The sequence below is a fragment of the Schistocerca piceifrons genome, chromosome 4 (genome assembly GCF_021461385.2).
Source record: "Schistocerca piceifrons isolate TAMUIC-IGC-003096 chromosome 4, iqSchPice1.1, whole genome shotgun sequence".
In the NCBI taxonomy this organism is placed as follows: Eukaryota; Metazoa; Arthropoda; class Insecta; order Orthoptera; family Acrididae; genus Schistocerca; species Schistocerca piceifrons.
Genome location: NC_060141.1, coordinates 590378495 through 590450583, shown reverse-complemented (window position 1 = coordinate 590450583; position 72089 = coordinate 590378495).

The following is a 72089-nucleotide window of genomic DNA, read 5'->3' as shown; positions in this document are numbered from 1 at the left end:
GCCTAACTGAAAATTTAATCACCTTTATTTCAGGTTTAGCTCTAGAATATCTAATCTTATCTTAAATTGCAACGCAGTGTAATTCGAGTGTGAAGTTCAGAATATCTTCCGGTAGTTGCTTTGTCACTACTTTGTGAGTAAAGTGGAACCACGTGTTGATCAGTAACTCTAACTAAGATCATCAATCTTAAATGCAAAAGTGCGTGAGACTATAACGTCTCGTATGGACAATATTTTTCAATATAGCAACTTTTCTTTATGTTGAACCCATGTGGGGTGTACTTTGTGAGACCAGTACCACGTGCTTATACAATTGTTTGACCCATCAGGTTAATAGAAAGACGATAGTAACCAGTTCGAGGTTTTTCTTTTGTAAATTGCGTTTCGATGTAATTTATTTTAATTATCAAAATTATTGTGGAGTTACACTCTTTGTGTAAACCAAGTGACCACGTGAAGCATGTGGTGTAAGCATCAAAGTAGCCCTCAGCTATTTTTTTCGGGAAGATTTCACAGAGAGTTAGTATGAATTTAGTATACCAGTGTGCGGTAATTTCATGACGGACAGGATTGCGCTACGAACGTAACTTCTTTGGGTGAAAATTGAATCGGCTGGTTGTGGTTAATTTCCTCTTGCATATGGTCCAACGTTCTTCGTGTGTTATTTTATGAATGCAGTGTTGTATGTAGTTTCCCAATCTTGGCTCCCTATTTGATGTGTTCCGTAAGGTTACAAACTCACATTTACACAATCCTAAATAAGGCATCAGTTCAGTTATGAATCAAGTTTGATACGCTAAAATTTTAACGGAACAATGATCTATGTTGAAATAAATGTCCAAATATAAACTGATTTATTTACTTTTATTTAAATTGTCTTATATATAAATCACCAGTTACCGTAAGATGAGTACTAAAAGATTATAATTAATGTTAGTCTGGTTGGGAATTTGGTAAGCTAGACTGGATACATGGTGAAACAGTTGCGCAGTAATGCAAGGTTAACTTCCTCAGATAGCTCACAGCTTTTAACCCACTTTTATGGTCTTTAATATCAGCACCGCTTTCAGAACAAATTAATGCAACAACATTACAACAGTAGGCTGATAGTTAATGGAATAATGTCTGATATTATGGACCAATGTTCCATTTACCAGCTGCAACGATGGGAGTTACTCACTTGAAAATAAAGCAAGTGCACCTACATTGGCTGGACGAACCAAAAACGACCGTACTGTCCTAAATGATATCTGGGACTCAAGTCTCTGAATCAGATAACAGCTGCACAGGAGAGACGGATGTAACTGATGCAGCGGATTGAACATTATTGGGATGGTAGACCAAGGGTAGCTGTGATTTTGAGTGTCACAATTCAGAGCGACGTTGTGACTGATTCCGTTTTGCATAGCTGTTATTTACTTGAGACAAAGAGCCATTCAGGAACCCGTTCCATGGGTAATCCGGGTCCCTGTAGACCGGATCCCCTGGGCATGAAGTGGAGCGAATTTTTTAAAAGACGAATTTTTAGAGTTAAGAAAGATTAGAAGTAAGGAGAAAGCTATGTTGTGAGCAAAGATGTGCGGTGGGCACAAAAACAGAAAGAAATTGATGTGTTGAACGAGTTCAAGGAAGCAGCTATAAGTTCTATGGTAGTACAAGGAATGTACTGTACTTAAAACTGATATCCTGGTATACTCTTGGGAGTGTGTCACTTGTTTTGTAATTCAATGGTAGAAGCAGTTCACGGTGAGGAACCGGCCATGAGCAAGACCCAAGGGAACGGGTCATTCCGGTGGAGTGTTGGGATATCTGCCACTGGCCAACAAGTGCAGTGTGGTGACATGTAAGTAACAGAAAGACGTATGCAAAAGGATTGCGAGGTGTGTTGCCCTCTCTGTGAAACCTACAAGGGGCCGTTGTAAGAGCCAGAGCAAGCAGGACGGTTTCACCACACTGGGGCTAGAACTGTGTTATGAGCTACATACAGGGAGCCGAGCGATAATGGAACAAAAGAGGCCCAGAGCAGTATAAATAACTGTGATTTTTGAGACAGAGGCATCTGGAGCCCAGAAATATTATCACGATGCCAGGGCAATGCTAGACTATGAGACGAGCGTCACATGCAGCAGACATGGGTTCAAAACCGAGAAAGGGGCAGCAGACTCTCGCAGTAAGACGACCCTGAGGGCATGGTGCCACGCTTCAGAGGTCCTGCCATCTACATCAGCTGCCACCAAACTCCTGCCAGGAGGCAGCAGGTCTTTATTTGTTTCATGATTTATTGTTGAAGACTTAGCCCTTGCTCTCACCAACAGAAAGTGTTCCACGTTAAATATTCCAGCCATATATCTTTTGTTAAGTCTTTCTTGTCTCTATTCTACTTTTTCTTTCAACCAGTCCATAGCTAGACTCCTGATCTCATCTAATGACGTCTGTGTCTTAGGTGGAAATGAAACATTATAGTCAAGGGAAGGCAGGATTCGGTTACGATTGTGGACGGGGCCGTAATCAATTACTATTGGTTACCTTTTACAATTACACACATTTATTTTTAAAACAGTAATTCCAGACTTAACAAAAAATAAAAAGAATACCACACGTTATTAATGAAGGAATAAACAGCTGTGTAAATAATAGTGTTTTCAGTGCATTACAATTTATTAAATCACCATAAAATACAGATGCAGGTAATGTTAAAAAAAAGCCACTGTGATCACGACTGAAGGCCTTACACGCCAAGAATGGCAATAAATTACGAATTCTTTAAAACTCGTTGCAACTTACAAATTGCAGGTATTGAAATATTAAAGGCAAGTCGCCACAAACACAGCAGAAGGCATCAGACGCCAGAAATGGCACTAAATAAGGTTTTAAGTCTTACTGTTAAAATACAAATCAAAATTAGAATTTTACAGCAAGTGACCACAATCACAGCTGAAGGCCTTAAACGCCAGGAACGGCAATAATATAAAAAAATTTAGAAACCTGCTCTAAAACAGCAAAGGTTAATTAAAAAAACAAGCAATTGATCACAAAAATGGATGAAATAAGATTATGGTAAACTTTTAACACAAGGGGCCACAGACGGTGCTCCAGGAATCGCCCTCTTGGGAGGTCTGTCAACAGACACCTCCACGAGCGATGAGATAGGCAGCCAACAGTTGCATTCACTTCACAAGATGGTAACTCAGACTAGTGGCAGTCTAACGAATGACTAATGATAATCTTCCTGAAGCTACCTGACATCCGATACACCAAATGTAACGATGGAACAATACGCCAAAACCGGAACCGGCGGTCTGCACTACGTCCCCAGAATATTGTGTTTAGAGCGCCGGGAACGAGAAAGGAACCACTACTACCAGAGTAGAAAGCACTCCACTCGCTTCTCTTCGCCTCGGCGACACTACGAGCAGCAACACGAACCCAAGCCACTGGAGAATCGATACACGTCACAATGGTGGAGGTTTCTCTACTTGGATTGAAATGCACTCATCTTAAAGCCTGCAGGATCTGGTTTACGACGAGGTCGTGCACCCTCATGACCACAGCCCTTCCACCCGGCGGTCCATGCGCACCGCCAGCGGTCCCAGCGTGTTCTCGCGCTGCGCGGATCTGGCTCCTCCTGAGTCCCCAACCCAACTGGCGCACTCACAAGACCCGGAGAAACAACGACGTCGACCCAAAGATAGAGCAACAGTTACTACACATCGATAACCGCCGCTGCTGCCACTAGCGGACAGGCAGCACTTGCGAAACCAAGTGGCGCCAGTCAACACGAGAAGAAGACAAACAACCACAACGATGCCAACTAAATGATAGCGTCTGGCCTCCAACAGAGGGCGGAAACCTACGAACAGCACCAACGCGAGCCGCAGCACGGCTCAGGAAATGTAATTGTTTCTTCAAATATATTTGACGGTTTCTTACAGAACATCACCTCAGGAAGAGACAGTTCAGTGGCTGAATATGACAGTTCATTCATTATCTGCTCGAAATATTTTGTGTAGCTTCCTCAGCACGAGTGCTTCTTACCACAATAAGCTGTGAATAACACATGTATCCCTCATAAATCTCTCAGCCACATCTGATCAGGGGTTGTGTCATGAAATACACTCCTGGAAATGGAAAAAAGAACACATTGACACCGGTGTGTCAGACCCACCATACTTGCTCCGGACACTGCGAGAGGGCTGTACAAGCAATGATCACACGCACGGCACAGCGGACACACCAGGAACCGCGGTGTTGGCCGTCGAATGGCGCTAGCTGCGCAGCATTTGTGCACCGCCGCCGTCAGTGTCAGCCAGTTTGCCGTGGCATACGGAGCTCCATCGCAGTCCTTAACACTGGTAGCATGCCGCGACAGCGTGGACGTGAACCGTATGTGCAGTTGACGGACTTTGAGCGACGGCGTATAGTGGGCATGCGGGAGGCCGGGTGGACGTACCGCCGAATTGCTCAACACGTGGGGCGTGAGGTCTCCACAGTACATCGATGTTGTCGCCAGTGGTCGGCGGAAGGTGCACGTGCCCGTCGACCTGGGACCGGAACGCAGCGACGCACGGATGCACGCCAAGACCGTAGGATCCTACGCAGTGCCGTAGGGGACCGCACCGCCACTTCCCAGCAAATTAGGGACACTGTTGCTCCTGGGGTATCGGCGAGGACCATTCGCAACCGTCTCCATGAAGCTGGGCTACGGTCCCGCACACCGTTAGGCCGTCTTCCGCTCACGCCCCAACATCGTGCAGCCCGCCTCCAGTGGTGTCGCGACAGGCGTGAATGGAGGGACGAATGGAGACGTGTCGTCTTCAGCGATGAGAGTCGCTTCTGCCTTGGTGCCAATGATGGTCGTATGCGTGTTTGGCGCCGTGCAGGTGAGCGCCACAATCAGGACTGCATACGACCGAGGCACACAGGGCCAGCACCCGGCATCATGGTGTGGGGAGCGATCTCCTACACTGGCCGTACACCACTGGTAATCGTCGAGGGGACACTGAATAGTGCACGGTACATCCAAACCGTCGTCGAACCCATCGTTCTACCATTCCTAGACCGGCAAGGAAACTTGCTGTTCCAACAGGACAATGCACGTCCGCATGTATCCCGTGCCACCCAACGTGCTCTAGAAGGTGTAAGTCAACTACCCTGGCCAGCAAGATCTCCGGATCTGTCTCCCATTGAGCATGTTTGGGACTGGATGAAGCGTCGTCTCACGCGGTCTGCACGTCCAGCACGAACGCTGGTCCAACTGAGGCGCCAGGTGGAAATGGCATGGCAAGCCGTTCCACAGGACTACATCCAGCATCTCACGATCGTCTCCATGGGAGAATAGCAGACTGCATTGCTGCGAAAGGTGGATATACACTGTACTAGTGCCGACATTGTGCATGCTCTGTTGCCTGTGTCTATGTGCTCGTGGTTCTATCAGTGTGATCATGTGATGTATCTGACCCCAGGAATGTGTCAATAAAGTTTCCCCTTCCTGGGACAATAAATTCACGGTGTTCTTATTTCAATTTCCAGGAGTGTATTAAAAGTTAAACATTTTATTTCAAGTCATTTTTGTGCCTTTTGCATGTCTTTGACTGTTGGTCGGGTTAGATTCCAGAGATATTTTCATTCCACGCTTATTTTGGACATCGCTGGGGTAATTTTCGTTCTACTCGCTTATCTTTTTTTTCGTTTTTTTGTCATCAGTCTTCTGACTGGTTTGATGCGGCCCGCAGTGCATTCCTCCTCTGTGCCAACCTCTTCATCTGACAGTGGCACTTGGAACCTACATCCTCAATTATTTGCTGGAAGTATCCAAGTCTCTAGTACCACGGACGTTATTCCTCGATGTCTTAACGTATGTTCTACCAGTCTGGCACTTCTTCATGTCAGTGTTTTCCATATATTACTTTCCTCGGCGACTCTATTGAGAAACTCCTCATTTCCTGCCTTATTAGTCCACCTAATTTTCAATATTCTTCTGTAGCACACATATTAAATGCTTGGATTCTCTTCTGTTCCGGTTTTCCCACGGTCCATGTTTCACTGTCTTACAATATTGTGCTCCTAACGTACATTTTCAGACAGTTCTTCATCAAGTTCAGACCTATGTCTCATACTAGTAGACATCTGTTGGCCAGAAATACTTCTTGTTCCAGTGCTAGCCTGCTTTTGGTTTCCTCCTTTCACCGTCCGCCAATGGTAATTTTGCTGACTAGATAGCAGAATTCCTTGACTTCATCTACTTGGTGATCACCAATCCTGATGTTAAGTTTCTCGCTGCTCTCATTTCTGCTACTTCTCATTACCTTCGTTCCTTCGATTTAATCTCAATCCCAATTTTGTACTCATTAGTCGGTTCATTCCATACAACAGATCCTGTAATACTACTCCACTTTCACTGAGGATAGCATTGTCATCAGCGAATGTTAATATTGATATCCTTTCATCTTGAATTTTAATCCCACTCTAAAACCTTTCTTTTATTTCCGACATCCTTGTCTTACAGCCAGCACTTCCTTCTCGGTCTTCCACTGTTACGGCTCCCTCTTAGTTCTTGTACATCTTGTATATTACCCGTCATTCCCTTCAGCTGACGCCTATTTTTCTTATGATTTCGCGTTGGCGATGAAAAAAGCAAGCCGCTCTGTACCTGGTATGTTGTAAGCTGCGAAGTGTGTCTCGAGCTGGACGATGTATTCCGGTCAGCGTTCAGCGTCAGGACTGAAGGCACGGAATGGCGGTACAGGCGGTGGCATCGGAGGCGCCGAAGTAGCTGCAGTTTGTAGCGTGACCAGTCCATTTATGGCAGCAAGCAGCTGCGTCATTTGCTGAACCTCAAAACGTCCAAGATCGGACAGCGAAGCGTGTTCCTGGGGCGAAGCCATGGTTTACACAAATGAAAGTCTTATAATGAGGCTAGCACGAAAAGAAAGCAGTACCAAGCAAAAAAGGAAATGATAGCAGAAGGAAAGGAGAGTCCTCGTCGCCAACTTTTGTATCGCGCCTGGAAGGCGGCGTGTGGGTAGGAACAGGAAAAGGTGAAAATCTCTCGGTACTGCAGTGTGAATCAAAATCACCTTCACTTTAGCGTTGTACATAACTTTGCCCTCAGGTGCGAAGCTGAAGCGAAGTGTCCCGGCCGTCTGCTCTTGATCAAATGGGCAGCATCTGGAGCGGAGCTCGTAGAACTCTCCCGCTCCGGCTAGAGTGCGCTGTCGTCGGTGTCTGCCTTAGTGCCAACTTTAGAACTTGTATTTACGCCGTGGCATCATGGCTATCGATACCACACATTTAATATGCTCCAATTAAAATCTAAATGCCGTAATTCTCACGACCTATCGGGCGATCTTCCCTGTTTTTATGGGATGCCCTTATGTCCAGATAGCTCTCCGTCTTCAGACCACCGGGACCATCCGACCGCCGTGTCATCCTCAGCTGAGGATGCAGATAGGAGGGGCGTGTGGTCGGTACACCGCTCTCCCGGTCGTTATGATGGCTTTCTTTGACCGGAGCGGCTACTATTCGGTCGAGTAGCTCCTCAATTGGCATTATGAGGCTGAGTGCATTCCGAAAAATGGCAACAGTGGATGGTGGCCCGGATGGTCACCCATCCAAGTGCCGGTCACACCCGACGTCGGTTGACTTGGGTGACCTGACGGGAACAGGTGTATCCACTGCAGAAAGGCCGTTGCAATGTCCAAATAAGCAAATGTTTATTGGTTTCTGTTGGATACACTTTACGCTCCATGTAAAACCTGAACTTTTCCAGACGAGACAGAGCGGCAAGCGCTTCGAGTTCGTATACAGTTCCCCACAGTCGTTTAATGAACAAAGTAAGAGCATATGGACTATCAGGCCAATTGTGTGATTGGATTGAACAACATCGGAAGTTCACTGAGGTTTTTCGCGGATGATGCTGTGGTATATCGAGAGGTTGTAACAATGGAAAATTCTACTGAAATGCAGGAGGATCTGCAGCGAATTGACGCATGGTGCAGGGAATGGCAATTGAATCTCAATGTAGACAAGTGTAATGTGCTGCGAATACATAGAAAGAAAGATCCCTTATCATTTAGCTACAATATAGCAGGTCAGCAACTGGAAGCAGTTTATTTCATAAATTGTCTGGGAGTAGGCATTAGGAGTAATTTAAAATGGAATGATCATATAAAGTTGATCGTCGGTAAAGCAGATTCCAGACTGAGATTCATTGGAAGAATCCTAAGGCAATGCAATCCGAAAACAAAGGAAGTAGGTTACAGTACACTTGTTCGCCCACTGTTTGAATACTACTCACCAGTGTGGGATCCGTACGATAGGGTTGATAAGAGATAGAGAAGGTCCAACGGAGAGCAGCGTGCTTCGTTACAGGATCATTTAGTAATCGCGAAAGCGCTACTGAGATGAAAGATAAACTCTAGTGGAAGACTCTGCATGAGAGACGCTCAGAAGTTCGGTACGGGCTTTTGTTGAAGTTTCGAGAACATACCTTCACCGTGGAGTTAAGCAGTATATTGCTCCCTCCTATGTATATCTCGCGAAGAGACCATGAGGATCAAATCAGAGAGATCAGAGCCCACACAGAGGCATACCGACAATCCTTCTTTCCAAGAACAATACGAGACTGGAATAGAAGGGAGAACCGATAGAGGTACTCAAGGTACCTTCGCCACACACCGTCAGGTGGCTTGCGGAGTATGGATGTAGATGAAGATATACAGCGTGTTTCCCCTCGGCTCCTGACAGTGATCTCGAGGCATAAGCTACAGGCCTACTTTTCTTGCAACAGTATGGCCGCTATCCCTGAATTCGAGGCATCAGTCTGTAAAATAAATCCCCTTTCAAAGTCCAGGACTGCCAAAACTGGCGTTTTTCAGCGTTTCAACCCTGCCTGTTGGCTCTCTGTTCATTTAGATAATACTCCCTTTCTTCTTAAAATAAGAAGAACTGACAGCACAGAAATATATGCTTCTCAAGCATAGAATATGTGTTTATTCTTTCTTGCTTTCAGCGGAGTACGCTGCGGTTATACAGATATTCGACAGTATTCCTTCATGAGTAAGTTGTAGTTTGTGTCATTGAATCAATGAAATCTGGCTATTTTTACATTTCTTTCATGATAATTTAAGTCTCTCTGTAATTTAATGGAATATAAAAGCATAACAACAATTTCTTTAACTAAGAAGAAAAATAATTTAAAAACTGTCTTACGATGCGCGTAGCTGTCTACTTCCACGCCGTTTGGAGTTCAGGTGTCACTCCAGCTGTCGAACGGTAACAGCTTCCGCACTAGAGAGTGTCGCGATTGTATATATTAAACTGTGTTGTGACAGTGACGAATTCAATCAGGCAATCTTCGTACTGATGACGTACGCAGAACAGGAACACATCTGAAAGGACCACGTGGTGCTGTTACTTCTGTGTCCACTGCTGTCGCTGGGCGCACAACAGCCGGCGCCTTTCTCTCTGCTGCCGCAGCTAGGGAGGCCCAAAAATGATTGCCGTACAGACACACGACAAACGTTTACGTTTAAACAGTACAGCGAAATCTGGCGTTAATGGGCTGTGGCAGCAGACGACCGACGCGAATGACTTTCTGTAGCACGACATCGCCCGCAGAGCCTCTCCTGGATTCGTGACCATCCATTGCAACCTAGACAACTGGAAAACCGTGTCCTGGTCAAATGGAACCCGATTTCAGTTGGCTAGAGCTGATGGTAGGGTTCGAGTGTCCCGCAGACCCCACAAAGCCATGGCCTCTACTTGTCAATAGGGCACTGTGCAAGCTGGTGGTGGCTCCATAATAGGCTGTGTTTACAAGGAATGAGCTGGGACCTTTCGTCCAAATGATCCGATCATTGACTGGAAATGTTTATGTTCGGCTACTTGCAGACCATTTGCAGAAATTGATAGACTTCATGTTTCCAAACAAATATGGAATTTTTATGGATGACAATGCTTCATTTCACCGGGCCAAAACTGTTCGTCATTGGTTTAAGGAACATTCTGGACAGTTCGAGTGAATGATCTGTGCACCCACTTCGACCTGCATCAGTCTCATCGAAGATTTATGAGACATAGTAGAAAGGTCAGTTCGTGCGCAAAATCCTGCACCAGCAGCACTTTCGCAATTATGGACGGCTATAGCGGCAGCATGGTTCAGTATTTCTGCAGTGGACTTCCAACAACTTGTTGAGTTCATGCCACGTGGAGTTGCTGTACTACACCTAGAAAAAGGAGATCCGGCATGATATTAGGAGATATTACATGATCTATGTCACATCAGTGTATAATCTTTTATTCTGGACAAAGTGTAGATGGCGTTACTCCTATCTACACTCCTGGAAATAGAAAAAAGAACACATTGACACCGGTGTGTCAGACCCACCATACTTGCTCCGGACACTGCGAGAGGGCTGTACAAGCAATGATCACACGCACGGCACAGCGGACACACCAGGAACCGCGGTGTTGGCCGTCGAATGGCGCTAGCTGCGCAGCATTTGTGCACCGCCGCCGTCAGTGTCAGCCAGTTTGCCGTGGCATACAGAGCTCCATCGCAGTCTTTAACACTGGTAGCATGCCGCGACAGCGTGGACGTGAACCGTATGTGCAGTTGACGGACTTTGAGCGAGGGCGTATAGTGGGAATGCGGGAGGCCGGGTGGACGTACCGCCGAATTGCTCAACACGTGGGGCGTGAGGTCTCCACAGTACATCGATGTTGTCGCCAGTGGTCGGCTGAAGGTGCACGTGCCCGTCGACCTGGGACCGGACCGCAGCGACGCACGGATGCACGCCAAGACCGTAGGATCCTACGCAGTGCCGTAGGGGACCGCACCGCCACTTCCCAGCAAATTAGGGACACTGTTGCTCCTGGGGTATCGGCGAGGACCATTCGCAACCGTCTCCATGAAGCTAGGCTACGGTCCCGCACACCGTTTTTGGAGACGTGTCGTCTTCAGCGATGAGAGTCGCTTCTGCCTTGGTGCCAATGATGGTCGTATGCGTGTTTGGCGCCGTGCAGGTGAGCGCCACAATCAGGACTGCATACGACCGAGGCACACAGGGCCAACACCCGGCATCATGGTGTGGAGAGCGATCTCCTACACTGGCCGTACACCACTGGTGATCGTCGAGGGGACACTGGTTAGTGCACGGTACATCCAAACCGTCATCGAACCCATCGTTCTACCATTCCTAGACCGGCAAGGGAACTTGCTGTTCCAACAGGACAATGCACGTCCGCATGTATCCCGTGCCACCCAACGTGCTCTAGAAGGCGTAAGTCAACTACCCTAGCCAGCAAGATCTCCGGATCTGTCCCCCATTGAGCATGTTTGGGACTGGATGAAGCGTCGTCTCACGCGGTCTGCACGTCCAGCACGAACGCTGGTCCAACTGAGGCGCCAGGTGGAAATGGCATGGCAAGCCGTTCCACAGGACTACATCCAGCATCTCTACGATCGTCTCCATGGGAGAATAGCAGCCTGCATTGCTGCGAAAGGTGGATATACACTGTACTAGTGCCGACATTGTGCATGCTCTGTTGCCTGTGTCTATGTGCCTGTGGTTCTGTCAGTGTGATCATGTGATGTATCTGACCCCAGGAATGTGTCAATAAAGTTTCCCCTTCCTGGGACAATGAATTCACGGTGTTCTTATTTCAATTTCCAGGAGTATAATTTATGCGGTAATACGGAAATATGCTGCCTTCATGATGTAGAAATTTTAACGGCCACCAGTATACCTTATCAGATAGCTAATTATAACACCTTGTGCAGCCGACAGCAATTGAAGAAAGTGCTTCGGACCTACTGGTTACGATAAGATCCGATGATTAACAGGGTTACACCAGTGAGAGAAGGATTCGTGGTTATGAGGCCATGACAGGAACGATGGTCACCGAACGTCATGTAGAGAAGTAGTTTTGTTTGTTCAAACGGATAGCTAGCGTTCATGACCTTCTGGACGTTTTGATTCAAATGGTTCCAATGGCTCTGAGCACTATGGGACTTAACATCTGAAGTCATCAGTCCCCTAGAACTTAGAACTACGTAAACCTACTAACCTAAGGATATCACACACATCCATGCCCGAGGCAGGTTTCGAACCTGCGACCGTAGCGGTCGCGCGATTCCAGACTGTAGCGCCTAGAACCGCTCGGCCACACCGGCTGGACGTTTTGAGAATAAATTGTTGTCAGTACGCAGATGATAATATTTCAGAAAATTTCTTCAGTCAGAAACTGCGTAGATTTTGAATATTTATCTCCCGCGGTGTCTCATATGTTTCGTACACAGTCATCAACAACTATTTAAAATACGGACTGGGAACATTTAACTCAAATTCAGCAAACGCAGAACTACTGTAGTTATACCTCGAAGACATTATAAACCACCACCTGTATAATGAATACCAAGTAATAAAAGACACCAAAGACCCACTTGATTTAATCGTACTATTCGGGGACCGTTGGCTAAAGACAGATTGCTGCAATCTCGCTTTAAGAGACGCTGCTTGTAACTGATTGAAACAATGGATAACGACTGATCAATCCGTAAGAAGAGTAAAGTAACAGGAGACAATAAAGCCCCCCTTGGTTTAATCATGCCATCGGAGAACGCTGGTTAAAGAGAGACTACTGTAAACTCACTATAAGAGACACTGCTTGGTGACTGAAACAATGTAATAATAACTCATCCATCCGTAAGAAGAGGTATCCGTGAAGCACACAGTAATTTCATGAGTCAAACTCTGGTGAATGATCTATGATACCATCCTAGGAAATCTTGGCCCTGTGTAGATTCAGATGAGAGGAATCAAACTTTCCATTCAGTTTCTCACTGGCCAGTCTCCTGTTTCAAGTGGAGATAGCAAGCAGAAGGTGGAGGGACTAAAACTGGTGCATAAAAATGTTTCTCCACACGAGGGTGCTAATGTACTACTACTTGTCGTCATATATTCACAAATGACGGTTATTCACATAAGAACCTCATGGTGTCGAGAAACAATTAAAAAACAAAGATAGGAAACCCTGACATAATTCCACATGGATGATGATGAAGATGGTGTTTGGTTTGTGGGGCGCTCAACTGCGCGGTCATCAGCGGTCGTACAAAGTCCCAATCTGTCCAGTCAATCCACATACACGAATGATGATGGTGATAAAATGATGACGAAAACACAAACACCCCGGCCAGAGTCCTACATAAAATTCGCTGCGCAATTAGTCTCCTTCGTAGCTCGTATTCATCGAGAATCTGTTACGCACCCAATAATCCCGCATAACTGTAAAAGAGTGCAGATGCAGGAACTGTGTCTATGCATACAAAAATTAAAATTAAAATAATTCGTTTACTACCACGTTGTAACGGTTCTCCTATGACGAACGTCAGTACGTTTTTTAAATGATAATGATAAGAGAAAGTATGAAACTTGCAGACATATTTTGAGCCAATCTGTTGTAAAAATGTTCTAGAAGGAGACTGTGGTGGTTCGGTATTGATTTTTGTGAAACAGACGCACTGTGTCAGCTGTAAACACATGCCACCCAATTTGGTGTGCAGACGTTTTCAGACGTGCTAATGGTGACTGTGTGTTGGAAATGGCTCAAAGAACACATATTGTTGACGTTATGAGGGGTAGATTACTAGAGCAACTGGAGACTGGTCAAACACAGCAGGTCGTAGCACGGGCACTCCGTGTGCCACAAAGTGTGATCTCAAGACTATGGCAACGATTCCAGCAGACAGGAAACGTGTCCAGGCGCTACAGTACGGGGTGTCCACAGTGTACCACACCACAAGAAGACCGATATCTCACCATTAGTGCCCGCAGAGTACTGCAGGTAGCCTTGCTCAGGACCTTAGCGTAGTCACTGGAACAGTTGTCTCCAGGCACACAGTCTACAGACGCCTGAAAAGACATGGTTTATTCGCCCGGAGACCTGCAAGGTGCATGCCACTGACCCCTGGTCACAGGAGAGCCCATAAAGCCTGGTGACAGGAACACAGTACATGACCATTGGAACAGTGGTCCCAGGTTATGTTCACGGACGAGTCCAGGTATAGTCTGAACAGTGATTCTCGTCGGGTTTCCATCTGGCGTGAACCAGGGTCCTTGAAAGGGACCTGTATGGAGATCGTGGTTTGATGGTGTGGGGTGGGATTATGATTTTTGCACGTACAGCCCTGCATGTCTTTGACTGAGGAACTGCAACAGGTCAGGTGTATCGGGACATCATTTTGCACCAGTATGTCCGCCTTTTCAGGGGTGCAGTGGGTCCTACCTTCCTCCTGATGGATGATAACGCACGGCCCCACCGAGCTGCCATCGTGGAGGAGTTCCTCGAAACAGAAGATATCAGGTGAATGGAGTGGCTTACCTGTTCTCCAGACCTAAACCCCATCGAGCACGTCTGGGATGCTAACGGTCGACGTATCGCTGCACGTCTTCACACCCCTAGGACACTTCAGGAGCTCCGACAGGCACTGGTGCAAGAATGGGAGGCTATACCCCAGCAGCTGCTCGACCACCTGATCCAGAGTATGCCAACTCGTTGTGCGGCCTGTGTACGTGTGCATGGTGATCATATCACATACAGAAGTTGGGGTACATGCGCTGGAAACAGTTGCGTGTTTCAGAACGGATTTCTCAACTTATCACCAATACCGCGGACTTACAGCTCTGTGTCGTTTGTGTTCCCTATGTGCCTAAGCTACTAGCGCCAGTTTTGCGTTGTGCCAGGTTGTGTGGCACCACATTCTGCAATTATCCTTAATTTATGAGCATGAGTGCATACATCCACCCAGTGGTCCGTAGTGATTTTCTACAAGTTTCGATAGCTTATTCCTGAGTTTTAGCATTAGACAGAAATGGAATATAGGCCTCTCAGCGCTCGAAAGTGAGTATTACTGTAGTGAGAAATAAGTGTCCCATCACCAACGAAAGCATTAACTAACCACTGTTTGCCTCTGCAGTCTCCCATCAAACATTGCAAATAAAGTCCAATACTCATACACTGCTCTACGGATACTTAAGAATATTCATTAAGACGTCTGTACTAGATCGTAAAAGTAAGTTAATTGAAGAAATCTAAACGGAGGAGTAGACTTTCGTCGTAGAAGTCAGTTTGTATCTACTTCCTTTACAGCTCTCCTTCAGCCTGATGAATGCCACCTCCAGTAGTGGCCTAAAGTAAGGAGTATATTGCATCATGACCCCGTCAAACATCCATGTCATTAGAAGCAGTGTCATTTCCGGCATCAGTTAAGCTGTCCTTACACGGGATGTATTTCTCATCGTTAAGCACGCCAGAGGTTTTATATCGTGTGCTGGCACTTCACACGGAACGTGCTTCTGATCACGATTTACTGTTGTAGCGCACTCCAGAGGCATATTTTGGCTGTATCTGGATCGGAAATCACAGCTTCTTTATGAAAGTGGAAGGACATAAAATTCCTACTTCAGCTCTTTTAAAACACACATTTTCTCCGTAGTCCATATCCTAGTCATTTCGCTCTGTTTGTGGTATACATAAATAAAAACTTCAGTATCCATGAACATGTTCTAAGCCAAAAAGGGAAGTTCAGCGTCCAGTCAGTAATGTCTTCCACGTAAGATAAAAATTATTTCATCATTCTCACTTTTCTTCTTACTAGATCACTGCTTCCGTCCAGTAGCAGATTTTTGGAACATGAGAATTACAAGACTTGAAACAAGAAAGTGAAAAATATCCTGCCAAACTGTGATCACCAAGCGAGGTGGCGCACTGGTAAACTCGCATTTGGGAGGATGACATTTCAAATCCTCATCCGCTCACGAAGATTTAACTTTTCTGTGATTTCCCTAAATCGGTCCAGGCAAAGGGACGGTCCCTTTGAAAGGGGCACAGTCGATCTCCTCCCCCATCCTTTACTATTCTGAGGTTGTGCTCCGTCTTAATGATTGCGTTGTCATCCAGACATTAAACTCTAATCTTCTTTCCCTTACTCTGAATTGCGGTCTAAGTAGACAGTGATGTGGAAAGCAATCTTGTAACTCGTTGGTCCATGTTTCCTGGCATGTTGACATGATCCGACAAACTCATTTACTTATATACTGAAGAGCCTAGTAAAGTGGTATACCTGGCAAATATCGTGTAGGGTCCCCGCGAGCACGCAAAAGTGCCGAAGCACGTGGCATGGACTCGACTGTCTGAAGTAGTGCTGGAGGGAACTGACACCATGAAACCTGGAGAGCTGTCCATAAATCCGTAAGAGTACGAAGGGGAGAGATGTTGCAAGGCATCCCAGATATGCTCAATAATGTTCATGTCTGTGGAGTTTTATGGCCAGCGGAAGTGTTGAAACTCAGAAGAGTGTTCCTGGAGACACTCTGTACCAATTCTGGACGTGTGGGGTGTCCTGCTGGAATTGCCCAAGTCTCTCGGAACGCACAATGGACGTGAATTGATGCAGGTGATCAGACAGGACGCTTACCTACGTGTCGCCTGTCAGAGTCGTATCTAGACGTATCAGAGGCGCATATCACACCAACTGCACGCGCCTCACACCATTACAGAGCCTCCACCAGCTTGAATAGTTCTCTGCTAACGTGCAGGGTCCAGGGATTCATGAGGTTGTCTCCATATCCATACACGTCCATCTTCTCCATATAATTTGTAAGCAGGCTCGTCCGCAACATGTTTCCAATCATCTAAAGTCCACTGTCTGTGTTGACGGGCCCAGGCGACGCGGAAAGTTTTGTGTCGTGCAGTCATCAACGGTACACGAGTGTACTTTCGGCTCTGGCAGCCCTTAATGTTTCATTGAATGGTTCGCAGGCTGAAGCTTGTTGATGGTCCAGCACTGAAATGGGCAGCTATTTGCGGAAGGGTTGCGCTTGTGTCACGTTGGAGAACTCATTTCAGTCGTCGTTGCAGGATCTTTTTCCGGCCGCAGCAATGTCGGAGATTTGATAATTTCCCGGATTGTTGACATTCACGGTACACTCATGAAATGGTCGTACGGGAAAATCCCCACTTCATCGCTACCTCGGAGATGCTGTGTCCCATCGGTCGTGCGCCGACCATAACACCACGTTCAAACTTACTTAAATCTTGATAACCTGCCATTGTAGCAGCAGTAACCGATCTAACAATTGCGCCACACACTTTTTGTCCTATATAGGCGTTGCCGACCGTAGCGCCGTATTCTGCCTATTTACGTATCTCTGTATTTGAACACGCATGCCTGTACCAGTTTCTTTGGCGCTTCACTGTACATTACAGAAAATACATGGATTTAATACGGAAGTCCTAGAACCATTAGAACGCATGAAGACAAGTGAAAAGTATTTACATGTAGGAGGATGCGAACCAAGAGAAGTTTGCTTAATAGCTCCGCTCCTCTATTTTCTATACTACACTGAACTTGTGTAACATCTGACCATGCCTTTTATATTACAATATCCTTGTAACGTCACGAGTATGTAGGCGAGCTATTCGTACACCCAGGACTGGTATTGAGCGGATTTCACTTTGCTTGCGCGACCGAGAGCTAGGCATGCGGCCACAGCGCCGACGGTGCATCGCATCCGCTACGGCCAGCCAGGTGGAGAAAGGAGTAGCGTCGGCAGAAAAGGGTAAATCGCGAGGCTGAGCGTTTGGGCGGCTGTAACTCACTAGGTCTTTGTGCGGGACACAATACTCCTAGAAAAGGCGGGGTGTCACACAAGCTGGAAGGGGCTTCTTACAGCCCTTTGAGATTCGACACTAACTCATAGTGAAATCTTAATGCAAATCCGAATACATTTTCGATCTCAGGAAAAGGAGGTGCATCCAACGACGCAACAATATTTTCAATATCTGCAAAGCTACAGAAGTTAATTTCTCAATGCGAATAAACATTTTCGCAATGAACCTCTGAATTAACAATTATTAAATGCTATATGCGATTTCAACATATATCTCAGATGATAGCATTTCATTGTAGCTAACATCCCTGAAAGCTACGTATCTCTATCTGTTTTATTTACTGATTTACGAGAAATATATGTACTTTTTTCATTATTTAAATCTTTGTCAGAACGCTGCATACTCCACAATTACACAGAAAATGGTACAGCATGAATATCTCGTATTTTGTCATGCTTATCAGTTTATTTAATGAACAGTTTACTATTTGCCAATAACTTTACTCAAATGTTGATTGCAAGTGCTATTAAAAATCTGCCATTGTAAAATAGGTCAATCGTATGTGTTAGCAGACACCACAATTGAAAAGAGAATCAAAAGATGCTTCTGTCAAGATCGCGTAAATAAGTGTTTAAATAAAATTTAACGACAAATCGTTCTCATTTAATGTGAGCGCACTTGCGTAAGAATACTAGTACATTTATTTATGAACAAACGTTTATTTGTAATTATTTTGAATAATTTGAGACCGAATATGTATAACATTCCTTCTTTATATCTTGTTGTAATACAAAGGGCGTTCAAAAAGTTTTGCACAGTCATCTCTGATTCTTTTTTTTATTTTTCGCAGAAGGAGAATGAAATTTTTTGTAAACATACTTGGAACATTTAGCTACACATTGAGCCTACTCATTGTAGACTCCATGAACTGTGACGCATCTGGCTCAACGTTCTTTCCATGATTTAAATGCACTTTGGTAAAATTCTGGGGATTGACTTTTACACCATCGCTTGACACAGGAGATAAGGTCATTCTCACTATCAAATTTTTTACCGCGCAGGTGGGCCTTCAGACGACCAAAGAGGTAAAAATAAGATGGATCCAAGTCCGGACTGTATAGAGGATGAGGAACAATTTTCCAACCCATTTTCCTGGTTTTCTCCTGCGTCATAAGGGCTGTATGGGGTTTGGCATTGCCATGGTGTAGTTTGATGAGCTGACCCTGAAGCTGTGGTCTGTGCTGTGGGTCTTGATGGCACGTCGCACCTTGTCCAATGTCAAACAGTAACGGTGCCGGTTAACTGTGGAGCCAGGTCCCAAAAAGTCAATGAAAATGACACCACACTGATCCCAGAAGGAGGCCATCACCTTTCGGCCTGCTGTTCGTGAAAGTCTTGGTTTCTTCTTCCGAGGGGAACCCGGATGACGCCACTCCATGGATTGGGTTTCGCTCTCACGTTCGGATAAAACAGCCATGTTTCATCCTGAGTAATGACGCCGTCAATACACTGTTTCCACTCTTCAGTAAAGGTCTTCATGAGACCCTCGCACACATTCTTCCTCATCGTCTTCATTTCTCTTGTCAATCTAGGCACCCAACGTGCACAGATTTTTCTGTACCCTAGTGATTGTACCAGTGATACCACACTACCCAATGACAAACGAGTCATTTCAGCAAGCTGTCGTGTCGTCACACATCTGTCACTTTGGATGATTTGATCAGTGCCCTCCTCATTCACGTCACTCACTGCCGTCGATGGTCTACCGCATCATGGATTGTCCAGTAGAGAGAAATCACCTTCTTTAAACCTCTGCAACCACCACTCGATACTACTGCGATCCACTGTGTCCTCCCCATAAACAGGGAGTAACTTCCTGTGAATCGATGTGGCAGAGTCATCGCCGGTCTTGAAGAGGAACTCCATCACCGACCTTTGTCGCAATCTTACATCAACTTCACGGTCCATTATGGCTCACCTGTAAATAAAAAAAAATACTTTTATATACCAACTTATAGCTAAATGTTCCAAGTATTTTCACAAAAAATTTCATTCTCCTCCTGCAAAAAATAAAAAAATTAGAGACGACTGTGCAAAACTTTTTGAACGCCCTTTGTATATTACTTGTCTCGGAAGTGGCCAAGTTGAATCAAATTATGTCTGTAGAGCTTAAGAACGATAATTTATGGTAGGTACAGCCTTGAACCAATGGAAAACCAGACAGTGGCAGCCCGCATCTCGTGGTCGTGCGGTAGCGTTCCCGCTTCCCACGCCCGGGTTCCCGGTTTCGATTCCCGGCGGGGTCAGGGATTTTCTCTGCCTCGTGATGGCTGGGTGTTGTGTGCTGTCCTTAGGTTAGTTAGGTTTAATTAGTTCTAAGTTCTAGGCGACTGATGACCTCAGCAGTTGAGTCGCATAGTGCTCAGAGCCATTTGAACCAGACAGTGGCTAAGGGAGTCACGTGGAGACTGGGACTTTTCGAGGGAAGATCTCAAGGGAGGGATTCTGGGACTTTGTGTCGAGTGTTGGAAGAAGGCAGACGTGCCCATGGTAACGTAACTTCACTGCATTTGATAAGGGTACTTTGTGTCTGTATTTTAACTGAATATCATAGAACCACATCCCATTCGTTTGAAAAAACGTTATTCAACACAAACCTCTATCATCTACATCACTAAGAGACATTAAAACAGAATCCTTGATATTAAATTATTCATTTACCTTTTATCTTGTATTACTGTATATTTCATTAACTCACTATTCTAGCCCATGCATAGACTATTTGACTGCAGGATCACAGGTGTATGTTACTTATTACCTGCAGAGAATTAGCTGCGGGGTATGAAAGCAAACATGTGCGGCTCGACCCTATGACTACATCGAAGTATTCTTTTTAAACAGAGCCGTGCATATCCTAAGTATCTAAAGTATGAGTAACCACAGGTAAAGAGGCAACTGGTTTTCTCGTAAGGGATGCTGTTTGGAAGAGCGACTACTCAAACAGTAACTTTTCGATATAGCCGCATTTTGTAGGTTTTAATTGCCGCTGTGGTATTAAGTGACATTTAATTATAACAAACCATAGCAAGGGAAACGCTTTCCGATAAATCTTCAATGCCCCGTTGCACTGAAGCACCACGATTTCATAACGTGCTAGCTATAATACGAAAACAACAAAATATGAACGTTTTTAACCACAAATACGACGTGTCTCTTCATTTTATTACAACGAAAATAGTGCAATTTTGTCATATGATGACATGGTTCAAATGGCTCTGAGCACTATGGGACTTAACATCTATGGTCATCAGTCCCCTAGAACTTAGAACTACTTAAACCTAACTAACCTAAGAACATCCCGCAACACCCAGTCATCACGAGGCAGAGAAAATCCCTGACCCCGCCGGGAATGGAACCCGGGAACCCGGGCGCGGGAAGCGAGAACACTACCGCACGACCACGAGCTGCGGACTGTGATGACATGGTTGGAGACCGTGGCTTTTATTTGAAGACAAATGTTGATGGTGTTAGGACAGCAACCAGCCACAAATTTACTTTCAGTTCCTTTATTCAAAGGGTACCGTTATCGGTTTCGAATCGTTATGATTCATATTGAGACGGTTTACATGCTTTCCTTTCAACATGTGGTGAGTTTTTTTTACAGTTTAATTCTCCTAAAATATAAATAACACCTAATTATAAGCAAAGCACACCACACACAGATGGTTGCGTTACAGATTTTCATTGGATGTGACTTACGTGAAATGTCGGTTTGGAGTGTTTGTTTTCATAACATTCGTCCAACAGATGTGATTATATTCCCACTGCACTCTTATCGTTGCACACATAAATTTTTCTCACTGAACACTTCAGATTTGTCGCTAAAGTGTTCAGTGAGAAAAATTTACGTGTGCAACAATAAGAGTGCAGTGGGAATATATTCACATCTGTTGGACGAATGTTATGAAAACAAACACTCCAAACCGACATTTCACGTAAGTCACATCCAATGAAAATCTGTAAACCAACCATCTGTTTGTGGTGTGCTTATAATTATGTGTTATTTACATTTTAGGACAATTAATCTTTTAAAAAAACTCACCACATATAGAAAGGAAAGCATGTAAATCGTCTGAAGATGAATCATAAGGCCGGCCGGACTGGCCGAGCGGTTCTAGGCGCTACAGTCTGGAACCGCGAGACCGCTACGGTCGCAGGTTCGAATCCTGCCTGCATGGATGTGTGTGATGTCCTTAGGTTAGTTAGGTTTATGTAGTTCTAAGTTCTAGGGGACTGATGACCTCAGAAGTTAAATCCCATAGTGCTCAGAGCCATTTGAACTATTTTTTGAATCATAACGAATCGAAACCAGTAACGGTACCCTTTGAATAAAGGAACTGAAAGTAAATTTGTGGCTGGTTGCAGTCCTAAAACCATCAACATTTGTCAACAAACATAGTTTCGAGACATGTTCAATGGGCCGGTGCTTTGAAACAGCATATAATTATAACATATGAGCAATACAAAAACCCACCAAATATGTTCTTCAACCAAAAACAACGAATTGTAGTGTAGCGTCTCGTAAGTTCTGCTTGTGACGTAGCACATGGTCCTGCTTCAGTCTTTCACGCTGAAGAATACTGTGGAACGTGAGATTAGATTAGATTAGTTTTTCGTTCCATAGATCCGAGCTGAGGAGATCCTCATGGATGTGGAACATGTCAATTTTTCTTTTTTTAAGCTGAAATAACAGTACTAATAGTATGAATATATACAATACATCATTTGTTTCTATTAAAAAATTCGTCAATGGAGTAGAAGGAGTTGGCCACTAGTAAGTCTTTCAGGCTTCTTTTAAACGGATCTTTATTTGTAACTGAATTTTTTATGTTTGCTGGCAAATTATTGAAGATGAGTGTTCCTGAGTAGTGGACCCCTTTTTGAACTAAAGTAAGTGCTTTTAAGTCCTTGTGCAGATATGTATGAACTGAGCTGTTTGTTGGAAAAAAGGATCTATTATTTAGGACAAATTTCATTAAGGACTAAATATACTGAGAGACAGTAGTTAGTATACCCAGTTCTTTGAACAGGTTTCTAAAGGACGTCCGTGAATTTACTCCACAAATAATACGTATTACACGCTTTTGGATTCTGAAAACTTTTGTTTGACTTGAAGAGTTACCCCAAAATATTACACCATATGACATTATGGAATGAAAGTAGGCAAAGTTTGCAAGCTTTTTTCATTTTTATGTCGCCTATGTCTGCTAACACTCGAATTGCAAATACAGATTTGTTAAGGCGTTTCTGCAGTTCTATGGTGTGCTCCTCCCAACTGAATTTATTATCAAGTTGTAATCCCAGGAATTTAAGACTGTCAACCTCTTCTATTTGCTCTTCTTCATACTTTATGCATATGCTGGGCGGAAACCTCTTACAGATTCTGAATTGCATATAGTGAGTCTTTTCGAAGTTTAATGTCAGTGAGATGGCTTTGAACCATTTATTAATATCCATGAAAATATCATTAGCAGATCTTTCTAGAACTACACTCGACATACTATTTATTGCAATACTTGTGTCATCTGCAAACAAAACGAACTCTGCTTCTGGGAGTGTAACTGATGAGAGACCATTAATTTACACAAGAAAAAGCAATGGCCCTAAGATGGATCCTTGTGGGACACCACATGTAATTTCTTCCCATTCTGATGATGACTGATGACTTAATTCACTAGTCCCTTGCACTGACACCCTTTGTTTCCTGCTAGTGAGGTATGACTTGAACCATTTTGCAGTACTGCCCGTGACACCATAGAATTCTAATTTATTTAAAAGGATGTTGTGGTTCACACAACCGAATGCCTTTGACAGATCACAGAAAACACCTGCTGCTTGTAACTTGTTATTTAATGAATTAAGTACATTTTCACTATAGGTGTAAATAGCCTTCCCGATGTAACTTGTTATTTAATGAATTAAGTACATTTTCACTGTAGGTGTAAATAGCCTTCTCGATATCAGAACCTTTCAGAAATCCAAACTGTGTTCTTGATAATACACTCCTGGAAATTGAAATAAGAACACCGTGAATTCATTGTCCCAGGAAGGGGAAACTTTATTGACACATTCCTGGGGTCAGATACATCACATGATCACAGTGACAGAACCACAGGCACATAGACACAGGCAACAGAGCATGCACAATGTCGGCACTAGTACAGTGTATATCCACCTTTCGCAGCAATGCAGGCTGCTATTCTCCCATGGAGAGGATCGTAGAGATGCTGGATGTAGTCCTGTGGAACGGCGTGCCATGCCATTTCCACCTGGCGCCTCAGTTGGACCAGCGTTCGTGCTGGACGTGCAGACCGCGTGAGACGACGCTTCATCCAGTCCCAAACATGCTCAATGGGGGACAGATCCGGAGATCTTGCTGGCCAGGGTAGTTGACTTACACCTTCTAGAGCACGTTGGGTGGCACGGGATACATGCGGACGTGCATTGTCCTGTTGGAACAGCAAGTTCCCTTGCCGGTCTAGGAATGGTTGAACGATGGGTTCGATGACGGTTTGGATGTACCGTGCACTATTCAGTGTCCCCTCGACGATCACCAGTGGTGTACGGCCAGTGTAGGAGATCGCTCCCCACACCATGATGCCGGGTGTTGGCCCTGTGTGCCTCGGTCGTATGCAGTCCTGATTGTGGCGCTCACCCGCACGGCGCCAAACACGCATACGACCATCATTGGCACCAAGGCAGAAGCGACTCTCATCGCTGAAGACGACACGTCTGCATTCGTCCCTCCATTCACGCCACTGGAGGCGGGCTGCACGATGTTGGGGCGTGAGCGGAAGACGGCCTAACGGCGTGCGGGACCGTAGCCCAGCTTCATGGAGACGGTTGCGAATGGTCCTCGCCGATACCCCAGGAGCAACAGTGTCCCTAATTTGCTGGGAAGTGGCGGTGCGGTCCCCTACGGCACTGCGTAGGATCCTACGGTCTTGGCGTGCATCCGTGCGTCGCTGCGGTCCGGTCCCAGGTCGACGGGCACGTGCACCTTCCGCCGACCATTGGCGACAACATCGATGTACTGTGGAGACCTCACGCCCCACGTGTTGAGCAATTCGGCGGTACGTCCACCCGGCCTCCCGCATGCCCACTATACGCCCTCGCTCAAAGTCCGTCAACTGCACATACGGTTCACGTCCACGCTGTCGCGGCATGCTACCAGTATTAAAGACTGCGATGGAGCTCCGTGTGCCACGGCAAACTGGCTGACACTGACGACGGCGGTGCACAAATGCTGCGCAGCTAGCGCCATTCGACGGCCAACACCGCGGTTCCTGGTGTGTCCGCTGTGCCGTGCGTGTGATCATTGCTTGTACAGCCCTCTCGCAGTGTCCGGAGCAAGTATGGTGTGTCTGACACACCGGTGTCAATGTGTTCTTTTTTCCATTTCCAGGAGTGTATGTTATCTGTGGTCAGATGGTTGGGAAGCTGCCTGTACATTACTTTTTCTAAAATTTCTAAGAATGCTGGCAAAAGTGAAATCGGTCTGTAGATTGATGGTATCTCTTTATCCCCTTTCTTGAACAGAGGCTTAACATCTGCATATTTTAGCCAGTCAGGAAATGTCCCAGTTATAACTGACTGGTTACACAAGTAACTTAGAATCGTACTAAACTCACAAGAACATGCCTTAATTAACTTTGTTGATATTTCATCGTAACCACTAGAATGCTGTGTTTTTAAAGATTTTATTATGGAAGTTATTTCTTTTGGTGAAGTGAGTGACATATTCATGTACCTGAAGCAATTTCTAAAGGCTAGTTTCAGATATTCAAGGGCATTATTTACTGATCCTGACAATCCAGCTGTGACGTCACAAAACTCGACCAACTCCTCTCCACGAATGCTTTCTCGTCCCGTGTATGGCGGCTTCACTCGATATTCGGCACTTCGTTCGTCCAGCCGTTGCCACCTGGGGTGCGTAGCGAGGACGCGCGCCTCTGAAGTGCGGCGGCCTCTCCCCCCCGGGCCGCGCCGCTTCCTCCAGCGAACAGGGAGACCATTCAGGCCGGTGTGAAGGTGTCACGCAGACCTCATCCGGTCCCGTACTCCATCAGCCGGCGTCGCCCACGGAGCCAATCAAAGTCTCTCCTTCATGCTTCGATCCCGCTTCAGATCCAATTACGTGTGTCGCCACCCCTGCCACTTAGGACGCGCCCGCCGCCTCTCCAGTCCTCCCCTCCCCTCAACCCCACCCCCACAGCTTCGAAAAAGCCGGAGCACCCCCTGCCGCAGCTGCGAAGATTCCCGATTAACGGCCACAATGGGGCGCCACTCGCTTTTAATCCTTTGGCGGCGAGCGTAGCGGGGCTTGCCGCGCCTTGACCATGGGAAGCGGTGCACTTGCCGCCTCGGTCCGGGCGGCTCCCGCCTCCTCTGACAACCGACGCCTACACACTCCCCCGCACCCCATCCTCTTTTTTTTTTTGTTTTTTTGTTTTCTCCCGTCACTCCGCGCGATCCGAAAAACCACTCTGTCGGGCGGGAGTGCCGCGGGGTGCCAGTCAGACAACACGTGACAGTTTTCGAGTTTCGACAGGGGACGCGACCAACTCTCTCCGAACACAGAAAGCGTCTCGCAAACACCGACTGCCAGCCCTGTGGTGGGCTTGCTGCAAGTTGGGCTCACGTCCCTTCTGTATTAAAAAACGTCTCTCCTGGCCACATGGAATTAGTCCGCTAAAACTCTTACGCATTACAAATAGAAATGAAGTTCGTTGCCAGTGATGATTTCTGTTTGTAGTCTCAGAATCTTCCACGGATACAAAGACGAGCAGGAATAAAACTTTAACTCAAAAATGAAGTGAATGTCATAATTGTAGATTAAAATTGGATGCTGGACAACTACTAGCAGGTGCACGTCTGTCCTTCGTGTCTAGTGCTCTACAGCTTCTCTTATACGAGCGACTTCTTGGTCTCAATCCACTGCTACTGTAAAGTGAGTCTGTAACCTCCCAACAGATCAAAAATATATAAGTATAATAATCACATTCAGCGTAACCTACCGACAGATAAATTCCGTAACCTACCAATAATAATGTGACTAACCTCTCAATAAAATTGTGGCTCACTTACAACCTTTCAATAATTAACTGATTGTGAATCTAAACTGGTAAATTTTCGACGTTAGCAGTGCTGCGTCATGGCCCTGAAAGATCATACTGAATAAACTGAAAATTCTTAGCCGGCCGCGGTGGTCTCGCGGTTCTAGGCGCGCAGTCCGGAACCGCGAGACTGCTACGGTTGCAGGTTCGAATCCTGCCTCGGGCATGGATGTGTGTGATGTCCTTAGGTTAGTTAGGTTTCAGTAGTTCTAAGTTCTAGGGGACTGATGACCACAGCTGTTAGGTCCCATAGTGCTCAGAGCCATTTGAACCATTTTTTTGAAAATTCTTGCCTCAAAAAGGACGCCGGAAACGCATATAGATCTGCTCCTATAAGAAATTTTTCTGGCGCAGGCCAGTGCAATGCTGGCTGATAGATTTGTCATGTATAAAAAGAAACAACAGATTTTTCTTTATAATGATCGGGATGACCATGGATTGGAGAAATTAGTAAATTCTTTAAATTGAGATAAATGATTGTCAAAACTTAATTTTTATAAGAAAGATTATTATTAAGAGATTTTTTAAAAACATTTACATGGGACTTGATACAACAGCACTACATATGCGCGAGGCTGCTTTTACCTTATACTACACTGCTCAGGTACCGCCATTGCTCCCCACGATCGGCCCAGCCAGCTCCATACACCAGCCTGCTAGCAACTACCTACTCCTACTGCCACACAGTTCCTATTGCAGCCAACACTGCTCTCTGGTCTGAGATTCTCTTATAGCTTACATACCGCAATCAGTAAGTGAGCAATCCATCGAAATTACATCTGCTCGAGTGCGCTAGCAACAAATTCCTTAGTCATGGACCTCTTACAAGTCTATTGCAGCAACTCTGGGGGAATTCTTGTTCTCATCCTCACTTGTCACATTTTGTTTGAGTTTACATAACAACATAACTTTACGTCGCTTAGGCCAAGAGTGATCTGTGAGGCTATGAGAATTCTCCTGTCCTACAAAAATTCTGTATACTGTAATAGCAAACAAGTAACGATAGCAGAGTTTATTAATGAGCCATTCACAGTCAAGTAGTAGACATTCTTGACAATGGATGAATGGTAAATTTTCCACACTGATATTACTTTAAACAGCAGGAAATGCTTCGTCCAAATATCTAAATTTATTTGCTTGAAAAAGAAATCTGTACATACAAGCATCACCTTTCTACTTTATCCTTTGTGCCCTGTTTTTATTTTTCTAAATGTCAGAAAATCCTTTTTTTCTCCTTCAACAGAACTAAATTTTTCCGAGTTGAAACAATTTTCATTAAGGGGGTAGGACGTCAAACGGGCCGACTTGGAGCAGGAGAAGCAATGCAGGACATTTTAATTTCCAGTGTCTATACTTTTACAAATAAATTCATAAAACCTTGTCAGCATCACCAGGAAGGATTCAGGATTCACACCCATTGCAGTGGAAGCTCGAAAACATAGCAAAATATTTTTTTACGTGCGAAATTTCAACATTTTTTTCACTTACTAATGGCTGCGTTTGTTGCTATAGGTACACTTTTCTTCAGAAGCTAGAGAGATTGGTTCAAATGGCTCTGAGCACTATGGGACTTAACTTCTGATGTCATCAGTCCCATAGAACTTAGAACTACTTAAACCTAACTAGCCTAAGGACATCACACACATCCATGCCCGAGGCAGGATTCGAACCTGCGACCGTAGCGGTCGCGCGGTTCCAGACTGAAGCTCCTAGAACCGCTCGGTCACTGCGGCCGGCTAGAGAGATTCTTCGATGAATTTTGCACAGCTTACATACCATACTCACAGGTGTATGAAACTCCAGAATTTATTTAATTTATGAAAAAACAAATGCACTGTTATATTTTAAACTTCATGTCTATAAAAAACACAAATTTTATAGGTAATTGCCTCAATTTTTACCACAGGGTATAATAGATTTGGAAAATTGTAGAGTTTCATAGACCTTTAAGTATGGTTTGTATGCTGTGCAAAATTCATCGAAGAATCTCTCTTACTTATGAAGAAAAGTGTACCAATAACAACAAATGCTGCCATTAGTAAGTGAAAAAAATGATGAAATTTCACACGTAAAAAAAATTACTTAGTTATGTTTTCGAACTTCTACTGCAATGAGTGTGAATTCTGAATCCTTCCTGGTCATGCTGAAAAAGTTCTATGAATTTATTTGTAAAGGTATACACACTGGAAATTAAGATGTCCTGTGGTGCCTCTCCTGCTCCAAGTCGGCCTGTTTGACGTCCTACTCCCCTTAAAAATATTTTTTATCTGTTTACGCACAAATAAGCAATTTTTGTCCAGATACTGTAAAACCTAAAACTTCTTGACCTGAGAAATTTGCTGCCTCGTCGCAGAGTGTAGCCCTGGTTAATGTGGACTCCTTTTTTAAGCAAAAGGTAGTGTTTCATGCATCTAAATGTTTATGGCGTCATATCATCTGTACTGCGTGTCGTAGAATGATATAATTTTTCCGTGGTATATGTAGAGACTGTCTGCAAACGGTATTGGGGTAATTTGCACACCGCAAGTTACACTGCGTCGAGACATGTTACACAGTTTCTCACTGTAACACCTGTCTTACTATGGTAAACCCATATCATACGATTATACCCCTAATGAATACATGATGAGAGCATTTCAAATTTTTAAATTTGGTCAGTAATTATATGAAATATTGAGACTCATATTTTTGTTGCCCCTAAATCCGTTAAATAGCAGCCTGCGACGAGGATCATGCACTATGAGCCGTTTCATCCGTTCTGTAGTATAACATTCATATTATCAATAATATCCGTCCCCGGTAGCTGAGTGGCCAGCGCGACAGAATGTCAAACGTAAGGACACGGGTTCGATTCTCGGCTAGATCGGAGATTTTCTCCGCTCGCGGACTGGGTGTTATGCTGTCCTAATCATAGTTATTTGACGGCCGGAGTGGCCGTGTGGTTCTAGGCGCTACAGTCTGGAGCCGAGCGACCGCTACGGTCGCAGGTTCGAATCCTGCCTCGGGCATGGATGTGTGTGATGTCTTTAAGTTAGTTAGGTTTAATTAGTTCCAAGTTCTAGGCGACTGATGACATCAGAAGTCGCATAGTGCTCAGAGCCATTTGAACCATCATTATTTCATCCCCATCGACGCGCAAGTCGCCGAAGTGGCGTCAACTCGATAGACTTGCACCCAGCGAGCGGTCTACCGGATGGGAGGCCCTAGCCACACGAAATTTACATTTATCTATAAATTCACGAGACGGCTGCAATAATACAAGTCTCCAAAGCCTTCAAAACGTCCCTCCAAAATTATGTACCCGTAAATTTCTAATTCACTCACCTCGAAGAGACAATGGCTGCACTACGCGCAAGAAACAATGGTTGTCATCAATTTCGTACTCAGAGGCATTCATTTCGGGTGTTTGACCGTTGCATAAACCCCTATTCTGTGACGTGGTTTGTCCGCTGACACCGAAACCCTCTGCAACGGCAGAACTCACATAATGCTTCGTTTCATCTATTATTTGCTATATCACGTTGCAGCAGTTCGGCGCCAGCAGCAATTTTGCATTTCCGCACTCTCCTCCTGTCCGACTAAAACGAAAATTCGGACTACCCTCCCGGACAAGCCACGAATGCTATCGCAAATATTCCGAGCGGACAACGAACGTACGTTCTATCTCACGGCGTTTTTACGTTACACAGAGATCATTTCAGTCACACCGTGACGAAGAGTAATGTCCCTGTTGACGTTGTTTCCTGAGGATTTATTTGACGTGCAGGTTCACTCGAAGCTCGCATCAATTGCGATAAGCCTTGTGGTTCTTTTTTTGCGTGGTAGCAGTCGCATTGTCTGACGACCGAAACGCAATGCCTCGAAGTGCCGCCAGCCAGTGCTGGTGTTTCCGTTTTATCTATGCAGTGTACACAAATAACTTATCGAAGACCACATAAAAAAGACAGGCGTACCGCCGAGTGACATATGTCAGTCAGGCGAAGAGGACACGCTTCATCTGTTTACTAACGGCGTATGACGGTTTTCTCGCCGGGAATCAAGGTACACAAATGAACAATAGACCTGTTTCAGCTATTGACATAACTCAAGTAACGTGGGTTTCACAGCACCAAACAAATGAGTTTCGTTGAATTATACGTAACATACCGACACTGCACTTAAGAAATTACACTGATACGGCAAAAGCATATTCGTGCGATCAGTTGTAGAAATATGCATTTTTCAAATTATTTAACAGCTGTGGACAATCACTTACGAAAAGTTCTACTCTACTGATATGTAATAGGAAAAAAATACGGGAAGAATGATATGTTTTTCGCTAACTACATAAATTGGTAGCCTATGATTAACTTTTTTTGTGTGTTGTGCTTCATGTGACCCGACACAGAGGGTGTCTGTCATTGTTCTAAGCGTACACTAATAAGCCAAAACGTTACTACCACTTGCTTAGTGGCATGTTGATCCAACTTTGGAGCGCAGAATAGCAGCAGTTTGCATGGCGGGATTCGACATGTCCTCGGTCGGTTTGCGGAAGTGACTGGCATCAGATATCTACGGACAGGTCATGCAGTTCTAGTAAATTATCGGCCGGTGATTTATAGGCGCGGAGCTGGCAACCGATAGCGTACGAGATGTGTTCCATCGGTTTCAGACTGGGCGAATTTCGTGGCGACGGCATCAATGTGAGTTCAATACCATGTTCCTCGAGCCACTGTAGTACGTTTTTGACCCTGTGAAACAGACTACTACCCTGTAGGAATATGCCATAGACGTCAGGTAAATCATCAAGCGCGAAGGGATCCAGGTTGCAGCACACAATAACGTTCACGTAGTCGACAGCTACAGTTCCCTCGATAAGTACGTCCGGTCCCATGGAAGCTCAAGTGAAGAGCATAATACTGCCGCCCTCATAGGCCTGTGTCCATGTCGCTGTGTATTTTTCGATCTGCTGTCAGCCTTGATGACGATGTATCCGTACACGAGCATTGAACTGGCATAACAAGAAACGTTATTTATCCGATCATGTGACACGTATCCTGTGAGCCACGACATACACAACAGGGTGTTTCCGTAAGAGCATGCAAAAGTTTAACAGCACATAGAGGATGCTCCACTGAACAATTTGAGGTAGGGAAACAGTGGTCAGAGAAGCCAGCTTAAGGCGGTAATAGGAATAAAATCACATTACAGTGTACTTTTTATTTACATAAGTTACAGTAATCTGCAAAATACCATCACTGACACAATGAACTTATCATTTGTACAGTATCTTACAAAACGTTCTGAAACTGACGGGCCGGCCGCAGGTGGCCGAGCGGTTCCAGGCGCTTCAGTCTGGAACCGCGCGACCGCTACGGTCGCAGGTTCGAATCCTGCCTCGGGCATAAATGTGTGTGATGCCCTTAGGTTAGTTAGGTTTAAGTAGTTCTAAGTTCTAGAGGACTGATGATCTCAGATGCTAAGTCTCATAGTGCTCAGAGCCATTTGAACCATTTTTGAAACTGACGGCCATCAACTTCAGTGCAAGCATGACATTGACGAACAAAATTCTGACGCACCCTGACAAATATCCCTGGCATGGTACTCATGTTGTCAGGTCCCTCTTTTCTTCTTTCTAGTGAAACAGTCTCCAGCATTCGTCGATCGATTGAACTGAACATTTGTCGTGACGGATGATGCCAGCTAGGAAATGGTTCCCTGTACAGCCTTCCAGCAGCGAGGGCATTGCAAAGTACTTCCACATACACAAAGTGCATGTCAGTGGTAAGAGGTCCATGACTAAGGAATTTATTGCTAGCGCACTCGAGCAGATGTAATTTCGATGGATTGCTCACGCGCTGCCTGCGATATATAAGCTGTAAGAGAATCTCAGACCAGAGAGCAGTGTTGGCTGCAATAAGAGCAATGTCAGTAGGAGTAAGTAGTAGCTAGCAGTCTGGTGTATAGAGTTCGTGAGGCCGGTCGTGGGGAGCGATGGCGGTGCCTGAGCGATGTAGTTTAAGGTAAAAGCAGCCGCGCTCATATGTAGTTTGTTACAACAAAATTTGTACTATTGTTATATCAAGTCCCATATAAATGTTTTAATAAATCTTAGTAATAATCATTTTTATAAAATTAACTTTTTTGACAATCATTCATTTGAATTTAAAGAATTTACTAATTTCTGCAATCCATGGCCATTCCAAGTATCGTAAAGAAAAATCAGTTGTTTCTTTTTATACATGACAAATCTAGCGGCCAGCATTGCACTGGGCTATGCCAGAAAAATTTCTTATAGGGTCAGATATATACGCGTTATCCAGCGACTTCATTGAGGTAAGAAGTTTCAATTTATTTAGAATGATCTTTCAGGGCCATGACACAGCACTGATGACGTCCAAATTTACCGGTTTAAATTCACAGTCAGTTAATTATTGAAAGGTTGTATATGAGTCACATCTTTTTTGGGAGGTTAGTCACGTTATTATTGCGAGGTTACGGAATAATAAACTGTCGGGAGGTTACACTTTATGTGAATGTTATACATATTTTTACTATTGGGAGGTTACAGAGTGAGTTCTGAAAAACTGTACTGGTGCTGCAGCAGGCATCGTCACTTTCTAACAATCAGGCTCATTCTTCTGGTTTCCTTGCAGAAAATACAGAATGTACATGTAAATAAACAGCACAGTGCCTGTAAACTTGTATGTATGTTACTTGTAAATAAACCGGAAGACAGTAATGCTAGACAAAGCTCTAGACAAGTTTGTTTACATTTCTCTTTATGCTTCTCCGACCCCCTGCCTTGTTCATTGGAGAATTCTCTGTATCCTGTTACATTTTTGTACACTCTTAGGAACTCACCCTGTATATGACCCCGTGCTCGTTGCAATTGTAATTGATGAAACCGTTGGGTTAACATGGGATCACATAGAGGTCATCTACTGCGGAGACCCTTATTCAGCAATGTGCGCTGAACGGCGTAAGTAAAAGTGATTCCCACAGTTTTGCTTTATGGTGGAAATGAGTTCCGCCTTATAACAAGGGCTGAGAGCTATCTGTCGCACAAATACCATGCTTAGCTTTATCTGCCTGGCGCTGAGTTCCAAATCGTCTGAATTTCGGTAAATATTAATTGATTGTTAGCCCTTGTCTTTATCCTAAGGAGAAAATTGCAAAACGGAATTTTAATTAGCAAACTCAAGAATATTAGAGCAGGGTTTTCGCTTTACTAAAGATTTCAAATACGCGGTCCAGTCACATTAACGTGACCACTGCCAGATGGCAGGTGGTAGCACTAACAGTGGAGTTATGTAAAGCGTGTCAGTGGGACGTGGGAAACAGTTCAGTCGTTGCCATAATGCGGAAACGGAGCGGTTTATCTCATGCCCAAAAGTACACATGATCTTTGGTTTTCGGGACAATGGTGGAAACGGCTAAGTTTGCGTGCCGCCGTAGTTAAAGTATACGGTGCGTCGCAAAACGCAGAAAGAACAGACACCATATCCGTATAAGGATATAGTTCTGGCAACACCGGCCACGATCTTCTTCTTCTGTGCGGATGCACACATATTCCCCGAACTCTTACGGGACTTGGTAAGAATGTCTTCCACGAGCAATGAGTGTGTTGGGGTGGGACACTACGAATGTAATGTGTGGACATACAAGGTGAGAATGAGGGTCGCGCGGGAGGTGTGCGCGAGATAGTCCCTGCAGTCGCCATATCTTCTGTGCCCTCTGTGGCACAGATGGATAGAGCGTCTGCCATGTAAGCAGGAGATTCCGGGTTCGAGTCCCGATCGGGGCACACATATATCAACGCCCATTAGCAGAAGAAGGTATTAATATCATACTAATTTCGTTCTAGACGGCTACAGGTCTTCAATATAAGTATATAAGTATATCCTTATAAGTATACAGGGTGTTAGGAAAAAGGTACGGCCAAACTTTCAGGAAACATTCCTCACACACACAAAGAAAGAAAATATGTTATGTGGACATGTGTCCGGAAACGCTTACTTTCCATGTTAGAGCTCATTTTATTACTTCTCTTCAAATCACATTAATCATGGAATGGAAATACACAGCAACAGAACGTACCAGCGTGACTTCAAACACTTTATAACAGGAAATGTTCAAAATGTCCCCCGTTAGCGAGGATACAAGCATCCACCCTCCGTCGCATGGGATCCCTGATGCGCTGATGCAGCCCTGGAGAATGACGTATTGTATCACAGCCGTCCACAATACGAGCACGAAGAGTCTCTACATTTGGTACCGGGGTTGCGTAGACAAGAGCTTTCAAATGCCCCCGTAAATGAAAGTCAAGAGGGTTGAGGTCAGGAGAGCGTGGAGGCCATGGAAATGGTCCGCCTCTATCAATCCATCGGTCACCGAATCTGCTGTTGAGAAGCGTACGAACACTTCGACTGAAATGTGCAGGAGCTCCATCGTGCATGAGGGGGGTTGTTTTTGGGAAGGAGACCAGACAGCGAGGTCATCGGTCTCAACGGATTAGGGAAGGACGAGGAAGGAAGTCGGCCGTGCCCTTTGAAAGGAACCATCCCGCCATTTGCCTGGAGCGATTTAGGGAAATCACGGAAAACCTAATTCAGGATGGCCGGACGCGGGATTGAACCGTCGTCCTTCCGACTGCGAGTCCAGTGTTTAACCACTGCGCCACCTCGCACAGGTAGAGTATCTCGTATGAAATCATGATAACGTGCTCCAGTGAGCGTAGGTGGAAGAACATGGGGCCCAATCAAGACATCACCAACAATGCCTGCCCAAACGTTCACAGAAAATCTGTGTTGATGACGTGATTGCACAATTGCGTGCGGATTCTCGTCAGCCCACACATGTTGATTGTGAATCGAGGAAGTACAGTAGATACTGACGAAACTAAAATGAGCTCTAACATGGAAATTAAGCGTTTCCGGACACATGTCCACATAACATCTTTTCTTTATTTGTGTGTGAGGAAAGTTTCCTGAAAGTTTGGCCGTACCATTTTGTAACACCCTGTATAGGTGACAAAGGTGAACGACGGCTGCGGTGACAGGTGAATATGCTTCTAACTGTTGAGCAATTGACTGACCAGATGAACCAAGAGATTACCAATAGTGCCTCCTCAAGGACAGTTCAACGAAAGTTGCTACATATAGGCCTCAGCAGTAGGCGCCTGTTTCATCAGCCATGCTGACTACTGTTCGTTGGCGACGAAGGTTGGAATTTGCACGCCAATACCGAAGAAACAGATTGTCTTTTCAGATGAATCACGTTTTACTCTAAATCGGACGGACGGTTGTTATCATACAGCGTGTGAAATGTCTGGAAGCAAACACACTGCAACAATCGTCAGAAGGGTCCAGGTTGGAGGGCATTCCCTGTGTGATCTCGTCATTCTGGAAGGCGTAATGCATCAACACAAGTATAAACTATAACTAATCGGTCATTAATAGATCAGTAACCGGTCACGATTCGCTTCGTACATCGCGTGCCCAGTTCACTTTCGTGATTATTTTCGCGTTGAATCGTGAGCTGGCTTTGATGCTTCATTATTGACGGAATATGGTGCACTTTAACTTTGTACCTTCGATTACGTGCTGAGTGTGAATCTCCGTATGAGAGCGATTGGGTTATTCAGTTTCGAAGTGCGAAGTGATCATAAGTTTGCCTCACCGGTGTATTTTCTGATGATTTTAGCACAATTACTGTAATGTTAATTCACCAGGAATGTCTGTTTACCAGGTGAAATCTCTACAAATGAAAGGAAGCGTTCTGGCTGACTAACTCATCGTTGCTCAGTCCAAGCCAGTAAGGATAGAAACTTGAAATTGGAAAATGGTATTAATCTTACGTTGTAGGAATCGTTTAAGAAGGGAATTTACCAAATTCCACCTGTAAAGGGTTGAAACAGGGGATAAAAAGCTTTTTTTTAATATGCCGCTACTGAGGCAGTTTTGAAGCTAGAACTACAAAAACTGGTATTTGGTTTCTCGGTTGGAAATAAATAAATATCTGTTTCAGCATTTTTGGAAATCTGACCACTATGAGAGTAAATTAGTGAGTGCAATTTTTCTGAAAATAAATCATTACTAAAGAACTACTCAAGCATTTCTAAAGCTACCCCTATCCGAATTGGTATTTGACAACTCGATTAGAAATAAAAAGATACCTGTTTCATTGTTTTTGGAAATTCAAGTCCTAGGGAGGTGAAATAGGGGCTGAAATGGTTTAGGAAACTATTTTGCTATGAAAACATTTCTAAAGCTAAATCTATGAAAATTGGTATTTGACTTCTCTGTTGGAAAAAAATACGTGTTTCAATGTTTTGGAAATTTAAACCCCAAGGGACAAAATACGGGATGAAAGTTTTTATTGAAATATTTCATTACGAAAGGATATTTGAAATTAAATATGTGAAAATTTGTATTCGCGTTCTCGTTTAGAAATAAAAAGTATGAGTTTCGGTGTTTTTCTGAAAGAGGGTTAAATAGGTGATGACTATTTATATGAAAATGTTTCGTTATATTAAAACACTTATCAAGCTAAATCTATGAAAACTGGTATTTAACTGCTAAAGAAATATGTGTTTGGAAATATCAACATGTGCACTCCAAAAACAGTATTAACAAAAACCTCTGACTCCATCTACCAGGATCGTTTTTTGGTCAGAAGCACATTCCGAGAAGACCATTCTTTTGTGGTCTTAATTAGGGTGAAAAGTTTAGAAGATGTCGCAGTTTGCGAAGAACATAAAAATCCGATTAAAGAAAAAAAAAATGAGCAGATCATACAGTCCAGCCGAGCGAAGTAGCAGCTGCTTAAGTTGTAGATTTATAAAGAAATAAAATATTCCAATATGAAATTTTTGCTCTTTAGCGGGATATACGCTGACATGAAACTTCGTGGCGCATTAAAACTGTGTGCCGACCGAGACTAGAACTAACTGATCTGCAATTACTGAAGAACTTGGCTCGTCATCTCAAGACTTGACCAATACTTTTTGGATGTTTTAATTTTCGCAATAGATGGTGAGATAAACAGTCCAGTGTCGCAATATAGATTGTCCATTACGCCCCAATATAGTCACTGTGTTGCGATCACCTGCCCTTCTCACAAAAGGGCAAGTGAGGCAGCCCAGCAGCGGACAGGTCCCTCCGCGGATGGGCCAGCCTACAGCCTAGGCCGGGGATGATTTAGTCATTAGGGCGGCTCGCCGTGTAGGGAGGCTCGCGGAAGTGTGTTATTAGTGCGATAGCGGCGCTGTGATAAGGGCGCGGACGCTGGCGGCTGTGAGGGACTCGGTCCGACCACTCATTACACGGTGCCTCTGGGCGGGGCGGGGCAGACTGAGGTGATAATTGCGGAAGGGCCGACCGCCCTACATGCTGCTTAATTGCTGTTATCGTCGGCATGTTTATTACCTCCACTGGAGGCCCAGTTTACTTTCGGAGACTCCATTTGAATATCGCCGCCATCATCTACCGTATCCCGCCGCGTTTTTACGTGCGCGCGCGGGGTGGCTGCGACGTTGAGGACCGGATCAGTCTTCGTGGCGTGGCCTATCTGCCCCCCATCTGGAGGTGCGTTCACACACGTTCTGGCGTTTTGGGATGTTTTTAGTGCTCAGCGCGGCTGCCCCCCCCATCTGCCGCCAACCTTCTGCCCCTCGACCGTGATTGTCCGTCGGGAAATAGATCGCGGGCATCTCCAGAGGTATCATATGGCGGACAGAGATGAAATTGTGGGGGTGCTTGCTATTGGAGATGATTGATTGTGCCGCCTAACGAACACGTTCTTCACGATTACTTTTCAAAATCTCCGTTGAGGCCTTTTCATGAACACCTCCTTGTTAGTCTGGTATGTGCTTTCCCTTGCTGTTGAGATGTGATGATAAAAAAGAAAATCATGATAAAATAATATAGCTGTCTTAAATACAGGACATGTAAACACTACCTTCACGACCTGAGGCTTATTCCTAAGGTTATTAATTAGTGAAATGCCACATACATCAAAAGAGAACCGAAGAATTGCATGGGATTGTTGGCTGGAACATTCGCCGCCCAATCAGAAAGGCGTCTACACCCACCCACCCTCTTCCACACGTTGTTTGAGAGGAGTGCCCTAAGTGTATCTGTTAAGTGTGGGTGACTGCAAAAGTCACTTGCCAGTCTACATCTACATATCTACATCTGCATATACCGGGTGATCAAAAAGTCTGTATAAATTTGAAAACTGAATAAATCACGGAATAACGTAGATAGAGAGGTAAAAATTGACACACGTGCTTGGAATGACATGGGCTTTTATTAGAACAAAACAAAATACAAACGTTCAAAAAATGTCCGACAGATGGCGCTCCATCTGATCAGAATAGCAATAATTAGCATAACAAAGTAAGACAAAGTAAAGATGATGTTCTTTACAGGAAATGCTCAATATGTCCACCATCATTCCTCAACAATAGCTGTAGTCGAGGAATAATGTTGTGAACAGCACTGTAAAGCATGTCTGGAGTTATGGTCAGGCACTGGCGTCGGATGTTGTCTTTCAGCATACCTAAAGACGTCGGTCGATCACGATACACTTGCAACTTCAGGTGACCCGAAAGCCAATAATCGCACGGACTGAGGTCTGGGGACCTGGGAGGCCAAGCATGACGGAAGTGGCGGCTGAGCACACGATCATCACCAAACGACGCGCGCAAGAGATCTTTCACGCGTCTAGCAATACTTTTTTTTGTTTTTTTTTTCTGATAAAACCCCATGTCATTCCAAGCATGTGTGTCAATTTGTACCTCTCTATCTACGTTATTCCGTGGGTTATTAAGTTTTCAAATTTATACTGACTTTTTGTTCACCCGGTATATTCCGCTAGCCACCAAGCGCTGTGTGGTAGAGGGCACTATTCACGCCAAAGTCATATTTCCCCAGTCGGCTTGCGATTCCTCATCTCAATTAAAGACAAAGGTGTATGCAGAAAAACGTAGTCTCGCCAGCAGGTTCAATAGAAATGAGATTTGAAAAACGAAGCACTGACAATGATGTAATTGCGTGTAGGCTGGCAAGAACAAGTAGAATGCACTCTCTACTGTAACAGAGCTGTCCAATTACCTCAGTGAGACAAGGAAATGGGGTGCGGATATGCATATTCGCTGATTTTCGAGTTCGCACCAAACATATTTTTGTCAGTTAAAGCGTCAAATTGCAACTAACTTACACCTTCACATTGCGATATTTTATGTATTTCTTTCTGTTACTGTTACCTCTATGTAAACGTTAAGACATAACATGAACTTCTTACAATCATAACGACCACTTTGTTTAGTCCATGGCACAAATAAAGACAACAGAAAATACTACTGGGTACAATGACATCATCTGTATCCAGTAAGGTACAAAAAACACAATAGGTAGATTACACTAGATTGCACATTATGTTAAGCACAATGACTCCATTTTGTACGATTGACGTCCAAGCTTATCTCACAGGACAGTTAAGTACACGCACGATCAACGTTCACTTCAGAGAAGTTGTTCAAAGTGACCTCCTTGCATTTGCATACATTTCGCCACTCCCTGGATCATATTTTGCTGGACCCTACGCAAGACACCTGCATCCACTATCGCCGAGCGACATGCACGTGAGCTATTAGGTTGTTACATTCATAGGTGGAGTACTATAAACTTGTTCCTTTAAGTGGCCCCACAAACTAAAATATAGTGGATTAAGGTCCGGGGATCGTAGAGACAGAACACTGGACCTCCACAACCAACCATTTCCCTGGAAACACTTCGTTTAAACAGTTACGCGTATTCATTTCAAAGCGTGCCGGTGCAAAATCAGACTGAAAGCATGGTCGTCGACGAACATCAAATGGAAGGCTGCTAATGCATCGGGCAAAGTACTGCAAAGAATCGTACGATACATCGAAGCATTCAACCTTGTAACGGGTTTATGTGAGACGCTACATGGTTCTATGAATGGTAAGATCAGTGTAGCCAACCACTGTCTCGAGTTTCGAATACTGCCACGATGGGTCAGAGAGGCATTAGTGGCTACTGGTCAGCACCCATTGTGAGGTTGGTGCATGTAGGAAACCGTTTACGCTCTCTGGGCTCTTCCAGCCACCGTGTGTGGACCCCGGGCGGGAGAAACGATAAGTTACTCTTCCCTAGGACGCCGGTGAGTACGGATGCTCTTAGTTGAATCTCTGTTTGCGGAGTTGAAATGTGTGAGAGCTTTGTTTGATTTCCCGGTAGTCACACTGGTGCGTGGCACTGATAATCATGCCGCACCAACTAATTCAATCAGGACACGGTGTTAATTTCAGTAACATTCAGTTTATTAGATAAGGCCTTTAGTGAAAATGTAACTTGGCGGGGACGAGCGGTGCCATCACACGTTGTACAGAATTAGTTAGTTTAGCGTATTGTGTATGAAGTGTGTACTTTGTGGAATGCTTGTGCTAACTTTTATTTAATTTACCTTCCAGTTTGTGTTTCATTCCCACAGACTTTGTAGTCCGTATTCTGGAGCACCACGTGTGTTTCTTTGTACACCATGAGGCTCGAGTTCAACAGAAAGACCTCTCGTGTTCGAATTGAAGCCTTAGTTTCATGGCGGAGTAGATGTGTTCCAGTTTGGTAAATTTATTTACAAAATTATGGAGTTGTGCGGTATTTTAGATGTAGACTTTGTTCTCTAAAATTGACCGTTAAAGGCAGCCGCGCCATGACCCAGAGAGCTTACATGTGGGTTAGGAAAGCTTTTTTCTAAATTCTATCTTTCGTTGTGTGAGTGAACATGTGAACGTGGTGTGTGTGATCTTGATAAATCGTATCCAGTAATTTAGCATTCTTGCCCCATATGTGACGGTCCAGATGTTGCGCTGTATAGTGTGCCTTGTGTCGATGCACGCTCTAGCATCCCAATAACTGTATTTTAACTTCTGTGTGTGTGTGTGTGTGTGTGTGTGTGTGTGTGTGTGTTATTGTTAATGAAGAAATAAATGTGAATTATTGTTAAATTCTTTGCTATTACATCTCACAGCGCTTTTCTGCTCTCTAGTCAGGATCCTTAAAATCAGTCAGTTTGCACCTCCTCTTAGAAATGTTTCAACAAAATTTATCATGATTATTGGATTGGTGTTATATTAAATCATCAAATGATCTGTGAGGTGGCGCCTTTTTATCAGTTTAATTAATTAATATTTAAATGAATTTGGCCCACTAATCAGAAATTTTGTGTTTGGTACTTGTTACAGGCGAGCAAACGTAGACTCTACTTGCAGAGTCATTCTTGGGAGTTAGTGCGCCAGTAAACAGATACTTTGCATAGCTCTTCTTACCAGAACCTTGCGGTAGTAAAAGACGACAGGTAACATTCAACCTGTCCGGAAATAAAGAAGGGCCCAAAAGCACTCCACCCACGATTCCAGCCCGCGGGTTTATACCTAAGCATTCCTTAAAGCCGCGTGCATAGATGAGATGAGGGTTGTGCTCCGACCTGTAATGGCTGTTGCGGAGGCTGGATACACCTTCACGAAGGGAGCTAGATTCGTCAGTCTGTATCTGGTTACTTATGAAAGGTTCGTTACCTTCCACTTTATTCAAATGCCATTCACAAAACTGTACTCGTCGAATGCGGTCTTCTGGGCTCTGGTGTTGAGTTAACGTGTAAACGATATTGGTACAATTCTTCATCGTGCAACTCTTCAAGAACCAGTCTTTGAGATAACTGGAACTACCTTGCAATACCATGCGTACTTCGCTGAGGAGACTCGTGAATGGTTTCAAGAACCTCGTCCTTTGTTTATGGAGTACGTCTAGTCCATGGACGAACGCTGTCCATTACTTGTAGACGAGCGTTACCGGTTTTCCGAAGGCGTTGATCCATGCGACGAGAAACGTTCTTTCGAGATGGCGCCTTTGAGGGTACAGTGCAGCATACGGACGATCAACATCAGCAATAGCTTAGTTATCATGTTCATGCTAAATGCATGGATTTGTTTACGCTGAGCATGTTGCAGAACAGCTTTAGATCTCCCGCAAATAAAAATTTAAACTTAGTTATCGGATGCACGCAGCACAAAAAGCATATCATATCGACGTATTCATCGTTTGTGTACTGTGCTGGGAAGCTGCCTTACGTGGACCCGACAGGACCGTTTACGTCTTTGCATTGCGCGGTTAGTAGAGATACACATGCACTTATTTAGATCCCACTATCGTGTGACAGACTATTGTCATGTTCTGCTTATCAACGACGAGAATTGGGGAACTAAAAAATGAAAAGGGAGGCTGACGAGGATTCTAACCATAGCTCCATGATGGATGTGGACGTGATTTCCCAGTAGTCTACTGAGTGAGCAACAACGGCTGGTACGGTAACGCGCATTGATACACGTTTCTCTGTACATTCCGAAGCGCTGCACTGTGTGACAGTGTTGCCAGCTCTTCGTTCTCATACATGTGTTTCCAAAATGCACACGATCTTATTTTGTTAGATAAGCTTTTGTCTTAAATCTGGATAATGAATCGCATGCCGACCTCAAAGTTTGGCATTTTTCTTCGCCATGTATAGTGTGTTTAACGTTTTACTCTTTCTGACCAATTTACAAAAAATGAAAATGAATACATATGATAATGTTTAAACTGTACAGATGAAAGAATACACCTTCCTACGATCATCATCAAAAATACACACTGCTTCACGAAGATCAGGTATTACGGAAATGAAAGCTGTAAACCTAACCGCCTTATGTGCCTGTTTTAATCTGGTTTTGCAGCACGATTCCCTGCAGTCATGACTGCGACTCTCATACTTGCAACCACAGGCGCGCGGGCTTGTTTCTGCAATGAAGGCTAGAGTTCTTTTCTCCAGTAACAAGCACCACAATGTCTCGAAACGAACTCAGTACTGTCTTTCGTGGTTAAAATAAAAAAAATTAAGTCATAGAATCATTTAAAATGGCTCAAATGTGATAAACTTCCTGACTGAGAAACAAATGGGATTGTCAAGGTGAACTGAAGTGGACGACGCCGATTTTTTGTCCATAACAAAATATTCAACATTTAATTTACAGGAGAGCGAATTTACAAAATTATTCGTCAAAACCTGAACACGGGCATAGATTATTTACAGTATCCTAAAGCCACCAGAAAACGTGGAGGTCCATGAGGTCTCACTCGCAGACTGACCAAACAAAAATTCATCAGAATCCCACAATCCTCTTAAACAAATGTACGCTTGCTTACAAAGTGCATCCATTCTACATAAGTCTCGAATATGCAATACGAATAGACAAAGACCGAGTGAAATGCAGCCTACAAATCGTGGGTCACTCAGGATGCACTTTCACGAGATCTCCTTGTCTCCAAAATATTTAGCACACCACTAGTACAAATATGGAATGCAGCACCCATGGATTAGAGACGAATACCACATGAAGTCACACAAAACAATTCGCTAATAGTTCCAATGTTGCAAGCCACGGCCCAACTTCACAGAGCCTTAAAAAGTATAATATAATACAAGGGGTGAATTCACAATGCACAGTATTAATCAAGAGCTGAAATGACTCCAGATGTAACCACTCGGATGAAGGCCACGTGGTTCTCGGAAGGAAAGCCACACTTGTCATTTGTACACTCATTTACTTTGGAAAGGCCTCAAGGAGTGGCCGAACGGTTTGAGGCGCCATGCTACGCAAGCCAGCCGAAGCTTCGAGTCCTCTCTCGGGCATGGGTGTGTGTGTTGTTCTTAGCAAAAGTTAGTTTATGTAGTGTGTAAGTCTAGGGACCTATGAGCTTAGGAATTCAACACGTTTGAACACATTTGAACTTTGGAAAGGCAAATTAAAAACAGTAAGCCATATGGGAGGAGATTCCTAAATGCAAAAGGTAAAGAAACTTAACTTTAAATTCCTCTGCGGTACAGGCCAAGCTAAACTGGCACTATAAACAATTTATCTGCAATTTACGATGATCAACTCGACTGTCCAGCGTCTCATGAACAAGTGTGTTCGAAATGTTCGAAACAGAACACCTTCAACGCGCCTGGAAAGAGCATGCCCGCCACCCCTCCCCTCTCCACCATCCACCACCTCCGTCACCAGAGCTTCGTTCAAAATCTAAAGCCGTCGGCTCACGGGCCGCCCTTCCGAAAGTTGAGGTCTGAACTTGCCGAATTCCGGAAGTCGTAGCGTGGAATAGCACGTTGCGGAGTCTTTCCGTACGTGTAGAGCAATATCTAGCATGTTACATATTCTGAACGTGCGTCTGAAGGTTGACCAATGAGATGGCAGAACGTCACCTACGTCTCCCTTCAGTATATACACTCCTGGAAATGGAAAAAAGAACACATTGACACCGGTGTGTCAGACTCACCATACTTGCTCCGGACACTGCGAGAGGGCTGTACAAGCAATGATCACACGCACGGCACAGCGGACACACCAGGAACCGCGGTGTTGACCGTCGAATGGCGCTAGCAGCGCAGCATTTGTGCACCGCCGACGTCAGTGTCAGCCAGTTTGCCGTGGCATACGGAGCTCCATTGCAGTCTTTAATACTGGTAGCATGCCGCGACAGCGTGGACGTGAACCGTATGTGCAGTTGACGGACTTTGAGCGAGGGCGTATAGTGGGCATGCGGGAGGCCGGGTGGACGTACCGCCGAATTGCTCAACACGTGGGGCGTGAGGTCTCCACAGTACATCGATGTTGTCGCCAGTGGTCGGCGGAAGGTGCACGTGCCCGTCGACCTGGGACCGGACCGCAGCGACGCACGGATGCACGCCAAGACCGTAGGATCCTACGCAGTGCCGTAGGGGACCGCACCGCCACTTCCCAGCAAATTAGGGACACTGTTGCTCCTGGGGTATCGGCGAGGACCATTCGCAACCGTCTCCATGAAGCTGGGCTACGGTCCCGCACACCGTTAGGCCGTCTTCCGCTCACGCCCCAACATCGTGCAGCCCGCCTCCAGTGAATGGAGGGACGAATGGAGACGTGTCGTCTTCAGCGATGAGAGTCGCTTCTGCCTTGGTGCCAATGATGGTCGTATGCGTGTTTGGCGCCGTGCAGGTGAGCGCCACAATCAGAACTGCATACGACCGAGGCACACAGGGCCAACACCCGGCGTCATGGTGTGGGGAGCGATCTCCTACACTGGCCGTACACCACTGGTGATCGTCGAAGGGACACTGAATAGTGCACGGTACATCCAAACCGTCATCGAACCCATCGTTCTACCATTCCTAGACCGGCAAGGGAACTTGCTGTTCCAACAGGACAATGCACGTCCGCATGTATCCCGTGCCACCCAACGTGCTCTAGAAGGTGTAAGTCAACTACCCTGGCCAGCAAGATCTCCGGATCTGTCCCCCATTGAGCATGTTTGGGACTGGATGAAGCGTCGGCTCACGCGGTCTGCACGTCCAGCACGAACGCCGGTCCAACTGAGGCGCCAGGTGGAAATGGCATGGCAAGCCGTTCCACAGGACTACATCCAGCATCTCTACGATCGTCTCCATGGGAGAATAGCAGCCTGCATTGCTGCGAAAGGTGGATATACACTGTACTAGTGCCGACATTGTGCATGCTCTGTTGCCTGTGTCTATGTGCCTGTGGTTCTGTCAGTGTGATCATGTGATGTATCTGACCCCAGGAATGTGTCAATAAAGTTTCCCCTTCCTGGGACAATGAATTCACGGTGTTCTTATTTCAATTTCCAGGAGTGTATTTAGCACACGACTAGTACAAATATGGAATGCAGCACCCATGGATTAGAGACAAATACCACTTGAAGTCACACAAAACAATTCGCTAATAGTTCCAGTGTTGCAAGCCACGGCCCAACTTCACAGAGCCTTAAAAACTATAATATAATACAAGGGGTGAATTCACAATGCACAGTATTAATCAAGAGCTGAAATGACTCCAGATGTAACCACTCGGATGAAGGCCACGTGGTTCTCGGAAGGAAAGCCACACTTGTCATTTGTACACTCATTTACTTTGGAAAGGCCTCAAGGAGTGGCCGAACGGTTTGAGGCGCCATGCTACGCATGCCAGCCGAAGCTTCGAGTCCTCTCTCGGGCATGGGTGTGTGTGTTGTTCTTAGCAAAAGTTAGTTTATGTAGTGTGTAAGTCTAGGGACCTATGAGCTTAGGAATTCAATACGTTTGAACACATTTGAACTTTGGAAAGGCAAATTAAAAACAGTAAGCCATATGGGAGGAGATTCCTAAATGCAAAAGGTAAAGAAACTTAACTTTAAATTCCTCTGCGGTACAGGCCAAGCTAAACTGGCACTATCAACAATTTATCTGCTACTTACGATGATCAGCTCGACTGTCCAGCGTCTCATGAACAAGTGTGTTCGAAATGTTCGAAACAGAACACCTTCAACGCGCCTGGAAAGAGCATGCCCTCCACCCCTCCCCTCTCCACCATCCACCACCTCCGTCACCAGAGCTTCGTTCAAAATCTAAAGCCGTCGGCTCACGGGCCGTCCTTCCGAAAATTGAGGTCTGAACTTGCCGAATTCCTGAAGTCGTAGCGTGGAATAGCACGTTGCGGAGTCTTTCCGTACGTGTAGAGCAATATCTAGCATGTTACATATTCTGAACGTGCGTCTGAACGTTGACCAATGAGATGGCAGAACGCCACCTACGTCTACCTTCAGTATATAATTGTGAGGCGCCATATTGGCATTCAGTTGAGGCCTATATTTATGTATGTCGTTTCTGAGGACCAGGAAATTGAGAATCTCCAGAAAACCCGGCGTTAACTGTATGATACGTTGTAATAAACTAGTGGTAAAAAAAATTATTGTAACTTGCGCATTATGAGAGTATGCCATTTGAAGGCAACGGCACATTTAGGATCCATCAAAAACACATTTTTATGGTAAAATTTGTTAGTAAGACGACTGCCATCAGAGCTTTCGGGAGACGATAACATGCGAGCCTTAGAAATAAAAGATTTGCGGTCGGTTTGCCGCAGTGTGTAGCGTTATGGATTCGTAACGCGAAGTGTGTTCTTGTGGCGATTCCGTTCCCCTACGTGTATTTTTTTATCTAACGTTCGCTTTTTTAATAGGTTCTGATACTTTCTCATCAGTTTGATATGAGTACATATTATAATATTCGATTTAATGTAAATATAAATGCACTCTTTTTGAGGAGGAACATAAGATCAGACAGTGTACAGTGAATCATAGACACTCAAAAAGGGAAAAAACAGATCGATAGTTTTCAAAAATGTTTATGGAGAGAAGTGCTTAAACAGAAACGGCCCGTAAAAGAAGATGTATCAAGAATCACTAAGAGTGGAAGAGAAAAGAAAACTAGTGAGGAGTTTAGAACAAAACACCATGGCTGTACTATACACTGCGAAAAAATCGCAAGCAACGAACCGTCATCGAAGAGAAGAGTGCACGAAAGAGAAGAACATGTGTGCGAAGAAGTGCTGATGAATGATATTACATGTGGACGAAGTTACCTGCAGTTTAAGGGTAGGCACAGGAGGGAAAGTGGACGCAATCCGGCCGATATCTTGTATAGGGTCTTCAAAATAAATTCCATAAAAACTTACCCCTCTTTCAAAGCGTATAAGAAAATAAGAAAATAATATTACGCAGTATGACAATTCTCAGATATGGATCGTCACTGATCACACTCACATTTAAACACAACGGAATATTCTTTAGTATCTGACATGTTTCGCTATTGGTCACTAGCTTTCTCTTTACTGGTCCCGAGTTTGAATTATATATATATATATATATATATATATATATATATATATATATATATATATATAATTCAAAATAATATATATATATATATATATATACATAATGGGGTGATAGTTCTTGCAAAACGGGAGTATCTCACAAAACTACACATCCGATTAGGAAAATCAAAGTACATTCTTTGATATTTGGGAAAATGATATCATGTGACACCCTCTAACCTTCCTCAGTGCTTTCTTATACTGCATTTGGCGTTACCCAGGAACAACGACGTGGACGTAGTAGTAACGTGTTCCTTTTCTGGTGCCTGATTTTGGTGAGTCCCCTTGATACCGGGGCGCTTGATTACTGTTGAGTCCCGTTGTCTCTCACAAGTGTTTCAGTGCAGCTGATGTTCGAAATGTTGTCCGTTGTTTCTAGTGCACACTGCAACTGCGTGTCTGAACAAAACTCGGACATGTATTAGTGTCTCTGCCCTAATGTTTGCAGCACATTCATTGGGTATTCCCTGCCGCATATCTCCGGGGGTTGATGGCGCCTCACGTAAACTCTCTCTCTTTTAGCCATCCCCAGAGGAAAAAATCGGCAGAAGTCAAATCGGGTGAACGTACAGGCCACGTTTCAGTACCTCCTCGTTCAATCGATCGACTCGGATGGTTTCGATTCAAAACTTCTCGAGTTAGTCGTGAATAATGCGCTGGGCATATATCCAGTCTTATTTGAAGTGGAACATCGTCCATTAGTACGGGTAAAATATTGTCCATATTGTCGCTGTACATTTGACCAGTCAGATTACCTACTATGAACTATGGGCCAATTACCTGCGTACCTAAAATACCCCACCAAACGTTTATACTCCATGGGCGTTGATGTTCAACTTGCCTTACCCAATGGGGATTCTTCACTGACCAATACTGTATATTATGTCGATTCACTTGACCACGACTCGTAGAATTTGATTCATCAGAGAAAAGTATCCGTGAAATGAAATTATCGTTGACTGCCAATCGCTCCTGTATCCAGTTACAGAAATTCAGGCGTTTGTGAAAATCGTGACCATGCAGTTCTTGATGCAGCGATAAATGAAATGGATGCATAGAACAATTATTTGCGAAATTCCTGAACCTCGTGCAATTTGCCGAGAACTAATCTGAGTATTTGCAGCAACCGCGACTAAAACGTTCACTGTGTTATTTTCGTTTTTCACAAGCCGCGGTCGGACTCTTTCTCTACGTTTAACACTTCCCGTTTCAGTAAACAGGTGGGCAACACTGCGAAACGTCGTTGCAGGCGGAACATTTATATCGGGAACAGAGTAGCTTGCCTTTGACAAGTTCGTCAAAATTTCTATGAGCCTCAGAGTACGCGGAAATGATATCGACCCTCTTTTCAATCGCTAACATCGTGGAACAATTTCGACGAGATGAGTACAGCCCGCATCATTGAAGGTGAAACGTCCCCTTAGAAAAATTATACAAGACTGTGCTTAAGCTGACACGCAATATTTTTTAGCGCAACGCAATCTGACTTTCAATAATCCCTACAAAAGAATGGCCCTGACTAACATTAACCTATACGTTTCACAAATCACTTACCTCACAGAAATCTTGGTTACTCGAACTACTGCAATACAGCGAGCGCCACTACTGCCAGCTAAATAAAAGATTCAAACTACGGAAGGCACTAACTACTGATAGGCATAGTTAGCAAATGAAAGATTTTAATAGAGAACAAACAATGTATTTACCTTAATAGTCATCAAAAGTCATAATATATATAGTAGTTCATGACATCCAGTCTCACAAATTTCAAAACTCTGCCATTTCTCTCCCCACATCCACCACTGCTGGCGGCTCACCTCCAACTGCGCAACGCTACGCGCTGTTAACAGCCAACAGCGCAACACTACAATAGCGAATATTACAACAATGCCACCCAGCCACAGACTGCACACAGCACAGCCAGTGATTTTCATACAAAGCGCTACGTGGCGTTACCAATATAAAAACCTAGACAGCCTACTTACAAAGGAACATGCACAGTCTGACCTCGGACTGAGCGCACGATCACAGTCTGCGCTTCATTCAATTGTCGGAGGTGTCACATGATAGCATCATCAAAAACATCAAAAAAGTCCTTCGATTGCCCTAATAGGATGTGTGTATGTTTGAGATAGCACTATTTTGCAACAATTGTCACCTCATTTCCATGTTTGCCGATTACAGCGCCATCATGATACGAAAGAAATGTTTCATACAAAAGGTACATATTTTATCACGGAGAATCCAAATGCGCAATAAAAAATAGGGGTTTCTTTTTAAGACTTCCAACTCACCCTTCCCACCCCCCGTCCCGCCCCCAGGAGTGCTGCAGGGTGGTCGAGCGCTATGTTAATGGATGTCCCTATTCGAGGTGAACATTTATTACCACATTTTTTTTAATCCGATGTGTATTTCGCCAAATATTCCAGCAAGCAACTTTAAATGCTTTACCCTGTATGTATATTTAAGTTTTCACTTGATCAGCAGAATATGTACCCAAAACAAGCATTCGTGCATACGCAAATTAATCGTAGCTGAAATTCGTTCTTGTAACCTGGTAATGATACGCTATCTCTTAAACATAGTATCAGAATGGCGAAATGATTGCCCTCTTGAAGATCTCAAGGCAAACTTACCTTCTTTGGTCTGAAAATAATCTTCTAAAGCAAAAAGAATGCTTGCTATCTGAATTGTTACTATGAGTAGAACTGGCTCGGACTAAACTATTGATTGAGCAGAGACAAGAAAATATTCATTTAATTATTTCTGCACGAAGAATTGAAGCAGGACGTCATGGCTATTCAGTGCTAACATCTTGTAAAATTTGTAATTCATGTACTTAAATTGATGAAAGAAATGAAACTCAAATAAAGATATGAGATTTCATATAACTTGTGATTATTATTCGAGCTCATGAATACAAAGACCTGCTTGTATGTACCTCGAACACACAGGGAGTTCCTTTGATTGTAGAAGCTGTGCAACTATGCTCGCGACGAGATCCATTTCAGACTCCATAGGGCCGGCCGAAGTGGCCGTGCGGTTAAAGGCGCTGCAGTCTGGAACCGCAAGACCGCTCCGGTCACAGGTTCGAATCCTGCCTCGGGCATGGATGTTTGTGATGTCCTTAGGTTAGTTAGGTTTAACTAGTTCTAAGTTCTAGGGGACTAATGACCTCAGCAGTTGAGTCCCATAGTGCTCAGAGCCATTTTTTAGACTCCATAGGTTCGCGATACATGAAAGATTTCATGGCTCCCCACAGAAAGAAGTCAAGACTCGATAAATCCGGTGAGCGTGGGAGCCAGGAAGCAGATCCGACCACGCCCAACCCATCGTTGCGGGAATGACTTGTTGCACTGCCTACAAACAACCAGTCCAAAATGAGCTGGCGCCCATCATGTTGGAACAACATGCTGCACCTCTATTCGCTCGAAAGTCTTCAGGCAAGCATGAAAGCACCTGCTTTCGGTCTCATAGTTCGCGGCAGTCAAGTGGGATGGCGAAAGGTACGGCTCGACTCATCAGCCGCCGACCAAACCCGTCCACACGTTAACTGGTGCCGCATAGCATGGGAGCTACCTGGTGCCCACAAATGCTCATTGTGTTGCCTTAATACCCCATCTCTAGTGAATGTAGCCTCATCAGAGGACAACACGCAAGCTGGGAAATGCACATCTCGGCTACCGGCTACTGCGTGCCAGAAACCACTGTACGAAACGCACACGAGCGGTGTGGTGTTCGGGATGCAGTGTCTACACACTTTGGAAATAAAAGACGTGTAAAGCATCGGCGTTCAACACGGCTACGAGACATTCGTAAGTTCGAGGCAACGACACATACGCCGGTGCCTGGAGTAGTCTCCATAGCATCCGACACACATTCTTTGTTAAAGACTGAACGCGCCGATCATAACCTGTCCTCATTAGCCCTGCCACTTCTTAATGCCCTGTACTCGCACAAATATCAGTGTCGACGTGCAAACAAGCCGTGGTGTGGTTGATGTCTGTCTGGGAAGTGTTCACCATAAATGCATCCGGAGGATCGTCAATTCCACTGAGCCATTCTATACATTAAGTGCATGTCTGCAAGCTCACTGTTCATATACCGTTCCATGAACCTAGTATATTGGCTGGCGCTTGAATAAGGAAATCCTCACGTTCCCCTTCAGTACTCTTACGTACAGCAACACCTAGCGGCATATGACGATGTTTGCGGCGATGGGTTCTGTTGTGACTTGGCAAGACAGCCAAGCCACTATGAGGAAGCCGAAAGGGACGCGTTAAGCTCACGCAGTCTGGCGTGAAGGTCTGGAACAGGTCAAGTAATGGAGACTAGCAAATAAAGTACGTAGCTTCTGGAATACTTTAATCCATAATTGGTGAACATCTGTCTGACGGTACATGCATCACAGGATAAATAGCAAATGATAATGGCGCCGTGCTAGGTCGTAGCAAATGACGTAGCTGAAGGCTATGCTAACTATCGTCTCGGCAAATGAGAGCGTAATTTGTCAGTGAACCATCGCTAGCAAAGTCGGCTGTACAACTGGGGCGAGTGCTAGGAAGTGTCTCTAGACCTGCCGTGTGGCGGCGCTCGGTCTGCAATCACCGACGGCGACACGCGGGTCCGACGTGTACTACCGGACCGCGGCCGATTTAAAGGCTACCACCTAGCAAGTGTGGTGTCTGGTGGTGACACCACAGGTTCTTATGCTGTTCACAATCCTTATAATGTGGCCCAACTCCACTAGAAGTTCGTTGCACCGTATCTGCTGCACCCTGTATTAACTAGCTAATTTTGGATATATATAACCGATACAGAAGAGTTACATGTTTGCTCTTGTTACTGTCCTTCAAAGTAGTCACCAGCGTTGTGTAGAACCCGTTGCCAGTGATGTGGAAAGCGTAGTATACCGTCAGCAGAGCCTGTTCTGTTGATGGTGCGAATGGAGTGGTCTACTGCCTGTCGAATCCCTGGAACAGTTCTGAAGCGAATGCCACGAAGCCAAAACTGAATCGTCAATCCAAGGAATGGCGTCAGTCGAAAGTGCGTCAGAACCCCAGAATGGTAAAGTTACGGTGATTCTCGTGTACGACTGTGATGGTGTTATCCTAACGCATTACGTTCCTCCACGGCAGACCGTCAATGCACAGTATTACTGTTCGTTTTTGTAGCATCACCTGCGACCAGCTTTGCGAAAGAAGCGGCGACACTTTCTGCGCAACCCACCTGTCATTTTGCTCGACAATCCGTGGGCGCATACAGCGCAAGCTGTGGCTGCTCTGTTCAGTCGATGGGACTGGGAAGTACTGTACCATCCACCATACTCCCCGCACTTAAATCCTTGTGGCTTTGATTTCATTCCGAAGGTGAAGGAACCACTTCGTAGCATTCGCTTCAGAACTGTTCCAGAGATTCGACAGGCAGTAGGCCGCTCCATTCGCACCATCAACAGAACTGGCTGTGCTAACGGTATACTACGCCTTCCATATCGCTGGCGACGGGTTCTACACAACGTTGGAGACTACTTTGAACGACAGTAACAGGAGCAAACTCTTTTGTATCGGTTGTGAATAAATTGTTGCCTCTATTTAAGTTACAAAAAATGGTTCAAATGGCTCTGAGCACTATGGGACTCAACATCTGTGGTCATCAGTCCCCTAGAAATTAGAAATACTTAAACTTAACTAAGGACATCACACACATCCATGCCCGAGGCAGGATTCGAACCTGCGACCGTAGCGGTCACGCGGTTCCAGACTGACGTGCCTAGAACCGCACGGTCACACTGGCCGGCTAAGTTCCAACCCTCGTATATATATATATATATATATATATATATATATATATTATTTAACATTATTCGAAAAATTTGTGAGTTTTTTAATCTCTAGAAATTTGTCAACTCAAGACATTCGCAAGAGATCTGCTGTTTTCATAGAAAAATACTCGCGCACGAATTCCCGTATGAAACGTTTCTGCTCCGATCTCGGTTTTATCTGCTTGTGCGTATACATCAAGAGACACTTTATCAAACGGGCATTGGTAGCGGTGCGCGTCAAGAAGTAATGTACACATTGACAGTCTATAACAATGTCAACAGTATGCGTTATAAACTAGTTGATAAACAGACTAAATAACATACGTCGCGTTACATGTCATCACTAATGTTAATATGAATCAACACGAATGCTGACATATAAGTACCACTCGACAACAGCTTGAAAACCGAAAGAGGCCTGAGATAGATATCACTTTTTTTTCTTGTTTTTTTTTACTGGAAGTTTACACCCTCGATGGAACACCGGTTTAAATCTTGAACCCACACAACTTGTCGTTTATATTTTTAGGCGGACTATTGTCCCGGCTATACGCGGACGACTAACTGCTTTGTTCGGTCAGCTTTAGAGACGGACGTTAGGAGATTAGTTTGCACTGAAGATTAAAGGCAAGCCGCTGCGAAGCGCCCACTTTCTACCCAACACAGAATGTAACTGGAACGTGACCTCAATTGCCCTAAATGTTTCTGTCGCCTTAAAATGGAAGTGCATGCCACTCACCGTAGGTAATAGATGCGGTCCTGTGCGATGACGTAGGTTAAGTGCGCAAAAGCCAAAAAATTTGATGCGTACTTCTCCTCTTCCTCTTACCTCTTCCTCGTTCTCATTCTTCCGTTTACTTATTTTATTTATGCATTTATTTCACCTGGGAAGATTAGGAGCTTTATGCCCTCTCTTGCATCTACCCAGACATCATTAATAAGTGAACATCACATTTTTTACAGTACCTGGGCAATATATGGTAGTGTTAATATACAGTAATGACTACACGGAATTTGAGAAACGTCAGTCTTATTAATACTGTGTTCAGCAGTTTCCACATCAAGTTCAAATACAGCCGGGTAACGTCGTCGACAAACGCCGATATTTCGATCTGAGCATACCGTGCCACTTTTAAGGCGATACTGCAGCAAAAAAGCACCTTGCAAATGGATTTAAAACTTCGTCTTTCAGAGAAACTCCGTAAAGATAGACGCGCCGGGTAGCCGCGTGGTCTGGGGCGCCTTGTCACGGTCCGTGTGGCTCCCCCCCCTCCAAGAGGTTCGAGTCCTCCCTCGGGCGTGGGTGGGTGTGTTGTCCAGTTGTCCATAGCGTTTGTTAGTTTAAGTTAGATTAAGTAGTGTGTAGGCTTAGCGACCGATTACCTCTGCAGTTTGGTCCCATAACACCTTACCACAAACTTCCAAAAATTTTCCGTAAAGCTAACACACACACACTAGCGCCATCACAAACCAAAGATGACCGACGTCAGAAGTTATCGATAGTAAAATTAACAATCAACACGTGAGGTAGTATAAACTCTGTTTTTTTTGTGACAAATGAGAGAGAAGGATTCAATGCAGAATTGAAACAAAAACCACCATCTCTATTTTTAAGGTTACTTGCTAATTTAATGTCAATAGATTCCTTAATTACTCTACCCCAGTAGCTGGAAATGCGTACTAGAATCTTCCTCTTGTTATACGTCAAGACAACGTGGTGGCGCTAGCGTGTGTGTGTGTTACCTTTGCAATTTTTCTCTAAAAATCGATATTTTAAATTCGCTTGCACAGCGTTTGAGTGCTGCACTTTTGAGCTTAAAATGGCAGGATGTGCTCCTATCGAAATATCGACGGTTGTCGACGACGTCACCTGGTTGCATTCCTATAAGTTATTTGAACATTTTAGTCGCCGGGAGAAATAAAGTCTGACATCGTTTACCTCTACGGGGAGGAAATATATCGTCGCTTGAGGAGGCTGGATAAATTTTGCAGCAGGAGAATAAGATTGCAATGTGCGTAGTCGTTTTTGCTTAGGTGTCGTGGTTAAAATATTGTTCCAACGTTTGCCAAAGTTGTGCATCATATTAATTCCCCATCCGCCAATCGCATCAAGCAATAAGCTGCCCTAGTTCTTGCTCGTGAAAGGATCCATTACACATGTCGACAGCGGAATTTTGTTTCCAGGGAATTGTTTCGATATCATTTAAGGACTGCTTCAAAAATTTCGGTTTTTTCTTGGGATTGGTACACACACTCATACAGAAAAAGAGACCAATTGCGCTATGTGGTTGTAGTTTTAGTACATTTACAAGCAAATTTAGAATACATGGCCAGAAGTGACGTCATGATCACACGAGCAGAAGTGTCAGCACCTTGGATCTTTAGAGTAGACTATATACAAACGTAGCTTTGAAAGTAGGTCTGAGGGCGTTAAAAAGGTATATCGGTGCGTCGAACTTAATTTTTCGTATGATGGTTGTAAACAGTGCAGAATGGAGATACTCCCACATTCATCTTCTGAATCAGTATCGTTATACAGTTCAACACGTGATATGCGGGGAATTAAGTTAGCTCACATACGATGCGAGGCTGGCGTCTTTCAGAGGTCGGTATTTAGCTATTAAGCAACGTCCTGAAAACTAAAAGCAGCTAGTTTCTTTTATACTGATAACGGAGATGAAACCGTGTGTTTCCATTGAGGCGGAGGGTTGAAATATTGAAATGATGCGAATAACCATGGGTTCCACACGCTATGTTGTTTTCCAAGCGTTTGTTTGTGCTTCTTGCTAGGAGTAAGGATTTTGTGGGTAGCATTTGTCAGGAGAGACATGCAAAAATTACTGCGAAGGTTGTAGCTAGTATTAAACCTCCAAAACATCTTCTGAAACTAGCATCAGAACGGTAAGTGACTGTGAGGTCTTCTGACAATCCTCACCTGTGCAAAATCAGCTTCCAGGAAGAAACAGGAGTACCATTCTTTCCCTGCAAACATACTGATGCTTTCCTCGTGCGCTCTGTCAGAGGCCTTTTTGAGCTACAGTAAGAGCATTTTCGACGAGGCAACAATGTTGTAAGAGAAACTATTAGTTTACGATATATTTTTTTATACGTTGTTTATAAACACTGTGAAGAATAAAGCATTATCGGCGAAATGCGTCCTTGTCATGTTTTTTTCCGTCATTAGTCACACTTACGTCTGTTCTCACACTGTGATCGACGTTGAAGAACCATAATTTTTGGTGTCGGAGCGTAGAAATGGCGTAGAATGCCACCGTTCTCTCAGCGTACACAGACGTCCAAGGGATTAGAAAACATCATTCCGTCCCACAGTAGAGCACTATCTTTTAAGATCTGTGCTAAACGGTACCATATGATCCAGTAACAGGTGCTTTGCGACATGTACACGCTGCTATGCTCGTAGCGACTAGATTCTGAATTGGGGTGCACTGCAGCAGGGAACAAAGAAAATCTTAATGCTGCTTATGGCCATGTGTTGGTTGGTTGTTTGATTTGGGGGAGGGGACCAAACAGCGAGATCACTGGTGCATCGGATGAGAGAATAATGGAGAAGGAACTCGGTCGTTTCCTTTCAAAGGAACCATCCCGGAATTTGCCTGAAGTGATTTAGGGAAATCACAACCAAACCTAAATCAGGATGGCCAGATGAGGGTTTGAAGCGTCGTTCTCCCGAATGCGAGTCCAGTGTGCTAACTACTGCGCCACATCGCTCGGTGGCGTGTGTCATATTAGTTTTAGTAATGATCAATATACAGTAGATGTAATTTGAATTGGTGTTTGAAGGTGCTTGGTTTCTTAATGTATGCACTATTGCTGGAAGGATGATGTCATATGTCAGTACTTTAACAGGGGGAAGTCTATACACTCTAGACACTTTGTACCATTTTCCATAGTCAGGAGCAGAAATGGTTGACGTTGAATTGGACCTTCAGCCTGTACTATTACAGTGACCTTCCGTAGAAGACTGCTAGCTTATTGATTCGGATGAAATGCTTGATTTTTTTGGGAATGGATATTTTAACATTTTACATTCTCCTCCGCTAAAAAGTCCCTGATTTATAACTAAGGAGTTATAAGGAGATCGACTGTTCGAGTTTGATCCTGTCTAAATAATAGCGATAGGAAAGTACACTCCAAACATCAGGATGGGATGAAGATCGTATGGAACATTTGTTAATGATGGCACGGAGTACCCTACATAGCATAGCCCTGACAGACGTCTGGAACCTATGTTATGTGCATCTAATTCCATTGCACTGCAGGATTGCTAGCCATGTTTTTCTTCATAAGCAAATTACGAGGCGTGTTTTTTAAGAAAGTACCGTCTTGAAATTAAACAAAGACGTGCTAAGATATCTCAGTAATTTTATTTTTACGTGAAATCCTGTACCTTAATCTACTTTTCTACATAATTTCCGTCAATATTGAGGCACTTGTCACAACGTTGTACAAGTTTTTGAATACCCTCCTCATAGAAGTCTGCCGCTCAACTTGTTAACCACTGCATCACCACTGTTTTGACTTCGTCATCGTCTTGAAGACGCTGACCGCCCAGGTGTTTCTTCAAATGCAGGAACAGATGGTAGTCACTGGGCGCAAGATCGGAGCTGTACGGAGGATGATCTAGAGTTTCCCATCGAAAAGATGTGATGAGATCTTTGGTCTGATTCGCCACATGCGGACGGGCATTGTCTTGCAGCAAAACGATGCCCTTGCTCAACTTCCATGGACTGCTGCTTTGATTCTGGTGTGACGCTTCAATTTGGCTTAAGAAATCATCGTCGTCGTTGTGGTACCGCTCAAGGAAATTCAATGCACTGTCTGAACTTCTGGTTTTGTGCACATCTGTTAACATTTTCGGTACCCAACGGGCGCATAATTTTCGGTAATAAATTCAAGTGCTCGGTCACAATCCCATAAAAAACACTAAGAGAAACATTAGGAAAGTCATCCCGCAAGGAGGAAATCGTAAGGCGTCTCTTTTCTCTCACCTTATTGTCCACTTCCTGCACCAAACTTTCATTAACGACCGAAGGATGCCCACTCCGTTGCTCATCATGCACATTTGTACGGCCGTCTTTAAATGCTCTCACCCACTTTCTTACCATTCCGTCACTCATAATGTTTTCTCCGTAAACTGTACGCATCTCACGATGTATAGCGATCGCTTTTAGGCCTTTAGCACCAAGAAATCTTATAACAGCCCATACTTCACAGTCGGCGGGACTCACGATTATCGGAGGCATCTCAAACACTCAGTACATGGCTGGTCCCGGCGGAGGTTCGAGTCGTCCCTCGGGCATGGGTGTGCGTGTTTGTCATAAGGATAATTTAGGGTAAGTAATGTGTAAGCTTAGGGACTAATGACCTTAGCAGTTAAGTCCCTGTCCGAAGCTCGTGGTCGTGCGGTAGCGTTCTCGCTTCCCACGCCAGGGTTCCCAGGTTCGATTCCCGGCGGGGTCAGGGATTTTCTCTGCCTCGTGATGACTGGGTGTTGTGTGATGTCCTTAGGTTAGTTAGGTTTAAGTAGTTCTAAGTTCTGGGGGACTGATGACCATAGATGTTAAGTCCCATAGTGCTCAGAGCCAGTCAGTTAAGTCCCATAAGATTTGACACACATTTTTGAACACTCAGTACACAACGTAAACAAGGAAGAATCAGACTGTAACGGCGTCAGTGCGTAGATTAAGGTACAGGCTTTCATGTAAAAATAAAATTATTGAGATATCTTAGCACGTCTTTTTTAATTTCAAAATGGTACTTACTTAAAAAAAACACGCCTCGTACATTTCGAAACCAGCACCGAGTCAATATGCATGCTTATGGCATGGAGGACTGTAATTCTAATGCAACATTTGTTAATGATTGGGGGAGGGGGGAGAACCACACACAGAACTGCTGTACTTAAATAGCATTGACTTACATTTGGAGGCTATGTGACAGTATTTCGCAAGTAATTGTTTTTGTATGTTTTGAATTATACAGTTATTGTTGGAGTAGGTACACCATCTTGCATTGAACTTCCGTTGTTCTTAGAATGATTGAGTATATGAAATCACAAACAGCACATCTCCATTTCAATGTTCCCACTATCTTAAGCAAGACAATACCACAGATGTTCTCCAGCTCTACTGCAGCACATACCGCTTCGTGCAGACCGCATATGTGCACGGCACTTTGATTCTTTATGAATATGCCCTGTGATGACCCTCAGGTTGTTAATTTTAACGTAACAACTCCAAGTACAGTGAGTAATGATGCACTAACACTGCTGCTGTCGGAGACAGAAATGCCGAGACAGAATATGTGCCCGCATCTCGTGGTCGTGCGGTAGCGCTCTCGCTTCCCACGCACGGGTTCCCGGGTTCGATTCCCGGCGGGGCCAGGGATTTTCTCTGCCTCGTGATGGCTGGGTGTTGTGTGATGTCCTTAGGTTAATTAGGTTTAAGTAGTTCTGAGTTCTAGGGGACTGATGACCATAGATGTTAAGTCCCATAGTGCTCAGAGCCATTTGAACCATTTGAACAGAATATGTTGTGCTTAGCCACGTCAGCCGGCCGAACAACTTCTCCCACCTTATCTGAACGACATTCATTTTCGTACCTCACCATACATTCTCAACTTCCACTCTGAGGGAAAATGATTGGTACGTTGGGACATGCTGTCTTGCGGGAAGCCTACCCACACTGACTTGTATCTGCAAGCTGATAGTTTTTACCATTCGGCTCAACGTGAAAGGGTACTCCGTATCTTGAACCAAGGTATGAAGTAAACAGAGCCCATGTCATCTCGAACCCTGAGAATTAGCCCATCTCGAAGTTTCCTTTCGCCAGAATGGTTATAGTGAAAGATAGATTAGATGTACGTTTTGCTATCGACCAATTGTGCATCGCGTGAGTGATGGTAACATCAAAGAAACAGCGAAGTCTACGGCATTTTTGCCTTACACATGGAGCTTTTCGAACAGGGTTTTTCATATTTTGCGGAAATTGACCTGAAGTGTGTTTGGTCGTCTTAGCTTCCGTAAATGATGTCCTTGGTTTGAGGAAGGCGGGTGTATAACGTATTCCTTGCAACTAAGGCATGTCGTATATTGGTAAGACTGTGGAGGACTGGTGTACTAAGCACAAGCGGCACACATGCTTACAATAGCCGAACAAATCCGCCATTGCAGAACACTGGGTTGGCAACGGTCATCCTATGGAATACAATAACACGAAGTTTCTGGCACGCACTTCCAACTTCTAGGATAGTGTTATTAAGCAGCTGTTGAAAATAAACTAGCAACTAACCTTACATATAGAGATGGCGATTTTTTTAAAAATTCTGCATGGAGGCCTGCTCTTTCATCTGTCAAAAAACAGAGGCACAGAGTTTATGCTACTACCCATTGAATATTAATTTCACTATCGATAACTTTTGATGTCAGTCGTCTTTGGTTTGTGACGGAGGTTATCGAGGTTATAAGTTCGCTTGCACAGGGCGTACTTTCTGCAGTTTTGCCCCGAAAATGGCAGAGTGTGCTCCTGTCGAAATATCGGTGGTTGCCGACGACATTACCTGACTGCATTCCCGTAAGTTACGCGAGCATTGTGTACGCCGGGAGAAACTATGGTCTCACAATTTCCTCATCGCGTTTATTTATCGCGAACTTCATAAGATGGCATTATGAAACTGGAGCAACCGTTCCATTAAGGTGAATATAGTGTCATCCTCTTCGACTGCTTGATATTTTACTTGTCTTGTTTTCTACCGCCCTTTTTCTCTTCTGTCATTTTTCATATAAGACACTTTCGACGAAAGGAATTAGTACACATCAGAAACAATTTTTGCGTCTGCCACATATATCAATTTTTTGAAGTCACGAACTTATGCCATAGTGGATGGCAATTGATATCCCTATTGTTGCCTCATTTCACTTCCCTGGAGCCTGTTGTCATCTACAATCAACCTTTCCGCCCTTAGGGTACAAGGACTCTGTAATGTTGTTCTGTTTCTGGTCACCTGCAGGATATGTCATATACGCTAAAGTCTTTCCTTCGTTTACAGAAGTCATTTTATCTGATCCTTAGTGGTACAACAGTTAAGCCATGTTGTTTCTTACAGCATATGGATACATTTATAAATAATGGTTTCGATCTTTTCAAGGAAAAATTAAACATCCGGTGAAACTTCATCATTTCATCTGCTGTGTCTAGAACTCTTCTCTGGAGTTTATCTTCGAAATAAAAGAACTTATTCTTAATCTATTGACATTTCTATGTCCACAATGAATCTTCTGACTTCTTATTCGATGTTATGCGGATGCGTGAACAAACCGTATGGAAATGCAAGATATTTTATGTATAATCCCTTGTTTTGCCGTCTTGATCACAAGTTAGTCCGTTCCTATTGCGAGAGAATGTCATTAATGCTGTCCATTTCTCCAAAGGGAGTGCAACAACATGTAAAAAAAATCAATTAAACCAATTTTTCAAAGTAAAACAGCAATAAAATCACAAAATATTAAATCTACCAATGTTCTCCGAACTGGTGCTGGAGCTCACCGTTGGGCAATTTCCTGATACCCACCCGTGTAAATTTCTTTGCGATCTGCATTTTAAAAATGATGTTTCATACAGCTTCTTTTTCTTTTCATAACAACATCCACTTTTGAACTTCCTACACTCATACTCATAAATTAAGGCTAATGCTGATACAACGTGACACAACGCTCTGGTGGGCGGTTTGCGGATTTAAATCACCTCGGGGTAAGACCATGCGGTGCATTTGACCTGCGGTCGTCGCACGGTGGCGCTGGCAGCAGTCCACATACGCAGAGGTGTGTCGGTGCATGTCAGAGTACGCAGCAATTAAGTGTGCAGACGTTTTGAGACGTGCTAATGGTGACTGTGTTGTAAATGGCTCAAAGAACACAAATTGATGACGTTATGAGGGGTAGAACACTGGGGCGACTGGAGGCTGGTCAAACACAGCAGGCCGCAGCACGGGCCCCCCGTGTGCCACGAAGTGTGATCTCAAGATTATGGCAATGATTCCAACAGACAGGAAACGTGTGCAGGCGCTACAGTACGGAACGTCCACAGTGTACAACACCACAAGAAGACCGATATCTCACCATCAGTGCCCGCGGACTGCCACAAACTACTGCAGGTAGCCTTGTTCGGAAACTTACCGCAGCCACTGCAACAGTTGTCACCAGACACACAGTCTATAGACGACTGAACAGACATGATTTATTCGCTCAGAGACGTGCAAGGTGCATTCCACTGACCCCTGGTCGCCAGAGAGCCCGTAAAGCCTGGTGTCAAGAACACAGTACATGGTCATTGGAACAGTGGTCTCAGGTTATGTTCACGGACAAGTCTCAACAGTGATTCTCGCCGGGTTTTCATCTGGAATGAACCAGATAACATCCCCTTAATGTCTTTGAAAGGGACTTGTATGGAAGTCGTGGTTTGATGGTGTGGGGTGGGATACGATTGGTGCACGTCCACCCCTGAATATCTTTGACAGAGCAACTGTAACAGGTCACGTGTATCGGGACGTCATTTTGCACCAGTATCCGAGCTGTTCTAGGTGCTACAGTCTGGAACCGCGCGACCGCTACGGTCGCAGGTTCGAATGCTGCTTCGGGCGTGGATGTATGTGATGTCCTTAGTTATGGTTAAGTAGTTCTAAGTTCTAGGGGACTGATGACCTCAGAAGTTAAGTCCCATAGTGCTCAGAGCCATTTGAACCATTTTTTTGCACCAGTATGTCCGCCTTTTCAGGAGTGCAGTGGGTCCCACGTTCCTCCTGATGGATGATAACGCACGGCCCCACCGAACTGCCATCGTGGAGGAGTACCTTGAAACAGAAGATATGAGGCGAATGGAGTGGCCTGCCTGTTCTCAAAACCTAAACCCCATCGAGCACGTCTGGGATGCTCTCGGTCGATGTATCGCTGCACGTCTTCAAGCCCCTAGAACACTTTAGGAGCTCCGACAGGCACTGGTGCAAGAATGGGAGGCTATATCCCAGCAGATGCTCGACCACCTGACCCATTGTATGCCAGCCCGTTGTGCGGCGTGTGTACGTGTGCATGGTGATCATATCCCATATTGATGAAGGGGTACATGCGCAGGAAACAGTGGTGTTTTGTAGCACATGTGTGCTGGCCGCGGTGGCCGAGCGGTTCTAGGCGCTTCAGTCCGGAATCGCGCGACTGCTACGGTCGCAGGTTCGAATCCTGCCTCGGGTATGGATGTGTGTGATGTCCTTAGGTTAGTTAGGTTTTAGTAGTTCTAAGTTACAGGGGACTAATGACCTCAGATATTAAGTGCTCAGACCCATTTGAACCATTTTGGACTAGCCTTGGAGACAATCCAGTGATGGCTACTAACAAAAGTGAAATTCGAGGAGAAAACATGAGATAACCTCCATTTCAATTGTCGTAGAAACCCATTTAATGGCTATTATTAGTGAGTGACAGCCACTTCAAAATCTCTCTTCTCTGGTGTTGTCTTTCTGATTACAGTGTTGTCGTAGAGTATACTTACTGTCCTGTTAATAATGTTTTTAGCTCTTCATACGCTTTAAAATTGTTAAATTTGGTCGATGTACATTGAATCTAGTCGGACAGCATTCCTGATACCATCGTTAGTTGACATTTGCTACAAAACGATACAGAACATAAGTAACAGTACATTTAGTTAACTACAGGCGTTAATAAACTTCTATACACCACATGTCAACAGAATTTGCTGCGATGCGACAATTCAGAAAACTGCTGACGGCACGGTAGAGAAGGTTCACAGGTGGAACGTGAGCAGACAAGAATACATGAAGAAAAGAATGCGCCAGTTCTTGAGCCAATGTAACACCACCAATATTCATTCTCTAGACGTATCGCTTCTTTCACGGCAAGATTCAAATTTAAGCATGTAAGTAGGCTGTTTAGGTTTTCTTATTGGTAACGCCACGTAGCGCTCTGTATGAAAAATGACTGGCTGTGCTATGTGCAGTCCGTGGCTAGTTTGCATTGTTGTCTGCCATTGTAGTGTTGGGCAGCGGCAGCTGGATGTTAACAGTGCGTAGCATTGCGCAGTTGGAGGTGAGCCACCAGCAGTGATGGATGTGGGGAGAGAGATGGCGGAGTTTTGTAATTTGTAAGACTGTCATGAACTGCTGTATATAATATGACTATTAAGGTAAATACAGTGTTTGTTCTCTATTAAAATCATTCATTTGCTAACTATGCCTATCAGTAGTTAGTGCCTTCCTTAGTTTGAATCTTTTATTTAGCTGGCAGTAGTGGCGCTCGCTGTATTGCAGTAGTTCGAGTAACGAAGATTTTTGTGAGGTAAGTGATTTGTGAAACGTATAGGTTAATATTAGACAGGGCCGTTCTTTTGTAGGGATTATTGAAAGTCAGATTGTGTTGAGCTAAAAAAAAATTGTGTGTCAGTTAAAGCACAGTCTTGTATAATTCTTCAAAAAGGGGACGTTTCATATGGCGACCCTGCCAGGAACATTTATTTTACTACATCAGTGACAGACGTTTACGTAATTACACCATTGGATAACTTCACACGTACGAAATTGTATGTTGTTTGTACTTTGTGAACTGTTCATATTTTTTTCAGAACCATTGTGATACTATGAGAGCTTTGAATGATGCATTTGGTATGAGATCATGATTTTTAAAGTACGTTTGAGGTAGATGACACTATTGAAATGACCAGAGAATTTTTTTTAGGTTTTGAAATTATTGGAGGAAGCTACGACGATTTTGAGATTTGGCTGAGGTTTTATGATGTTATTATTACGATGATGATGTTATTATGCTGTTGCCATATGTTCATGATCAATAAGCTGATGCTATATGAGTTATTTGATTATGCTACGTATCTGTTATGATGAAATATTGAAGAAGTGTCGACGAATATTTATATGTGTAATAAGGTAAGGAGTAATGAATAGTGGTTAGGGACTCTGACTTGTGAAAAAAGGATGTTGGAAACCAAGAATCGTACTTTAAGAGTTATGAAATGTGTGTAAATGCGTGAATGTATCACAATGCCGGCGAAAATTTTTTGGACACTGTTATATTCATAAGATTTTGTATCTACACATTTGCAACGCAAATTCTCGACCTCTGAAATTTTTTATATGAGACTGCCACTGTAGCGGAAACTGCTGTCGTAAATATTTCCGTAAGAAAGTTAAGTGACCACCTGCACGTAATGCGTCGTGGGCACCCAGCTGTGTCAGACGCCAGGAGAAAAAGCCATTAGTGTGTGTGCCATTTCAGAGGCACAGGTAGAAAAGACAAAAAAAAGGGGTGGCCATTATCCTCGCTATTGACATTCCTTTGTAGAAAGCACCGCAAATACGACACGCTCATTACTTGGAAACATTCTTACATCTGCACACCTGATTATGACAAGCGTCTTTCTCGAGAATTGAGAAAATTTTTACTAACTTATGAAATGTCACGTGACTATTGAATGATATTTTTATGCTTTGGTTTGCGTAATTGCTTATTTCATTTGATATCTGGTTTCCAGTTGTGTTGCAGCATTGGTTTCATAAAATAAAATTAAATGTATTTGCTAATGTGAATACTTTATGTCAACAGATCTATTAAATAATTATTTAATGATACACATTCTTCGAAAAAGGAGCTCTTGGAATGGAAATAACAATAAGAAGGGACTAATAACAGTAATTGCATATACAATTTTTTTTTCTAGCACTTAGTAATTTTTTGTAGAATTAGTTTTGGTGGTGCACCACTTTAATTACTTAGACATTAAGATGTGATTATACATTTCCCTTATCTGCATTGTTGTCTTTAGTGTACTATTTTTTCTGCTTGAGCTTTGTCATGCTTAGGTATACGTTATAGCATTTACGGCTGCTGTTTGCCAGATATAGTGCTACTGAATTTTAATTTGTATTACTCTGCTAAGCCAGTTTATTACTGATTTATTTTTCTTGTTTGCTGCTCATTGCCTTATATTAGTTGTAATTTATGCTGCTTGCTTTGCCTTTTGTATTTCTTATCATTGCTGTTTGTGGTAACTGTTTTGTGCTGCTGCATTGCCTCGTCCCTTAGTCTAGCATCTGAGCTCAGTAGTTTTAAGTTAGCTTAAGAGGGGGTAGACTATATAAGAAACTAACTATGATGAATTGGAAGAAATGCATTGAGAAGATATAAGAAAATGGTTTGGCCAAAAAAAAAAAAAAATGTAGTGTACAGTGGAGAAAAACTATTTTGAAAGAAATATGAATAGAATACAGAAAGCAGGTATAGATAGGACTTTTTGGGAATAATAATGAATGAAGGGAGATCTCCGAGAAGTAAAGAAAGTTTTGTTTGCAAAATACTGCATCAAAAGAAACCCTGTCCTTTCCTTGTGTTATCCCACTATGTGTTTGTGTTCCCTTGTGTATTTGTGTTTTTCCTGTCTTTATGTGTTTATATGTTGCATAATTTTTCAAATACTATGTTATTTTCTTTGTAAAGATGTTGTTGTTGTTGTTGTGGTCTTCAGTCCTGAGACTGGTTTGATGCAGCTCTCCATGCTACTCTATCCTGTGCAAGCTTCTTCACCTCCCAGTACCTACTGCAACCTACATCCTTCTGAATCTGCTTAGTGTATTCATCTCTTGGTCTCCCTCTACGATTTTTACCCTCCACGCTGCCCTCCAATGCTAAATTTGTGATCCCTTGATGCCTCAAAACATGTCCTACCAACCGATCCCTTCTTCTAGTCAAGTTGTGCCACAAACTTCTCTTCTCCCCAATCCTATTCAATACCTCCTCATTAGTTACATGATCTACCCACCTTATCTTCAGCATTCTTCTGTAGCACCACATTTCGAAAGCTTCTATTCTCTTCTTGTCCAAACTGGTTGTCGTCCATCTTTCACTTCCATACATGGCTACACTCCATACAAATACTTTCAGAAACGACTTCCTGACACTTAAATCTATACTCGATGTTAACAAATTTCTCTTCTTCAGAAACGATTTCCTTGCCATTGCCAGTCTACATTTTATATCCTCTCTACTTCGACCATCATCAGTTATTTTGCTCCCCAAATAGCAAAACTCCTTTACTACTTTAAGTGTCTCATTTCCTAATCTAATCCCCTCAGCATCATCCGATTTAATTTGACTACATTCCACTATCCTCGTTTTGCTTTTGTTGATGTTCATCTTATATCCTCCTTTCAAGACACTGTCCATTCCGTTCAACTGCTCTTCCAAGTCCTTTGCTGTCTCTGACAGAATTACAATGTCATCGGCGAACCTCAAAGTTTTTACTTCTTCTCCATGAATTTTAATACCTACTCCGAATTTTTCTTTCGTTTCCTTTACTGCTTGCTCAATATACAGATTGAATAACATCGGGGAGAGGCTACAACACTGTCTCACTCCTTTCCTAACCGCTGCTTCCCTTTCATGCCCCTCGACTCTTATAACTGCCATCTGGTTTCTGTACAAATTGTAAATAGCCTTTCGCTCCCTGTATTTCACCCCTGCCACCTTCAGAATTTGAAAGAGAGTATTCCAGCTAACGTTGTCAAAAGCTTTCTCTAAGTCTACAAATGCTAGAAACGTAGGTTTGCCTTTTCTTAATTGTTCTTCTAAGATAAGTCGTAAGGTTAGTATTGCCTCACGTGTTCCAACATTTCTACAGAATCCAAACTGATCTTCCCCGAGGTCCGCTTCTACCAGTTTTTCCATTCGTCTGTAAAGAATTCGCGTTAGTATTTTACAGCTGTGACTTATTAAACTGATAGTTCGGTAATTTTCACATCTGTCAACACCTGCTTTCTTTGGGATTGGAATTATTATATTCTTCTTGAAGTCTGTGGGTATTTCGCCTGTCTCATACATCTTGCTCACCAAATGGAAGAGTTTTGTCATGACTGGCTCTCCCAAGGCCATCAGTAGTTCTAATGGAATGTTGTCTACTCCCGGGGCCTTGTTTCGACTCAGGTCTTTCAGTGCTCTGTCAAACTCTTCACGCAGTATCTTATCTCCCATTTCATCTTCATCTACATCCTCTTCCATTTCCATAATATTGTCCTCAAGTACATCGCCCTTGTATAAACCCTCTATATACTCCTTCCACCTTTCTGCCTTCCCTTCTTTGCTTAGAACTGGGTTGCCATCTGAGCTCTTGATATTCATGCAAGTGGTTCTCTTCTCTCCAAAGGTCTCTTTAATTTTCCTGTAGGCAGTATCTATCTTACCCCTAGTGAGACAAGCCTCTACATCCTTACATTTGTCCTCTAGCCATCCTTGCTTAGCCGTTATGCACTTCCTGTCGATCTCATTTTTGAGACGTTTGTATTGCTTTTTGGCTGCTTCATTTACTGCATTTTTATATTTTCTCCTTTCATCAATTAAATTCAGTATTTCTTCTGTTACTCAAGGATTTCTATTAGCCCTCGTCTTTTTACCTACATGATCCTCTGCTGCCTTCACTACTTCATCCCTCAGAGCTACCCATTCTTCTTCTACTGCATTTCTTTCCCCCATTCCTGTCAATTTTTCCCTTATGCTCTCTTTGAAACTCTGTAAAACCTCTGGTTCTTTCAGTTTATCCAGGTCCCATCTCCTTAAATTCCCACCTTTTTGCAGTTTCTTCAGTTTCAGTCTGCAGTTCATAACCCATAGATTGTGGTAAGAATCCACATCTGCCCCTGGAAATGTCTTACAATTTAAAACCTGGTTCCTAAATCTCTGTCTTACCATTATATAATCTATCTGATACCTCTTAGTATCTCCAGGATTCTTCCAGGTATACAACCTTCTTTCATGATTCTTGAACCAAGTGTTAGCTATGATTAAGTTATGCTCTGTGCAAAATTCTACAAGGCGGCTTCCTCTTTCATTTCTTCCCCCCAATCCATATTCACCTACTATGTTTCCTTCTCTCCCTTTTCCTACTGACGAATTCCAGTCACCCATGACTATTAAATTTTCGTCTCCCTTCACTACCTGAATAATTTCTTTTATCTCGTCATACATTTCATCAATTTCTTCATCATCTGCAGAGCTAGTTGGCATATAAACTTGTACTACCGTAGTAGGCATGGGCTTTGTGTCTATCTTGGCCACAATAATGCGTTCACTGTGCTGTCTGTAGTAGCTAACCCGCACTCCTATTTTTTTATTCATTATTAAACCTACTCCTGCATTACCCCTATTCGATTTTGTATTTATAACCCTGTAATCACCTGACCAAAAGTCTTGTTCCTCCTGCCACCGAACTTTACTAATTCCCACTATATCTACCTTTAACCTATCCATTTCCCTTTTTAAATTTTCTAACCTACCTGCCCGATTAAGGGATCTGACATTCCATGCTCCGATCTGTAGAATGCCAGTTTTCTTTCTCCTGATAACGACGTCCTCTTGAGTAGTCCCCGCCCGGAGATCTGAATGGGGGACTATTTTACCTCCGGAATATTTTACCCAAGAGGATGCCATCATCATTTAATCATACAGTAAAGCTGCATGTCCTCGGGAAAAATTACGGCTGTAGTTTCCCCTTGCTTTCAGCCGTTCGCAGTACCAGCACAGCAAGGCCATTTTGGTTAATGTTACAAGGCCAGATCAGTCAATCATCCAGACTGTTGCCCCTGCAACTACTGAAAAGGCTGCTGCCCCTCTTCAGGAACCACACGTTTGTCTGGCCTCTCAACAGATACCCCTCCGTTGTGGTTGCACCTACGGTACGGCCATATGTTTCGCTGAGGCACGCAAGCCTCCCCACCAATGGCAAGGTCCATGGTTCATGGGGGGGGGGTGTAAAGATGTTTAGACATTATTTATTCTGTTTTGTTTTAATGCTCATGTGTGAAGTTGATGTTTCAAAAGTTATTCTGATCTTTTATGTAGGTACTCATAATTCCTGTAACAATGATGTATATGTTTATTTTTATTCTTTTGTAAAGCCTGTATTACTACAAATGTTATCTGTATTGCTATGTTTTTAATGATGTTTTCTGTATCTTTCCAATTGGATTCGCATGTTATAAAATTGTAATTGTCACCAGTTCATCATATTATTAACTTGTAAGTTACATTCCACTGCACACATTTCTGTTGGTCATAGTATATGGACAATATGTGAGAAGTAGGGACTGATAGTGTTTGCACGTGTATTAATAATTCAGCAAGGGACTGGATAACAGCATTGCTGGTTCTAAGGACAATTCCAAAAACTTTGTGAGTGCACAAGTGGTGGTTATGGACTTGCTATATTATTCGCAAGACTCTTCAATGGTGATTGTGCACCTGGATAGTCACAACAGATGTCTGCTGGCCATCTCTACAAGGACTACAGTGGGTCTGCATCTTTGATGACCCATAAATACCATTATTTCTACAAGGACTGCAGTGGGTCTGCACCTCTGGTGGCCCACCAATACCACAATCTCTACCAGGAATACAGTGGGTCTGCACCTCTGGTGGCACACCAATACCATATTCTCTACCAGGAGTACAGTGGGTCTGCTCTGTGATGACCTACCTACCAATATTCTTCAAAACTTCGACTGACTCTGCTGTGGGTTTGCTCTGTTGTGGCCCATTACCTGTCTG